At 42.4% G+C, this 72,089-nt stretch overlaps 2 protein-coding genes across 4 annotated transcripts; one reads left to right on the top strand and one right to left on the bottom strand.

The window, feature by feature from the left end:
- Window positions 1–21,108: 21,108 nt before the first annotated feature.
- On the bottom strand, window positions 21,109–67,280 carry gtf2e1 (general transcription factor IIE, polypeptide 1, alpha). Its single transcript, XM_084161659.1, has 5 exons — window positions 67,203–67,280; window positions 66,087–66,730; window positions 29,649–29,850; window positions 28,916–29,160; window positions 21,109–22,965 (listed from the first exon to the last, which is right to left on the bottom strand). The coding sequence occupies exons 2-5, from the start codon at window positions 66,532–66,534 to the stop codon at window positions 22,496–22,498; spliced, it is 1,365 nt and encodes a 454-aa protein (XP_084017785.1). The 5' UTR covers window positions 66,535–66,730; window positions 67,203–67,280; the 3' UTR covers window positions 21,109–22,495.
- Window positions 67,281–67,468: 188 nt separating this feature from the next.
- Window positions 67,469–70,716, top strand: rabl3 (RAB, member of RAS oncogene family-like 3). Of its 3 annotated transcripts, none has more exons than XR_014613321.1 (9): window positions 67,469–67,551; window positions 67,800–67,891; window positions 68,132–68,261; window positions 68,357–68,471; window positions 68,629–68,779; window positions 69,048–69,119; window positions 69,241–69,279; window positions 69,403–69,699; window positions 70,096–70,716. XR_014613321.1 is itself a non-coding variant. In XM_084162474.1 (8 exons), exons 1-8 carry the CDS (start codon window positions 67,506–67,508, stop codon window positions 69,457–69,459), a joined length of 702 nt encoding a protein of 233 aa, XP_084018600.1. In that variant the 5' UTR covers window positions 67,469–67,505; the 3' UTR covers window positions 69,460–70,716. The 3 variants fall into 3 exon arrangements, 1 of the variants encoding a protein (XP_084018600.1); XR_014613322.1 differs by having other exon boundaries at window positions 69,403–69,926; window positions 70,031–70,716; XM_084162474.1 differs by having other exon boundaries at window positions 69,403–70,716.
- Window positions 70,717–72,089: the final 1,373 nt, after the last annotated feature.

Here is a 72,089-nt window from a genome sequence, read left to right as displayed (position 1 = left end):
TTGGGATTCTTTTCTCAGCAGTTTCTTCTTCTGTATCGTCAGCTTCTTGAGTTGTTCCTCCAGTTATTTTACTTCTCCTAAACTATTCGCTTTATCCAGGCATGATACGCATCGGTCTATATCTCTTTCTATTTCTTCTGTGCTAGTCATTGCTGGATAAAATCCTCTTGAATATGAAGCACCTTTACTCTCCCACTCTTTATCGCTGTCTTCATCTTTACTTTTATCAGAACTCGAATCTCCTGTATTCTTCTTCTTCAAACATCCATCACCCCTTTTTTCCGCTCTGGCCAACCTCCGTCTGATCACAGGGTCATATCCACCCATGATCTCTTCTGGATCCCTCTGATCATCATCATCATCATCATCTTCATCAGGTTCCATTCTCCTGAACCTCATTCTACCCTTAGTTTCCAGACATCTCGGTTTTTTCTTACTTCTGGAGTTTGGATTCATTTTTATGGTCGTTTCTGCTTGTCCTCTCTCTATTATTCGTTCATCTTCATCTCTGATGCAATAATCACCCTCATGAACGATCACTGGAAGCTGAGGATAGACGTCCTTAAGCTCTACTTCTTTCTCATAAGGTGGGGGTCTTTTTTCTGAATCAGTATGTGAGAAAGGTGTACTGACTTCTGCCATTAGTTTTTCTGTCGCCTTTCCTTGTTTTACCATTTTCTCTATACCTTTGTTTATTTTATCGTTGGCATCTTTTATCAGTTTTTGTCCTTCATTCTCGAACAACTTAAGAACACCCAGCTCTCTTTGTGTCTTTTCTTTACGTTGTTCCCTTTTTTCCCTTTCTTTTGATCTGCTTTATGAATTGACAGAAGCACTTTCATTATCTTGATTACGTCAAGGTTAAGAGTCCCTTCCACTGGCCATGGTTGTTCAATGTCAGGCCAACGTTTGTTCCATTTTCCAGATAACTTTGCAATACCATTAACTAGAGGATTACTATTTTGTACTATATCAACAGGTGTAATTACCTTCATAGTCCTGATATCCTTTTTCCCCATTGTAACAACTGTATTATATTCCTTTAATGTGAATTATTTTATTATTTTAGAATATATAGCTTATAGTGTCTCGCCTGGTTCACCAACTACTTCTCAGATAGAGTTCAATGTGTCAAATCGGAGGGCCTGTTGTCTGGACCTATGGCAGTCTCTATGGGGGTGCCACAGGGTTCAATTCTTGGGCCGACACTTTTCTCCGTGTATATCAATGATGTCGCTCTTGCTGCTGGTGACTCTCAGATCCACCTCTACGCAGATGACACCATTTTGTATACATCTGGCCCTTCATTGGACACTGTGTTAACAAACCTCCAAACGAGCTTCAATGCCATACAACACTCCTTCAGTAGCCTCCAACTGCTCTTAAACACTAGTAAAACTAAATGCATGCTTTTCAATCGAACGCTGCTGGCACCCGCCCACCCGACTAGAATCACCACTCTTGACGGGTCTGACCTAGAGTATGTGGACAACTACAAATACCTAGGTGTCTGGTTAGACTGTAAACTCTCCTTCCAGACTCACATAAAGAATCTCCAATCCAAAGTTAAATCTAGAATCGGCTTCCTATTTCGCAACAAAGCCTCCTTCACTCATGCTGCCAAACATGCCCTCGTAAAACTGACTATCCTACCGATCCTTGACTTCGGCGATGTCATTTACAAAATAGCCTCCAACACTCTACTCAGCAAATTGGATGTAGTCTATCACAGTGCCATCCGTTTTGTCTCCAAAGCCCCATACGCTACCCACCACTGTGACCTGTACGCTCTTGTTGGCTGGTCCTCACTACATGTTCGTCGTCAAACCCACTGGCCATCTATAAATCACTGCTAGGCAAATCCCCGCCTTATCTTAGCTCATTGGTCACCATAGCAGCACCCACCCGTAGTCTGCGCTCCAGCAGGTATATCTCACTGGTCATTCCCAAAGCCAACACCTCCTTTGGCCGCCATTCCTTCCAGTTCTCTGCTGCCAATGACTGGAACGAATTGCAAAAATCTCTGAAGCTGGAGACTCTTATCTCCCTCACTAACTTTAAGCATCAGTTGTCAGAGCACCTTACCGATTACTGCACCTGTACACAGCCCATCTGAAATTAGCCCACCCAACTACCTCATCCCTATATTGTTATTTATTTTGCTCTTTTGCACCCCAGTATCTCTATTTGCACATAATCTCTTGCACATCTAGCATTCCAGTGTTAATACTAATTGTAATTATTTTGCACTATAGCCTATTTATTGCCTTACCTCCATAACTTGCTACATTTGCACACACTGTATATATATTTTCTGTTGTATTTTTGACTTTATGTTTTTTACCCCATATGTAACTCTGTGTTGTTTTTATCGCACTGCTTTGCTTTATCTTGGCCAGGTCGCAGTTGTAAATGAGAACTTGTTCTCAACTGGCTTACCTGGTTAAATAAAGGTGAAATAAAAAATAAATTAATAAATTAATATAAACTAAACTTAGTTTAAAAAAAATCTAAATCATAAAAAGTAATCAATAAAAAATATGAATATTCAAAAATAACTAACTAATTTTTTTTTATTTTTTTTTTTATTAAACAATTAATCAATACATTTATGAATAATAAAAAAAAAAAATATTTTTTATTTCTTATTTTACTAATTTATCAATTAGTGGCTATCTTACCACCTTCAATCAGGAAAAGTACAGGAAAGTAGACAACTTCAGAGCAATCCAAAAAGAAAACACCTATAATCCAGCAACACTACAGTACTCATAAACCAATTATTTAATAAGCACCAAATGACCTCAATCTTACAGAATAATGTCAGTACTCGATTCCCAACACAACTGTAATCAAACCCACTCATGCACAAAAACTCCAATACGCAATTGCTTCAATTGATCAGTCTGTTGCCAAGTCCCTTCCAAATTGTCATAACATCAAATATCCTGTAGGGGAAGGCTTTTGTAAACATGACAGTACTAGCCTGATATTTGACGAGATCCGGTGCAGCAGACTCTGTCGCGTCACACCCTGTCACGTGATGTATACGTCAGCACTTCCGCTCTCTTCCTCTTACCGTCTCTCATATGACAGAATAACAAAGGACAAACAAGAATTTAGTATTTTATGCACACACTGAGTTTATGTCAAACATTCAATACTCCTCCGTTCACATTTGCGCTAAGAAATAAGCAAAAACTTACCTCAGGAATATTATAAGTAACTCAATAACATTTTATTTTATTTATTTTAATCCGTCATTTTATTTTATTTATTTTAACCCGTCAACATATATCTAATTTATCAATTCAATAGGTCTCAAGAAAACAGTTTCATCTTCAAACAACAGCCGATGTAACAACCAGAATACACCATTAGACTCGAAATCTCTATGTCTTTTGTTCCTTCGTTCGTCTGAGCCTCCCCACAGCACAGTGTAGCAGAGGAGTGACCTATTTACCCCTACGTCACTCTAGTGTCGTAAAATCACACGCATGCGCAGTACATTCATCACTACGATTTCACAGTGGAAGTAGCTCTCTCTCAGCTCTCTTCACTCCAGACAACAGAATGTTAGCAGTCCCGCTATAGCTCCTCTCTTTTACCCCTTATAGACAAACAATAACACTTAACAGAGCTCACAAAACATCAGGCACCAAACCCAAACTATCTAAACACAATATTGGTGGCTCGACCCATTCCAATGGACCACCAAGGAAAAAATATCGAACGTAACCCGCATCAAATTTTGGCATGCAGCATGAAAAATTAGCATTTAGCATTTAGCATTAGCATTAGCATGAAGCATCATTAGCAGGCCACGTTTAGCATTTCTCCCTCCGCCGTGCCGTAAAATGTCTTTGTTTGCTAAATTTGTGCTACCACGAGGTCCCTGTGGAATTGTAATAAGTGGTCACATCAAACAAATGATTCGTCAATCACCAGCTGAGCAGTAACATGCAATCACAATATACCACGGCCTCCAGTCCCCAGGACTCACCTAATTAGACCTAATGCGTTATTAGGATTTTTGGCCCACCTTAGAGGTCGCCTTTATAAAAGGGCTTACCGTTGATTCACAGCGGTTCTAAGTTACATACATATGCCTAGGCCTTATTCCTCTCAATCGATTGTTCTTGAACTCTTATTCAAGCAAAATATCTCTATAGACACTCCCCCCTATTTGCGCTGTTTACCAGTGCAAACAAATTTAGAATAGTTAAGACAGAGGCCTAGTTCACAGCAAAACAGCCACAACAGCACACACAAGTCCTGTACGGTACATCTCCTCAGCGCAAATACCCATAACCAGACGAACGAAACGCACACAAGACCGGGAGAAATCTCACCTTATGAGGGGGCGCCTTGAGCGGGAGTCAATTCGCTGCTCATGAATATAACACTGAAGAGACGCAGATCGCCCCAATCTCTCGTCGCCAAATTTGTAGTGTCGAGTTAGTGTGGCTAATTATGCTGTAACAAAGGAGTCCGCTTATACTGAGCTTTGATCATAAGTTTTATTCATTTCACAAGATTTCAGCATAAGTTTACAGATGTCTATAGCATCCGGAGAACAGAGTCCCAAAAGAATAAGTCTGTTCTAATGTTCTTTGTTCAAACCCAGTACTTATAATATTCCCCAAAATATGGGGGGTTCCCCATACTGTCCAATCCCCTGTCTACAACACACAGACTCTGTCTGTTCTATGGGGTGTCACCCTAAAACGGCTCCCTCTGAAACTGAATAAACATCCTCTCAGGTTCCACTTGAAAACATTAGCAAAGTCATAATTCTTAATACACTACAAGCTCTAATTGGTTGGAGGACGTCCACCGGAAGTTGTCATAATTACTGTGTAAGTCTATGGAAGCCTCCTAGGTTTTGTATTGAAGTCAATGTACCCAGAGGAGGACAGAAGCTAGCTGTCCTCCTGCTTCACCATGGTGCTACCCTACAGAGTGCTGCTGAGGCTACTGTAGACCTTCATTGCAAAAAAGTGTGTTTTAATCAATTATTTGGTGACGTGAATATATTTAGTATAGGTTTCTCTAAAAAGGATAACTTTTTAAATGTTTCACTATTTTTATGAAATTCACAGAGGAGGATGGTCCTCCCCTTCCTCCTCTGAGGAGCCTCCATAGGCCTCATCATTACCTATCTATCTATCCATCATCTTCCTCTTATCCTGGAATGCATGGCTCTCTTTTCTCTCCTATACTTTTGTTCTTTTTCATCTGAGAGTTGAAATCGCCCTGCCCTGTAACATATCAACACAGGTTGTCAAAGAAGAACTCGACTGTGAGCTAAATATAGCGTCTCTCTCTGTCAAGGTTCAAGGCAGGCAGAGGGCCTGAGACAAGTTCAGACAGACAGACACGGGGAGGGTTAGAGATCGTAGCTTCAGTTTCATTAGTCTGTCTGGTGATTCATGATCCCTGGACATAGACAGTCTAGATGTATTTCAGTCTTTCATTAGTATAGGCTTTTTATTGATGGAATTTGACATTGTTTCATGATGAAATGAGAAAAGGCTTGACCTGATCTGAACACTTTGTTGCATGGCTTATTGTGACATGGAGAGTTCATTAACAAAGCATTTATTTCCTTGCTTTCTGATCCAACGGGGTCACGTTTAGGATGGCGTGACATTCTGAACGTTGCAGAAAAAAATGTATTGTATAGAGCTGACCATAGAGTTGACCTGATTGTATCCCACCGGTTGAACGTGACCTGGAATTCCGATGCATGGAAGAATATCACTTGGCAGCTCATCTGTCATGTAGGAAATCTACAGACACCCCAATTCCTAGCAGGATAGGATGGATACAGGAATCATCAAAGGTCAAACCTCTACTAGGGCAGCAAGTAACCTAGCGCTTAAGAGTGTTGGACCAGTAACCGGAAGGTCGCTGGTTCAAATCCCCAATCCGACTAGGTGAAAAATCTGTCGATGTACCCTCGAGCAAAGCACTTAACCCTAGTTGCTCTGGATAAGAGTGTCTGCTAAATGACTAAAATGTAAAACCGTAGGTCACCTCTAGTCTACAGCCTTCATGTCAATACCTCTCTCCCTTGTGCTTCACTTTAGAGGCAGCAGCTATGAGTGACTCCAAGTCAAATAACATGTGAAGGACTGGTGGAAAAAAACAAATGAGACATTCTGAAGGAATGGCAGCCAAAATACTACTCTTTGCTCAACTTTTTCTGAACGTTTTGAAAATTTCTGCAAATACTTCCCTAGTAGGAGAATACTAACATAACCTTGGTTAGCTGATGAAAAATAAAAGAGAAAGGAAAGCCAGAACATGAATGCAATAACACATTTTGTATTTGTATTTGTATTCATTATGGACCCCATTAGCTGCTGCCAAGGCAGCAGCTACTCTTCCTGGGGTCCAGCAAAATGAAGGCAGTTATACAATTGTAAAAACATTACAATACATTCACAGATTTCACAACACACTGCGTGCCCTCAGGCCCCTACTCCACCACTACCACATATCTACAATACAAAATTAATGTGTACGTGTGTGTATAGTGTGTATGTTATCGTGTGTTTGTATGCATGTGTCTGTGCCTATGTTTGTGTTGCTTCACAGTCCCCGGTGTATTTGTATCTGTTTTTTAAATCTAATTTTACTGCTTGCATCGGTTACTTGATGTGGAATAGAGTTTCATGTAGTCATGGCTCTATGTAGTACTGTGCGCCTCCCATATTCTGTTCTGGACTTGGGGACTGTGAAGAGACCTCTTGTGGCACGTCTTGTGGGGTATGCATGGGTGTCCTAGCTGTGCGCCAGTAGTTCAAACAGACAGCTCGGTGCATTCAACATGTCAATACCTCTCATAAATACAAGTAGTGATAAAGTCAATCTCTCCTCCACTTTGAGCCAGGAGAGATTGACATGCATATTATTGATGTTAGCTCTCTGTGTACATCCAAGGGCCAGCCGTGCTTCCCTGTTCTGAGCCAATTGCAATTTTCCTAAGTCCATTTTTGTGGCACCTGACCACAAGACTGAACAGTAGTCCAGGTGCGACAAAACTAGGGCCTGTACGACCTGCCTTGTTGATAGTGCTGTTAAGAAGGTAGAGCAGCGCTTTATTATGGACAGACTTCTCTCCAGCTACTGTTGTATCAATATGTTTTGACCATGCCAGTTAACAATCCAGGGTTACTCCAAACAGTTTAGTCACCTCAACTTGCTCAATTTCCCCATTATTTATTACAACATGTAGTTGAGGTTTAGGGTTTAGTGAATGATTTGTCCCAAATACAATGCTTTTAGTTTTATAAATGTGTAGGACTAACATATTCCTTGCCACCCATTCTGAAACTAACTGCAGCTCTTTGTTAAGTGTTGCAGTCATTTCAGTCGCTGTAGTAGCTGATGTGTATAGTGTTGAGTCATACGCATGTCATTAGTAAAGATTGAAAAAAAGTAGGAAGCCTTAGACAGCTGCCCTGGGGAATTCCTGATTCTACCTAGATTATGTTGGAGAGGCTTCCATTAAAGAACACCCTCTGTCTTCTGTTAGACAGGTAACTCTTTATCCACAATATAGCAGGGGGTATAAAGCCATAACACATACGTTTTTCTAGCAGCAGACTATGATCAATAATGTCAAAAGCCACACTGAAGTCTAACAAAAAAGCCCCCACAATATTTTTATAATCAATTTATCTCAGCCAATCATCAGTCATTTGTGTAAGTGCTTGTTACATGTCCTTATAAGCATGCTGAAAGTCTGTTGTCAATTTGTTTACTGTAAAATAGCATTGTATCTGGTCAAATACAGTTTTTTCTAAAAGTTTACTAAGAGTTGGTAACAGGCTGATTGGTTGGTTATTTGAGCCATTAAAGAGGTCTTTACTATTCTTATGTAGCGGAATGACTTTTGCTTCCCTCCAGGCTTGAGGGCACACACTTTCTAGTAGGCTTAAATTGAAAATATGGCAAATGGGAGTGGCAATATCGTCCGCTATTATTTTCAGTAAGTTGTCAGACCCCGGTGGCTTGTCATTGTTGATAGACAACAAGCATTTTTTCACGTGTTCCACACTCACTTTACACATTTCAAAATTACAATGCTTTTCTTTCATAATTTGGTCAGATATACTTGGATGTGTAGTGTCAGTGTTTGTTGCTGGCATGTCATGCCTAAATTTGCTAATCTTGCCAATGAAAAAATAATTAAAGTAGTTGGCAATATCAGTCGGTTTTGTGATGAATGAGCCATCTGTTTCAATGAATGATGGAGCTGAGTTTGCTTTTTCCCCCAAAGAATGTAATAATATAATATGCCATTTAGCAGACGCTTTTATCCAAAGCGACTTACAGTCATGCGTGCATACATTATTTTATTTTTTTGTGTATGGGTGGTCCCGGGGATCGAACCCACTACCTTGGCGTTACAAGCGCCGTGCTCTACCAGCTGAGCTACAGAGGACCACAAAGATAAATGTCATTTAAGGTGCTCCAAATCTTTTTACTATAATTTTTTATGTCATTTATCTTTGTTTCATAGTGTAGTTTCTTCTTCTTTTTATTCAGTTTAGTTACCTGATTTCTCAATTTGCAATACGTTTGCCAATCGGTTGTGCTGCCAGACGTATTTTCCATGCCTTTTGCCTCATCCCTCTCAACCATACAATTTTTCAATTCCTCATCAATTTACGGGGATTTAACTGTTTTTACAGTCATTTTCTTAATGGGTGCATGCTTATAAGTAACTGGAATAAGCAATTTCACAAATGTGTCAAGTGCAGCGTCTGTTTGCTCCTCATTACACACCACGGACCAACAAATATTCTTTATATCAACAACATAGGAATCACTACAAAACTTATTGTATGACCTCTTATACACTATATTAGGCCCAGGCTTTGGAACTTTGGTTTTCCTAGATATGGCTACTATGTTGTGATCACTACATCCGATGGATTTGGATATTGCTTTAAAGAAAATTTCTGCAGCATTAGTAAAGATGTGATCAACACATGTTGATGATTTCATTCCTGTGCTGTTTGTAACTACCCTGGTAGGTTGACTGATAACCTGAACCAGGTTGCAGGCACTGGTTACAGTTTGAAGCTTTTTCTTGAGTGGGCAGCTTGATGAAAGCCAGTCAATATTTAAATCACCCAGAAAATATACCTCTCTGTTGATATCACATACATTTCACATGTTATCCAGATACTGACTGTTAGCACTTGGTGGTCTATAGCAGCTTCCCACAAGAATGGGCTTTAGTTGAGGCAGATGAACCTGTAGCCATATTACTTCAACAGTATTTAACATGAGATCCTCTCTAAGCTTTACAGGAATGTGGTTCTGAATACCTGTAGATGCCAGGTTTCTCCCTAGGTTCCTGCATTATAAGGAGTTTTGCCTAACCAATGTGCTTCTGCCTCTGCATTGCTTCCTCTTTGGGGTTTTAGGATGGGTATCTTGTAAAGCACTTTGTGACAGCTGCTGGTGTAAAAAGGACTTCATAAAATACATTTTATTGATTGATTGAATGCTTTAGCCATTCACTTCTGTACAGCAATTATCTGTCAACACATCTGTCTTGTATCAGTTAAAGACTGGATCTTACTGTAAAGACCATAAGCATTCCCCCTGGTGTCCATCCCAGTGACAGACTCACCTGCTGGGGGTGTGGGAACTTCTGGATTCATCATGCATCCTAATCCTTCTCCCACAGGACATGAGGGTATGGTAGGGAGAGCAGACGGGTATAGGCTGGGGGTCGGGCAGCCCTAAGATCCAGGTACCCTGCTAGAGGTGAAATGAGGTAGTAGAGTGGTTCTTCAAAACCACTAACCTCCACTGGCATACATATAGAAGAGAAATGACATTTTTATGAACCTGTGGCTTATATCACACATCTGCAGAGTGGGTCTACTAGACTTTGTATCCTTAGGTTAAGGCTGATGTAACTTGCTCCCTGGACTAAAGGATCACCAGTCAATCATATAAGGATGTCTGTTGCGTTGTGACACACGCTAAGCAGACAACCTCCTCGCCATGTGAGTTAGTCCGCCCGTCAGTCCGCTGCCGTAACAGGCAGAGAGACCATGATTCACCAGCACAACTGCAGCGTACATCAGACAGCCAGGCAGTAACATGGGCCTGCAGGGAAAGGAAAAGGAAAGGAGGGGGAGAGGAGAGGGGGGGACAAGACATGTCACTATGACCGCCACAGGAGATCCAGGCTAGACATGTAATGGTGTAACATAACATACACACAGTTTACACCCTCGAATGTACACATGCACACTGATACATACACTCTCACAATCTATCAACTTATACTATACACTATAAGAGGTGTGTAACCATGCTTCTGTGGTTACACAGAGATAAACAACACACACACACAAACTGGGAGAACACACGTAAGCACACACCCACATACACAAACACACACTTGTACATCAAACCCTTGAGAGTGAGCTCCCACTCATTAGAGCAGTTACGCAAGGCGGGGGAATCAATGGTATCAATCTGAATAGTAATTAGGAGCTATCAATACCAGTGGAAGAGTGAAGGAAGGCAGCAGTGTCATTTCCACTGGAGCTGCTGCATCCAGACCATCTCTCCTTCAAAACAAAATGAGGCAGGAGATACCACAGAGATTATGTGTGAGTGTGTGTGTTCAAGTACGCTGAAAAAATATATAAACGCAACATGTAAAGTGTAGGTCCCATGTTTCATGAGCTGAAATAAAAGATCCCAGAAAGTTTCCATACGCACCAAAAGCTTATTTCTCTCTTCGTTCTTTTGTGCACAAATATGTTTACATCCCTGTTAGTGAGCATTTCTCATTTGCCAAGAATATCCATCCACCTGACAGGTGTGGCATATTAAGAAGCTGATTAAACAGCATGATCATTACACAGGTGCACCTTGTACTGGGGACATAAAAAATGTTTTGTCACACGACACAATGCCACAGATGCGTGCAATTGGCATGCTGACTGCAGGAATGTCCACCAGAGCTGTTGCCAGAGAATTTAATGTTAATGTCTCTACCATAAGCCGCCTCCAATGTCATTTTAGAGAATTTGGCAGTACGTCCAACCGGCCTCACAACCGCAGACCACATGTAACCATTCCAGCCCAGGACCTCCACATCCAGCTTCTTCAACTGAGGGATCGCCTGAGAACAGCCACCCGGACAGCTGATGAAACTGTGGGTTTGCACAACCGAAGAATTTCTGCACAGACTGTAAGAAACCGTCTCAGGGAAGCTCATCTGTGTGCTCGTCGTCCACACCAGGGCCTCACTGCAGTTCGGCGTCATAACCGACTTCAGTGGGCAAATGTTCACCTCGATGGCCACTGGCACGCTGGAGAAGTGTGATCTTCACGGACGAATCCCGGTTTCAACTGTACCGGGCAGATGGCAGACAGTGTGTTTGGCGTGATGTGGGTGAGCGGTTTGCTGATGTCAACGCTGTGAACAGAGTGCCCCATGGTGGCAGTGGGGTTAAAGTATGGGCATCCAACGAACACAATTGCATTTTACCGATGGCAATTTGAATTCACAGAGATACCCTGACGAGATCCTGAGGCCCATTGCCGTGCCATTCATCCACCGCCATCACCTCATGTTTCATTATGATAATGCATGGTCCCATGTCGCATGGATCTGTACACAATTCCTGTAAGCTTAAAATGGCACAGTTCTTCCATGGCCTGCATACTCACCAGGCATGTCCCACATTGAGGATCGACTTGTACAACAGCGTGTTCCAGTTCCCGCCAATATCCAGCAACTTTGCACAGCCATTGAAGAGGAGTTGGACAGCATACCACAGGCCACAATCAACAGCCTGATCAATTCTATGCAAAGGAGATGTGTCGCGCTGCATGAGGCAAATGGTGGTCACACCAGCAGGGACGGCTTGTTCAATAGGGCGATATGGGCGACGCACTGCCAAACGGGAAAAGGAAGGGATTTTTTTTCTAATCAATTATATCACGGCAACAGCAGTTATCAGTGTTCACGTCTGATCTGCCAGCCACTAAATGTCAAATCAGGCTAAAGTCGTGCTTCAAATGGCCCCGCCCGTTTTTGGGGCGATTTCAGTCAAGTTGAAAATCGCCCAGAAGTCTCTCATAGCCTGTCATGTAAAATCTATTTTTTTCACATTTCAAAGCTTTCAATACATTCTCTATGGGTGTCTGTGGGCTTGCACTTACGCGCTTTCGTCATACGTGACGTAACGTTGAACGTAACTAAGACAATGGCGGCTAGAAGCGTCTCTGTTGCGACCTGCAGTGCGGCGTTATTTTATGTTTTTAATTTGTAGACTTAGTTTACAAACATTCTGCCAACCATGGATTTCCAGTGGTTGGTTTTGGACTGATCTTGTTGATCGTGTACATACCCGCTACGAACGGACTAAATAATGAAAACGCTGCTGGCAGCTGAATCCCAATACAGCTGGGAGACTTGGCTGGATGAGTCCCGGACAGAGAAGTGGAGCCGGCCACCTTCACCCTGGTCAGAGCGGACCGCGATCCTGGTAAGAGAGCGACTCTGTACCCCGACATTGAACTGCTTTCTGTGTCATTGCGACCTTACTATCAATTCAATTCAATTTAAGGGCTTTATTGGCATGGGAAACGTGTGTTAACATTGCCAAAGCAAGGGAAGTAGATAGTAAACAAAAGTGAAATAAACAATAAATATTAACAGTAAACATTACACTCAGAAGTTTCAAAAGAATAAAGACATTTCAAATGTCATATTATGTATATATACAGTGTTGTTACAATGTGCAAATAGTTAAAGTACAAATGGGAAAATAAATAAACATAAATATGGGTTGTATTTACAATGGTGTTTGTTCTTCACTGGTTGCCCTTTTCTTGTGGCAACAGGTCACAAATCTTGCAGCTGTGATGGCACACTGTGGTTTTTCACCCAGTAGATAAGGGAGTTTATCAAAATTGGGTTTGTTTTCGAATTCTTTGTGGATCGCTGTAATCTGAGGGAAATATGTGTCTCTAATATGGTCATACATTTGGCAGGAGGTTAGGAAGTGCAGCTCAGTTTCCACCTCATTTTGTGGGCAGTGTGCACATAGCCTGTCTTCTCTTGAGAGCCAGGTCTGCCTACGGCGGCCTTTCTCAATAGCAAGGCTATGGTCACTGAGTCTGTACATAGTCAAAGCTTTCATTAAGTTTGGGTCAGTCACAGTGGTCAGGTATTCTGCCACTGTGTACTCTCTGTTTAGGGCCAAATAGCATTCTAGTTTGCTCTGTTTTTTTGTTTGTTCTTTCCAATGTGTCAAGTAATTCTCTTTTTGTTTTCTCATGATTTGGTTGGGTCTAATTGTGTTGTTGTTGTTGTTGTTGTTGTTGTCCTGGGGCTGTGTGGGGTCTGTTTGTGTTTGTGAACAGAGGCCCAGGACAAGCTTACTTAGGGGACTCTTCTCCAAGTTCATCTCTCTGTAGGTGATGGCTTTGTTATGGAAGGTTTGGGAATCGCTTCCTTTTAAGTGGTTACTATCTGCCCCGTGAGTTCCCCCAATTGTTTGTTACCGTTGTGTACTGTTGATAATCACAAGTTTACTGGAGAACTGAGACCAAGTAGAGACTTTGGACAGGGTGGATATGGTATAATAAAGGCAGTTTATTCAGAGGTAAAGATATCTGGAATCGCGTGCACGGACTCGTGCACGTGTGTAGGTCACCTAAATCATCAGAAAAATTGCCCCTCCTGAGAATTTTTTCAGGAGCCGCCACTGCACACCAGATACTGTTCCTGACTGGTTTTCTGATCCACGCCCCTACCTTTTTTAAAAAGGAAACTGTGACCAACAGTCATGTGAAATCCATAGATTAGGGCCTAATTTATTTATTTCAGTTGACTGATTTCCTTATATGAACTGTACCTCAGTAAAATCTTTGACATTTTTGCGATTATGTTTTTGTTCAGTATAGTTCATTTGCAGGTATTAAAAGTAATACATACATTGGACTTCTTTGTTAGAGCTCTCTCACATACAGTGGGGAGAACAAGTATTTGATACACTGCCGATTTTTCAGGTTTTCCTACTTACAAAGCATGTAGAGGTCTGTAATTTTTATCATAGGTACACTTCAACTGTGAGAGATGGAATCTAAAACAAAAATCCAGAAAATCACGTTGTATGATTTTTAAGTAATTAATTTGCATTTTATTGCATGACATAAGTATTTGATACATCAGAAAAGCAGAACTTAATATTTGGTACAGAAACCTTTGTTTGCAATTACAGAGATCATACGTTTCCTGTAGGTCTTGACCAGGTTTGCACACACTGCAGCAGGGATTTTGGCCCACTCCTCCATACAGACCTTCTCCAGATCCTTCAGGTTTCGGGACTATTGCTGGGCAATACGGACTTTCAGCTCCCTCCAAAGATTTTCTATTGGGTTCAGGTCTGGAGACTGGCTAGGCCACTCCAGGACCTTGAGATGCTTCTTACGGAGCCACTCCTTAGTTGCCCTGGCTGTGTGTTTCGGGTCGTTGTCATGCTGGAAGACCCAGCCACGACCCATCTTCAATGCTCTTACTGAGGGAAGGAGGTTGTTGGGCAAGATCTCGCGATACATGGCCCCATCCATCCTCCCCTCAATACGGTGCAGTCATCCTGTCCTCTTTGCAGAAAAGCATCCCCAAAGAATGATGTTTCCACCTCCATGCTTCACGGTTGGGATGGTGTTCTTGGGGTTGTACTCATCCTTCTTCTTCCTCCAAACACGGCGAGTGGAGTTTAGACCAAAAAGCTCTATTTTTGTCTCATCAGACCACATGACCTTCTCCCATTCCTCCTCTGGAACATCCAGATGGTCATTGGCAAACTTCAGACGGGCCTGGACATGCGCTGGCATGAGCAGGGGGACCTTGCGTGCACTGCAGGATTTTAATCCATGACGGCGTAGTGTGTTACTAACGGTTTTCTTTGAGACTGTGGTCCCAGCTCTCTTCAGGTCATTGACCAGGTCCTGCCGTGTAGTTCTGGGCTGATCCCTCACCTTCCTCATGATCATTGATGCCCCACGAGGTGAGATCTTTCATGGAGCCCCAGACCGAGTGTGATTGACGGTCATCTTGAACTTCTTCCATTTTCTAATAATTGCGCCAACAGTTGTTGCCTTCTCACCAAGCTGCTTGCCTATTGTCCTGTAGCCCATCCCAGCCTTGTGCAGGTCTACAATTTTAACCCTGATGTCCTTACACAGCTCTCTGGTCTTGGCCATTGTGGAGAGGTTGGAGTCTGTTTGATTGAGTGTGTGGACAGGTGTCTTTTATACAGGTAACGAGTTCAAACAGGTGCAGTTAATACAGGTAATGAGTGGAGAACAGGAGGGCTTCTTAAAGAAAAACTAACAGGTCTGTGAGAGCCGGAATTCTTACTGGTTGGTAGGTGATCAAATACTTATGTCATGCAATAAAATGCAAATTAATGCGACACAATGCCACAGATGCGACAAAATGCCACAAATGAATGTGATTTTCTGGATTTTTGTTTTAGATTCCGTCTCTCACAGTTGAAGTTTACCTATGATAAAAATTACAGACCTCTACATGCTTTGTAAGTAGGAAAACCTGCAAAATCGGCAGTGTATCAAATACTTGTTCTCCCCACTGTATAGGAAAGTACACACAGAAAACAGTAAAAGATCATCAAAATAACATCAATTAAAAGTGCTAAGTGGTAAGATCATAAAAACAGTTCAGTCATGTGCTAAAATATGATGAAAACAGCCCAGGTTGCTTGGTTTAAAAGGCGGATTGCACTGGAATAGAAGCGAGTGCGTCCGTTTGAATCTGAGGCAGAGGCTTTACTGTGTAAACATATGTAGACAGGGGTGACCTTTGTTGTTGTCTCACCAATGAGCAGCAGCCCTCCTTACAATTGCCTTTTGCAGAAAATGATCCCTGGGAGGGACAAAGTGCCTTTGTTACACCTGGGTTAAGGAGATCCATCTCTAACCTTTGTCCACATCAACCAAAATAGAGGTAAATCTCCCCAGCACAGTGTGTGTGTGTGTGTGTGCTTGTCCAGTGTGCGCAACCGGAGCATGACTACATCCTGAGAAGGTTAATAGTTTTGAAATGCGGACAGATGTTATGTGTGGAACGTCTTGATTGGAGATCGCTAGTGTGTGTTTGTGCGGACAGGTATAGACCACATCATTGCTTCTGGTACAAAAACAAATATGTGAGGGTCACAATTGGTATCGACCGCCCCCGTCGTAGCAGGTTCTCCTTCTCTCTCTCTGTACTTGTTTTCCCCAACAGTTTCTCTCACTACCGAGATGTCTTGAGGAATCAATGGGCACAATGGCATGCTGGGGGAGGGATGGGGCTCTGAAGGTCAAACTTTGAAATCTGACATTTGATTGGCAGTCAGGGATCGTACCCTGTGGGAAAGTTGAGTTCTGCTGTGAAAGAGAGGAGAGGAGAAAAGAGAGAGAAGCTGGGACTAATAGAAGAGAGAACGATGCGCACTGACACTGTTGATAGAGGGATGTAGAAAAGGTGAAGGTATATGAAAGAGAGGAAAGGAGAGCATGAAGACAGGATAATGGGAGGCAATGATGAAGGGACAAACAAGCAAACAGTATTATTTATAAAAGGGAAATGAATGAGGGATCAGGGGGAAAAGGAAATAGGTGGTCCACATCTGTGTTGCTCTCTTCTCTCATTACCTGTGCCTAAGTGAGAAGCCCGCTGCATCTGCTAGTTTAGATGGAGATCTGAGAGGAGAAAACAATCTCATTCACACAGCCTCGTTCTCATTATGACCAACATCTGCCATGAGATAGATGAGCTCTCAGAGAAGGAGAGAAGGAGATGAGACATTAGTGGGGAGAGAGTGGAGAGAGGAGTGCAGCTGCTCTCGCTCCAACCTCCATCTGCTTTCTCTCACCGCAAACCCTCTGTCAATCAGAGAAAACTAAGAGAGAGGGGAGGGAGTGAGGGGAGGGAGGGAGGGAGGAAGAGGGAAGGGGACGATAGAATGAGAGAGATGCAGAAGGCAACAAATGAGTGAGTGGAAAGGTAACAGGAGATTGAAATACAAATTATGCAAAGAAGTCAATTTAAGGTTAAAACGCAGTGATCTGATTTGAGAAATTGAATTGTTACAGCCTCTGCTCATTTCAAATGTCAGTGCTTTGTATTTCAACTACTCTGAACGTATTTAGTCACTGTCGAATGAGCCAGCATCTGACTGAATGTCAGACCAGATTCAGTACAGAACTGCTACGGTTCATTCACTTGCCTCAATAAATGCGGTACGCTACCTGCTATGCTTCCCTGCATTCAGTCACACAATGCATCAAAGCCAACACTAAACTTCCTCAGGACATTCAGAGAACTTCATCATTGACTATTTCAATATGTATGCTTGTCTTCTGTTGCCATATAGCCTAATGACATGTCATAAAGTATGAACGTTTTGTGACAGTGCAAAGCACATAAACAAACCACTATTGCATCTTGGCTCAGTACTTGAGAATTGACTAATTCAATCTCCACTAACTGACTGACAAGCCGATCTGCAGTGCAACCAATCTTCAGCGTCCCATGGGGTTGAGACACTGTTAGATCTTACCAGTCCACAGTACTTACCAGGCTGACGAGCTATAAGGAGAAGATGGAGGGCAAGGAGGCAGACAGTTAGGCATGCACAGACAGACAGACAGACAGGCACAGACAGGGTAGGTCATTAATCTTCTTCCAGACCCGTTTATCAGATAAATGACAACAGTGGGGGAAAAAAGTATTTAGTCAGCCACCAATTGTGCAAGTTCTCCCACTTAAAAAGATGAGAGAGGTCTGTAATTTTCATCATAGGTACACGTCAACTTTGACAGACAAAATGAGAAGAAAAAAATCCAGAAAATCACATTGTAGGATTTTTAATGAATTTATTTGAAAATTATGGTGGAAAATAAGTATTTGGTCAATAACAAAAGTTTCTCAATACTTTGTTATATACCCTTTGTTGGCAATGACACAGGTCAAACGTTTTCTGTAAGTCTTCACAAGGTTTTCACACACTGTTGCTGGTATTTTGGCCCATTCCTCCATGCAGATCTCCTCTAGAGCAGTGATGTTTTGGGGCTGTCGCTGGGCAACACAGACTTTCAACTCCCTCCAAAGATTTTCTATGGGGTTGAGATCTGGAGACTGGCTAGGCCACTCCAGGACCTTGAAATGCTTCTTACGAAGCCACTCCTTCGTTGCCCGGGCGGTGTGTTTGGGATCATTGTCATGCTGAAAGACCCAGCCACGTTTCATCTTCAATGCCCTTGCTGATGGAAGGAGGTTTTCACTCAAAATCTCACGATACATGGCCCCATTCATTCTTCCCTTTACACGGATCAGTCGTCCTGTTCCCTTTGCAGAAAAACAGCCCCAAAGCATGATGTTTCCACCCCCATGCTTCACAGTAGGTATGGTGTTCTTTGGATGCAACTCAGCATTCTTTGTCCTCCAAACACGACGAGTTGAGTTTTTTTTTTTTTTGGTTTCATCTGACCATATGACCATATGGTTCTGGGATTTTTGCTCACCGTTCTTGTGATCATTTTGACCCCACGGGGTGAGATCTTGCGTGGAGCCCCAGATCGAGGGAGATTATCAGTGGTCTTGTATGTCTTCCATTTCCTAATAATTGCTCCCACAGTTGATTTCTTCAAACTAAGCTGCTTACCTATTGCAGATTCAGTCTTCCCAGCCTGGTGCAGGTCTACAATTTTGTTTCTGGTGTCCTTTGACAGCTCTTTGGTCTTGGCCATAGTGGAGTTTGGAGTGTGACTGTTTGAGGTTGTGGACAGGTGTCTTTTATACTGATAACAAGTTCAAACAGGTGCCATTAATACAGGTAACAAGTGGAGGACAGAGGAGCCTCTTAAAGAAGAAGTTACAGGTCTGTGAGAGCCAGAAATCTTGCTTGTTTGTAGGTGACCAAATACTTATTTTCCACCATAATTTGCAAATAAATTCATAAAAAATCCTACAATGTGATTTTCTGGATTATTTTTTCTCAATTTGTCTGTCATAGTTGACGTGTACCTATGATGAAAATTACAGACCTCTCTCATCTTTTTAAGTGGGAGAACTTGCACAATTGGTGGCTGACTAAATAATTTTTTTCTCCCACTGTATCTATGTAATCTGCAGGTTAGCGTTATTCGTCATTAATCTTGTTCTGGAGTGGTCACTAGCTGGCACAGCCACAGAGTCATAAAATCTGATTTTAAACCTAACCACACTGCTAACCCTAATGCCTAACCCTAACCTTAAATTAAGGCCAAAAAGCTATTTATTATTTAACAATATAGCCCTAACGGGAAATCACTCAGTTCTGCCTCCAGGACAAGACTCATGACTATAAACGTCAACCTGCATGTAATCTCCCCTGGCATCCATCCTGAGCATCAATCATTACGAACCACACCAGAGACACTCTAACCCCCCCCCCCCCCCCCCCCACAACCCCATGAGCTTCCTCCCCAGTCAGCCAGGGGTGCCAACCTTAATCCCTTACCTGTTCAATAATTCCCTCTCTACTGCACCAACAGGGACCCCCAGCTCCAGTCCCCACAATACACTGGGATGTGGCAGATCTGAGAAGAGACCCTGTAAGGGGCTGGTTTGCCCCTCAACCCACCTGCCTCCACGGCAGCCACCCTCCCCACCCCACCCCCCTCCATGACAGATCAATGGTCTGTGTATGGCTATGCCGTTGGTTTTAATTGAGACTTCCAAAGGGCTGCATGGAGGCCAGGTGAGTTTAATGAGCTAGGGGTCGTGTTTCATCCTGACCTTTGAGGCGGTGCACTGCAGGTGGCCATCCTCTCATCTCCCTCTTTACCCAGAGGCCTCTCTACTGTAGGTTTATGTAAAAAGTCAACAGTATGGTATGGCACTGTTGCGTTAAAATACATTCATCCCTAGACCTACACACTCTGCACTTCTGAAGATCTGAGAAGATTAGATACATACATTCCTGTAGGTAAGGTTGATCTTAACAGTTCAAAGGACAAACAGGTGAACAGGTTGTTGTTTCTAGTTGTCACTAGTTTGCGTTGCCTTATGTAAGGAAGCATGTTGTTTTCCTTCACACACGTTGTTTGTTTGCTGTTGTATTTGTGCTGTTACCAGTGTCTTCTGTCTGTGTTGTCTGTTTTGTCTTACATTGGTTGGTTTGTTTGTTTTTATCCCTGCCCCTGTCCCTACAGGCCTTTTGCCAGGCCGGCATTGTAAATAAGAATTAGTTCTTAATTGAGTAGCCTGGTTAAATAAAGGTTAAATAAATAAATAAATATATTGTGGCTGAGTGGAACATCTTGTTTGTGGAGACAGTGTTGCTTAGACTTGCTGGAGATTGTGAATAATGCTCAGGGCCCGTATTCACAAACCGTCTCAGAGTAGGAATATTGATCTAGGATTAGGTTCCCCCTCTTCGTCAACTGATCCTAGATCAGCACTCCTACTCTTTATGAATACAGGCCTAGAGCTAGTGGGTACAGTATATCTAGATGAGACATATTTCACCAAAGCATTTCAGGAGTTAGCATGAGCAATTAGCAGCATGACTAAGAGAATGTGTCTTTAAATAGCTTCCTCTCCTGGCCTGCTTCAGGACCACAGATCTGACAGGATAGGACAGGTTAAAGCTACACTGCTATATGATGGAAGCCCCACATAGACAGCCCCTGAGAAGCTAAGCTTGTTTTTCTACTCATTTTAATTGGCCTGAAGATGCAAGGGAAGCGTAGTGTGTGTGTGTGTGTGTGTGTGTGTGTCTCTTCGCTAGTCCTCTGGGGTAGCACTTCACCTTGTCCAAACTCCACTGTCGACATCTGAACTGGCAGCTTCTCCCTAAGCCATTTGGCCAGGTTCTCGACAGCCCCATAAGCAAGCTCACTTTTTTTTTTTAAACTGAAGAGAAACTACTCTTGGTTGATGAGGTAGCAGCAATGTCTCTATGAGGATAAATAAGAAGACAACCAAACCTGTAAAGTAGTGGAATGTATCCAAGCAAGATCAATGGACCAATATTGACAAATAAATACTTAACTGAAATCATCAAAAGTATCATCTGCTTTAATGCTGTACCTTTACAAATCAATTAACTCAAAACGTTAGGCAAATGGCTCTTCATTGACAGGCTCAACTAAAGATGTGGTGGAGCCTAGTGGTGGGGAGGTGGTACAACTCAAAAGGGCAAAGGCCAAAACCATAGTACAGAAGAGCAAAGAGAAATAAATGTATAACATAGTAAACATTCCATGTTCAGCCAAAAAATGAAAATTAGATACTCTTGGCCCCTTTGCCAGTATACAATTAAATACCCTCTCTTAAAAAACCCCATTAACTACCATTATTTTATTCTCAATCTCTTCACACAGTATATGGTAGTTCTTCCCTAACAGGTAAATACTGCACTGTAAAAAAAAAAGACAAGGTGAAAAATTCATCAGAAGCAGAGAGTTGAAGGTTGGAGTGGTACTGTGTCTCACACAGCGACAGAGACACCGTCATATACGGTCACATTGCGGAGGGAAAAAGCCACATGCTCTGCAAATGTCATCCCCACGCCACCGCTAAAGGCCTCACTTCGGGGGGTGCCTCCACGTTTGAGCAGGTCACACCACCCCGGGGGTTACCGCGGTAACATCAAAGCCGGTATTATTCGCTCCAGAGATGTCTCTTTCCCTGTGGAGGGAGACCCCCCCCCCCCCCCCCCCGTCAGATAAAAAAAAAAAAGAAGGAGCTTGTGTGTGTGGGTAAAGGGAAAAGAGAGCGGGATGAGGAGAGGAGAAATGAATAATGAACAGCTCGCCCTGCCCTGAGAACAGTGAAGAATTCACGGAGTGTGGAGATCGAGAGTGCCATAAGGCTGGAGCACAGGGAGAGAAAGGAGCGGTGTGGTCTACTCTGGTCTAATGAACTGGTTGGCAACTGTGTGTGTGTGTGTGTGTGTGTGTGTGTGTGTGTGTGTGTGTGTGTGTGTGTGTGTGTGTGTGTGCGCATGTGACTGCATGTGACTGTTTTCTGGACAGGTTCCCAGATCTTCAACTCTGTTCCTGTTTAGTAATGGGTACTGGAGGTACAGACAGGATGAGAGGGGAGGCAGTGTGTGCGTCTTCACTAGGTATCATGCTGTGGTTATAGAGCAACTCTAGAGTAGTGTGTTGTAACGTTCAGCTACTGTAATACTGAGAGGAAACACTGACTGGTTGAGCTGAGTCTGAGTGAGTGGCCAGACTAACACACCACTAATACAACTGTCATGGCAATAGGCAGTCTGGTCTCTAGAACAGAGAACGGAATAACTGATTGGAACTAGAGTGACATCTTCTATTCCTCTTGGAGGGAAGAAGAGAAGAGGGTGGAAGGAGACCAGAGAGAAAGAGAGATCCATGTAGAGCGAGGCCGTGTACGTGAGTGTCTGTGTGTTTTCAGTTAGAAGTACATTTCCTGGAAGATATTCTGTCCCATCTCGATGTAGGCCTCTTTCTCTTGAGAGCTCATCTTCTCCACTAGCTCTGGTCTCTGGCTCACCTCCCGATAGGAGAATGACCTACCCCCCACCATTACCATGGGCTCATCCTCCCCCACCTCCTCAAACTCTTCATCATCATCCTCCTCCTCCATCTCCATACCCGTCGGCCGCCGCTGGGCTGCAGCCACAGGGGGCGGAGCCATGGGAGAGTCCTCGTCTGATTCGCTGGTGTCGCTCTCCGAGTCGCTGCCCTTGGCTGCTGATGAGGAGATGAGCGCCCTGGCTGCCGCTACGGCTCCGCCTCCTGCCGGGCCGGCGCCGCTCCTCTTCTCGTGGATGAGCAGGGCGCGCATCACTTCTTCGTTCTCGTCTGATTGGCCGCCGCCGAGCCCGGCCACGCCCATCTGGGCTCCTGCCGCGTCGTCTCCGGCTGCAGAGAGAAGATCAAATGTCAATTAGAAACATCTTATAATAAAACATTATAATAACAACAACAACAACAATACATACGGCTATAGGAATAAAAGTGAAACTCTGCAAGTAAACTAAAAGACTAGATGTGCAAATTCATCACGGAGATTAAATCTCTTCTATTAAAGTGACTAGGTCCAATAGTCTCGGAGGTCATTCCAAAGACAAACATCTCCAATAAAGAACTGAAAGGTCATGAATCAGACAGGGTTTTATTAAAGGGATAGTGCAAGATTTTATCTATCTACTTCCCCAGAGTCAGATGAACTCATGAATACCATTTGTATGTATCTGCATCCAGTATGAAGGAAGTTACAGAGGTAGATTCGCGAGCCAATGAAAATGGTATCCATGAGATCTGACTCTGGGTAAGTAGATAAAGGGCTTCATTGCCAAAATCTCGCACTATCCCTTTAATGAGCAGTCTAACCTCAGCCACACACAAATCAGCCTACTGATTACTCCCATTCAGACATTAGGGCTTAGCTTTAGTGGGAGATGGTAAAAGATGTAGAACCTGACGTCTTAAGGCCTTAACTGAGGATATGGAGCGATTTTAGTGCCAACAGAAATTGTATTTGAATTCCATAATTTTGAATTTGTATTAGTATATTGAATTTGATTAAATATTTTTTTATTTGTAATGCACAAATTGTATCATTGAATTCATAAATCAAATTTGTATTTCATGATTTGAAACTGAATTGAATGAATTTTGCATTCAGTTTTAAAAATACATTACAAAGTTCAATATGTACACTACCAGTCAAAAGTTTGGACACGCCTACTCATTCAAGGGTTTTTCTTTATTTGTACTAGTTTTTACATTGTAGAATAATAGTGAAGACATCAAAACAATAAAATAACACATATGGAATCATGTAGTAACCAAAAACCAAAAAAGTGTTAAACAAATCAAAACATTTTATATTGGAGATTCTTCAAATAGCTACCCTTTGCCTTGATGACAGCTTTGCACACTCTTGGCATTCTCTCAACTAGCTTCATGAGGTAGTCACCTGGAATGCATTTCAATTAACAGGTGTGCCTTCTTAAAAGTTAATTTGTAGAATTTCTTTCCTTCTTAATGCGTTTCAGCCAATCAGTTGTGTTGTGACAAGGTAGGGGGGTATACAGAAGATGGCCCTATTTGGTAAAAGACCAAGTCCATATTATGGCATGAACAGCTCAAATAAGCAAAGAGAAACAGTCCATCATTACTTTGAAAGTTTCTTCAAGTGCAGTCGCAAAAACCATCAAGCGCTATGATGAAACTGGCTCTTATGAGGACCGCCACAAGAATGGAAGACGCAGAGTTACCGCTGCTGCAAAGGATAAGTTCATTAGAGTTACCAGCCTCAGAAATTTCAGCCCAAATAAATGCTTCACAGAGATCAAGTAACAGACATCTCAACATCAACTGTACCGAGGAGACTGTGTTAATCAGGCCTTCATGGTCGAATTGCTGCAAAGAAACCACTACTAAAGGACACCAATGATAAGAACAACTTGCTTGGGCCAAGAAACATGAGCAATGGACTTTAGACTGGTGGAAATGTGTCCTTTGGTCTGGAGTCCAAATTGGAGATCTTTGAGACGCGGTGTGGGAGAACGGATGATCTCCACATGTGTATTTCCCACGTAAAGCATGGAGGAGGAGGTGTTATGGTGTGGGGGTGCTTTGCTGGTGACACTGTCTGTGATTTATTTAGAATTCAAGGCACAATTAACATGGCTACCACAGTATTCTGCAGCGATACGCCATCCCATCTGTTTTGGGCTTAGTGGGACTATCATTTGTTTTTCAACAGGACAATGACCCAACACACCTCCAGGCTGTGTAAGGGCTATTTTACCAAGAAGGACAGTGATGGAGTGCTACATCAGATGACCTGGCCTCCACAATCACAAGACCTCAACCTAATTGAGATGGTTTGGGATGAGTCGGACCGCAGAGTGAAGGAAAAGCAGCCAACAAGTGCTCAGCATATCTGGGAACTCCTTCCACCTGGAAAAGCATTCCAGGTGAAGCTGGTTGAGAGAATGCCAAGAGTGTGCAAAGCTGTCATCAAGGCAAAGGGTGGCTATTTGAAGAATATCAAATATAGGTTACTACATGATTCCATATGTTTTATTTCATAGTTTTGATGTCTTCACTATTATTCTACAATGTAGAAAATAGCAAACATAAAGAAAAACCCTTGAATGAGTTGGTGTGTCCAAACTTCTGACTCGTACTGTATATACAGTGGGGAAAAAAGTATTTAGTCAGCCACCAATTGTGCAAGTTCTCCCACTTAAAAAGATGAGAGGCCTGTAATTTTCATCATAGGTACACGTCAACTATGACAGACAAATTGAGAAAAAATAATCCAGAAAATCACATTGTATGATGATCACAAATGATCACAAGAACGGTGAGCAAAAATCCCATAACCACACGGGGGGACCTAGTGAATGACCTGCAGAGAGCTGGGACCAAAGTAACAAAGCCTACCATCAGTAACACACTACGCCGCCAGGGACTCAAATCCTGCAGTGCCAGACGTGTCCCCCTGCTTAAGCCAGTACATGTCCAGGCCCGTCTGAAGTTTGCTAGAGTGCATTTGGATGATCCAGAAGAGGATTGGGAGAATGTCATATGGTCAGATGAAACAAAAATATAACTTTGGTAAAAACTCAACTCGTCGTGTTTGGAGGACAAAGAATGCTGAGTTGCATCCAAAGAACACCATACCTACTGTGAAGCATGGGGGTGGAAACATCATGCTTTGGGGCTGTTTTTCTGCAAAGGGACCAGGACGACTGATCCGTGTAAAGGAAAGAATGAATGGGGCCATGTATCGTGAGATTTTGAGTGAAAACCTCCTTCCATCAGCAAGGGCATTGAAGATGAAACATGGCTGGGTCTTTCAGCATGACAATGATCCCAAACACACCGCCCGGGCAACGAAGGAGTGGCTTCGTAAGAAGCATTTCAAGGTCCTGGAGTGGCCTAGCCAGTCTCCAGATCTCAACCCCATAGAAAATCTTTGGAGGGAGTTGAAAGTCCGTGTTGCCCAGCGACAGCCCCAAAACATCACTGCTCTAGAGGAGATCTGCATGGAGGAATGGGCCAAAATACCAGCAACAGTGTGTGAAAACCTTGTGAAGACTTACAGAAAACGTTTGACCTGTGTCATTGCCAACAAAGGGTATATAACAAAGTATTGAGTAACTTTTGTTATTGACCAAATACTTGTTTTCCACCATAATTTGCAAATAAATTCATTAAAAATCCTACAATGTGATTTTCTGAAAAAAAAAATCTCATTTTGTCTGTCAGAGTTGACGTGTACCTATGATGGAAATTACAGATCTCTCTCATCTTTTTAAGTGGGAGAACTTGCACAATTGGTGGCTGACTAAATACTTTTTTCCCCCACTGTATTCAGTTTCAATATGGTAGATATTGCATTCATTGTCTGTGTATCATGTTACCAAACCATAATTTCAAGTTTATTAAAGTTTAATATATTCAGCTTCTCAGATGTATTCAGATTCAGTTCTCAAACTCAGTTCTCTAAATTCACATTCAAAACCAGAGACAACATCCTGGTACTTTGCCAGCCAGGAAAGGTAGAGGAGAACAGATAGAACAGCTCTAGCATTTGAACCGTTTTGGCTATAAGCCATTCTTGAAAGCTAAGACTCTCTGGAGCATGGATGTGCCTTCTGTTCCCCTCTTTGATGATCACAAGCTGTGTTAGAAGGGAGTGGCACAAATACCAAAATTAGTTGAATAGCCATGTCATAGCCCTTCTAAGGATAGCCTTTCCACTCCCTATTTATTCTTGCTCTTGTGACTGACTGGGTTCAAACCAGGTCTCCTGCATGTCACAAGACTGTGTTAGCCCACTTAGATAATGCCTATAGGGATACGCTTTCCCCGATTCAGCTCATATTGAGACTCGAACTCAGGACTTCTGCCTCGAAAACACACGTGACCGCCCTCCTGAAGCATTCCAACCCATCGTGCTATAAAAAAAAAAACCTTCTTCAATTGCGCAAGGGGCCACACTTCAGGCTGAGGAGTGAGTTTTACATTTCCCCATCTGCTACAATAATACAAGTCTTCAAGATCCAGCAGTTACTCGCATGGTTTGGTGATCCATGCTTATGTGATGAGAACCTTGCTTGAGACCTGTGATGTGTTAGTTTGACATGTGTTCGTCTTTTTGAGACATAGTCTAGTTTTAAGCAGGGGCGGACTGGTTATCTGGGCAAATGCCCATCCATTATTTGTAACTTAGGTTTCTTGCGCAAAATTATCATTCTCTGGCTAATACTGGGGGCCTCAAGGAAAATAATGGGCCAGTGTGGGGGCCTGGAGGAAAAGAAGGGGCCAGTGTGGGGGGCCTGGAGGAAAAGAAGGGGCCAGTGTGGGGGGCCTGGAGGAAAAGAAGGGGCCAGTGTGGGGGCCTCAGGGAAAAGAATGGCCCGGTGTGTTAGAAATGCCAGGGCCGATTTTCGGTCGCAGTCCACCCCTGGTTTCAAGTCTCCGGCAAGGGTAGTCATTATAAGGTTAATGTGACTGACTGGGTTAAGACTGTGTTAGCATGTTGAGCTAAAGCCTAGGCATTGGTCCTGTGTCTTGGATGGGTCTCTTCAAGGATGAGGTCAAAGGGGAGTAAAGTGTAACACAGGTGGTTCGGTGACCACGCTCGTTTGAGAGTAACTTGTCTGAGACCTGAAAAGTTGCATTGTCTGGTGCACAAGAAACCAGGGTTAGAACACCATCAGTTAAACTAACACGTCTTCAGCCAAGGTTGCGCGTCACATAACCTCGCTACCGGCCTGATCCCGCGAGCTTACATGAATGGTTCGCTACAAGCGGTAATCAGTCATGTAATTACGAGGCTACTCATCACATGGATGGATCACCAAACCACCTCAGTTGCACTCTAACGTTTTTTTGTGACACTCCCTTCTAACGCGGCCTGTGATCATCATAGAGGGGAATAGAAGGCACATCCATGCTCCAGAGAGTCTTAGCTTTCATACTAGCTCATAGCCAAATTGGTTCAAACGCAAGAGCCAAATTAATTGGAAGAAAATAAATTCAACATGCCACATTGGCTTCAGAAACCGTTCTCCTCTATCTTTCCTGGCTGGCAAAGTACCAGGATGTTGTCTCTGGTTTTTAATGTACATTTAATGCATCGGAGAAGTTGAATATATGAAACTTTGATAAACTTGGCAATGAATGAAATATCTACCATATTGTAACTGTATATATAAATATTGAATTTGAATTTAAAACTGAATGCAATATTCATTCGATTCATTTTCAAATCATGAAATACAAGTTTGATTTATGAATTCAATGATTTACATTTGTGCATTACAAATTCAAAAATATTAAATTCAATATCCTAATACAAATTCAAAATTATGGAATTAAAATAGTGTTGGCACTGAAATCGCTGAGGAAAGCCTACTCCAGCACTGGCTATGTAGTAGCTAGCTATGCTGAGTGGACAGTATGAGAGAGAGAGAGACAGTGAGAGAGAGAGACAGTGAGAGAGACAGAGAGAGAGAGAGAGAGAGACAGTGAGAGTGTGAGAGAGACAGAGAGAGTGTGAGAGAGAGAGTGAGAGAGAGAGTGAGAGAGTGAGAGAGAGTGAGAGAGAGAGTGAGAGAGAGAGAGAGAGAGAGAGAGAGAGAGAGAGAGAGAGAGAGAGTGAGAGAGAGAGTGAGAGAGAGAGTGAGAGAGAGAGAGAGACAGAGAGAGTGAGTGTGAGAGAGAGACAGAGAGAGAGAGAGAGAGTGTGAGAGAGAGACAGAGAGAGAGAGAGAGTGTGAGAGAGAGACAGTGAGAGTGAGAGAGAGAGAGCGAGAGAGAAAAACAGCAGTACTTAGTAACTCACAGTTCTTGAGTGGGTCTGGCTCGCTGTATGTTCCTCCATGCACAGTGCTCTCTGTCAGCCACACGGGTCTCTCCCTAGGTGCCTTGCCCTCGCTGGCCTGCCTGCGCTGCTGCTCCCCCTGCTCCCCCATGCTGATCTCCACGTTCTGGGTGTACAGGTCGGCGTACGACGAGCTCTTGGTGGACCAGGCCTCCCGGTGGGGACCGCCAGCTGCTGCACCCGCCGCCGCTGCTGCACGGTCCCGACTACAGGGCGGGACGGAGAGGAGAGAGAGATAAGTTAGCAATGTAGCTTACAGTGTGATATGTGAACGTGAAGACAGAGCAGTAAACTATATTACATTCCACTAATGACAACAGACACAAGGGCTCAATCTGTGAATATGTCACTGTTTACAGGTTAAGCAGAGCTGTTACAGCACAGTTTACAGGAGAGCCATATATTTAGAAAGTTAGGCCAACTTTTTGAATTTTAAATATCGTGCTAATTCTAGACATTCAGTTACATAGCATTGTTTAAATATTCCCCATGTAATGTTAATGGGGCGGTAACATGGCTGCTATAGAATTTTGTGGTGTCATGTAAATGCATGATGATGCAGAAACCTCAATGTCCTAACTCTCTAAATATAATGCTCTGGTGTACAGGACTAGCTGAGCGGTGACAGGAACAATTTACAGTGGGACTCATAAACGTGAACACTGATTGGAAGTGAAGGGGGGGTGGGGCCGACCTCTGTTTGAGGGCGGGGATCTCGGCGGGCTCTGGTTCCAGCAGGTCGTTTGATAGGTGGACGTCCTCTGTCTCGCGCAGTAGCACATATATGGGCTCGATCTGTTCGTTGAAACGGGCCACCAGGGTCCTGGCGTCCTTCTTGGGCACCGCAGACTCATCCTCCTCTACCTCCGTCTGACAGAACGTACAACGAAATGTCCCTGAGAGGGGGAGGGAGGAGGGTGGACAGAGAGAGCGAGAGATAGGGAGGAGAGGGGGTGGGGGGTGGAGAGAGGGAGAGAGAGCGCAGCGTGAGTTTTAGGTCTCCAGGGCAGGTGCTGGCGCAGTTTAAGGCTTGCATTAACATGGTAGATGAATAATGCATGGCGGCGGTGGTGGTGTAGCTCCAGAGGACAGATAAAACCTGGAATGTGCATTTCTCTCGCTCTCTCCCTCCCTCTTTCTGACTTCACATCCCCCACGCCCCCACCATGGAAAAACAATCTACACACAACTACCCAGGCTCCATCCTCCAGGCAAGGCAGCCTAGGGTAGGTAAGTAGGTATCGAACGCCGTTATGGTCAGTACTCGTCTTGTTATCTGACGCGTCAAATAAGACTAATTGACCAATCTGGACTTGAATAGGACTTAATAATTGAACACATACATTATTTTTTAACGTAGTGATTACACTACCACTCGTAATTCATATGTCACAGAGATTTCACTGGTATGTATGCTAGTATGATGCTGGTAAAGTTGGAGGGGTTACACCAGGGGTGTCAAACTCATTTTAGCTCAGGGGCCACATGGAGGAAAATCTATTCCCAAGTGGGCCGGACCGGAAAAATCATGGTATATATAACTTAAAAACAACAACTTCAGATTGTTTTCTTTGTTTTAATATGATCAACATACAACATAAAGCTGGAGCCTGAGGACAGTGTGTCCAAAATAGTACAAGCACAACATCACTATTAATCATAAAACACGTCAAGTTTATTTGAAAATTCTAAAGAAAAAGAACACACAAACACACAATGCCTCAGTGATTAACAGAACTGTTTCACAGATCACAGAACTATATCAGGGTGTCATTTCTCAGGCAGAAATGTAGATAAAAATAATGAAATCCTGTTCCCCAAACAAGTGCAAGAACCACAGAGTCAAGAATAGGTTAAATATACAAATAAAATAAAATCGATTAAAAACAATAGCACATCAACATAAAAACATATAAACATAAATCTGAAAGCGTTGCTCAAACTCCCGTAACAGTCCAGTTATTTTATCTTTGAACCGCTTCATGTCTGCCACATGTTGGGTCACGCACACATTTTTCAGACAGGGGAAGTGAGCTGCATCACCACCGGCAAGTTGCGTCTCCCACAATGACAGCTTCAACTTGAAAGAACGTATGCTGTCATAATACTGCGTGACAACTTTGTTGCGCCCTTGCAGCTGTTTGTTCAAGTTAATCAGGTGCTCTGTAACATCCACCATAAATGCAAGGTCCGGCATCCATTCTGCGGAATGAAATTCTAACACTGGTTTGCCCTTTTCTTCCATGAACTGTTCAATTTCTTCTCGTAAATCAAAGAAACGCCTCAGCACAGCACCTCGGCTTAACCATCTTACCTCAGTGTGGTATGGCAGGCCATAGATGTGGTCTTTCTCTCTGAGAAGGCTGTCAAACTGACGGTGATTCAGGCTTCTGGATCGGATGAAATTAACAGTTTGGATCCATCCAGTGGGACGCAATTGGAACAGCAGTTTATTTTATTGAAAAATTGCAGCGCATTTTTATAAAAAAAAAAATATATAACTTTTTTTTTTTTTGGAATCATCTCGCGGGCCGGATTAAACCCGTTTGCGGGCCTGATCCGGCCCGCGGGCCGTATGTTTGACACCCCTGGGTTAGACGGTTCAGACCACAGGCAGGAGGAATGCAGTAGCATAGCAGATAGACCAGATAAAATAACACAGATGTGGAGGTGTCTGTCTGTCTGTCTGTGAAGTTACTCTATAGATAGTTACTCAATCCCCTTGGAGAAGACCTCCGGCTGTGTTGACAGAAACCCACCCCTGCATGTGTGTGGTGTGGTGTGTGTCACCATACACAGACTTCTCCCCTCTGGTCTCCTGTGGGGGACAGATACAGTATCTCATCCCACACACCATGGGAGACCCAGTAAGGCCCATGGAACGCACAGAGAAACACACACAAGGACATTTACACCATCACACAAACACGGTGGCCCCTGCTAAGAGATCCTGATTAGAGCACTGGAGCATGATGGACAAACACACACGCGTGTTAATTTTGGCAGCTATATCACATTTTTTGTCTTATTCAGTTTTGCCATCTCATCCTTCGTTAGTTTTAGTTATCAGTCGACTAAAACTTTTAGTCAGTCATTTTAGTCAGTTAATTTTTTCTCATTAAATATACTAAACAAAAACGCAACATGTTGGTCCCATGTTTCATGAGCTGAAATAAAATATCCAAGAGATTTTCCATATGCACAAAAAGCTTATTTCTCTCCAATTTTGTGCACAAATTTGTTTACATCCCTGTTAGTGAGCATTTCTCGTTTGCCAAGATAATCGATCCACCTGACATAAGCTACATAAAACAAACACGATTGCATTTTTTCTATGGCTATTTGAATGCACAGAGACACCGTGATGAGATCCTGAGGCCCATTGTCATGCCATTTATCCGCCGCCATCACCTCATGTTTCAGCATGATAATGCACAGCCGGCCCCATGTCGCAAAGATCTGTACACAATTCCTGGAAGCTGAGAATGTCCCAGTTCTTCCATGGCCTGCATACTGACCAGACATGTCACCCATTGAACATGTTTGGGATGCTCTGGATCGACATGTACGACAGCGTGTTTCAGTTCCCACCAATATAAAGCAACTTCGCACAGCCATTGAAGAGGAGTGGGACAATATTCCACAGGCCACAATCAACAGCCTGATCAACTCTGTGCGAAGGAGATGTGTCGTGCTGCATGAGGCAAATGGTGGTCACACCAGATACTGACTGGTTTTCTGATCCATGCCCCTACCTTTTTCTTTAAAGGTATCTATAGATTAGGGCCTAATTAATTTATTTCAATTGACTGATTTCCTTACATGAACTGTAACTCAGTAAAATCTTTGAAATTGTTGCATGTTGTGTTTATATTTTTGTTCAGTATAATTCATATTTACCTAACTTCCATCATGTGCACATTCAGATAGCCTTGTCCAACTAGACCTACTATCCCCTCATATAGCTGGCACATTACTATTGTGGCAGATTGTAACCGATGCCAGCCGTGATTTACCATATAGGCTTCAAAGCCTTGGCTACAGGTTAAACAATTTAGGCATACAGCTCTTTTCTCCCAATCACAACCTTGGGATGGGGTAGATAACAGTTATTCCTTTAAAAGGGGGAGAATCTGAGCTTTACAACAATGCCAGAATTATTACTGTACTCTTAATATTAAGCAATTGCAAATAGCTTTAATATTTCCAATCGGAAAAAAATAAAATAATGTACTCGCATTTGCCGACTGCGAGAGTGGCATCACAGATGAATAACAGCTCACAAAAAAATCTGATGTGATCAAAGCAAAAATAGCCTAGCTACATGAAAGTACAAGAGAGATTATACATAATTTTTTCTAGTTGAGGTTAGTTACAATTGAAGTGTCCTGGCTCGTTGGCTGTGTATCAGTTCAAAACTGAACCATCTGCTCCATAGGCTATTTTCAGTCCCTTAGATGGGAGCGGCCCCAGCATGACTACAGACCCTCAACCACCCGCCCTGTGTGTGTGTGTAGGTCTCACAAATGAACGCCTGTCAACAGTTTGAAAGCTCCACTGGCTCATCACCAACAACTTTTAAAATAACAAGAAACAAATCACACAGTCCGTTTCTGGCTGCTTTTCCTGTTTCCAATGTGACAGACAAAAAAAACAAAGATGAGAAAAATAGCTACGGGTGGAAACGTATCGACAAGCTAGAAGAGTGTGATCTCTCTCTAAGTGTGTGTGTCTGTGCATGCGGGCGCCTGGCCACCACAATGCAAAGGGGCTAGTACTGCCTGTGAACCGGGCTGTACCGGGTGGATAGAGAGGACCAACAGCCGGTACGTACTGTGTGTGTGACAGAAAATGGCCTCCGGCTTTCTGATTGGTGACAAGGTGTAAAGTAAGGGCACGTTTGTCGAGAGTGACACCGCTCCACAGAGGAATAGCGACTGACATGGACTGAGGTGTCATTACTGCCGCAGGAGGGAAGGAGGGAGGGAGGTGGTGACATGACTCAACTCTGGCTGACGAAGTGAAGAAGAAAAAAACTCCCTGCAACAAGAAAATCAAATTGAAAAGCTTAAAATAACTCCTTAGCACCAACTGCCAAACTGCAATGAGGAAAAGTCAGATACCACAGATGAGCCTTCACAAGCCAGCCAGCCAGACAGTTATAGAAAATAGAGTGGTACAACACTGCCCAGTTGTAGCCCTGAACTAACTGATTGACCTAATTGAGGGCTTGATAATTAGTTGAAAAGTTTAAACAGGTGTACTAGTTCAAATACATGGAACCTCCCCATTAATGCCAAGGACAATGGGAGGAGGGGGGGGGGGGGGGGGGGGGGGGTGAGCTCAGACACAGACAGAGAGAACAAGCCTCAGAGGGAGTCCATGCTAGTCTGTAACAGAAGGGAGACAAGAGAGAGAGACCAGAGAAAGAGGGAGAGAGAGATCAGCGAGAGAGAGGGAGAGAGAAACCAGAGAGAGACCATAGAGAGAGACCATAGAGACCAGAGAGAGAGATACCAGAGCGAGAGAGAGCAGAGAGAGACCAGAGCGAGAGAGAGCAGAGACCACAGAGACAGAAAACATAGAGACCATAGAGAGAGACCATAGAGAGAGAGACCGACCATAGAGAGAGAGCGAGAGACCATAGAGACAAGAGAGAGACCATTGAGAGAGAGAGACCAAAGAGCAGAGAGAGACCATAGAGAGAGACAATAGAGACAGAAAACATAGAGAGAGACCATAGAGAGAGAGAGAGCAGACCAGAGAGACCATAGAGAGAGAGAGAGACTATAGAGAGAGAGAGAGACCATAGAGAGAGAGAGACCATAGAGAGAGAGAGAGAGACGGACCAGAGAGAGAGAGAGACCAGATACCATAGAGAAAGACCAGAGGGAGAGAGACCATAGAGAGAGAGACCGACCATAGTGAGAGAGACCAACCATAGAAAGAGAGAGAGACCATAGAGAAAGACCATAGAGAGAGAAAGACCATAGACAGAGATAACAAGCCTCAGAGTCCATGCTAGTCTGTAACAGAAGGGAGACAAGAGAGAGAGAGACCAGAGAAAGAGGGAGAGAAAGATCAGCGAGAGAGGGAGAGAGAAACCAGAGAGAGACCGTAGAGAGACCAGAGAGAGAGAGACCAGAGCGAGAGAGACCAGAGAGCAGAGAGAGACCACAGAGACAGAAAACATAGAGAAAACATAGAGAGAGAGAGCAGAGAGAGACCAGAGAGAGAGAGAGAGAGAGACCAGAGACCATAGAGAAAGACCAGAGAGACCATAGAGAGAGAGAGACCGACCATAGAGAGCGAGACCAACCATAGAGAGAGAGAGAGAGACCATAGAGAGACAATTGAGAGAGAGAGAGACCAGAGAGAGAGAGACCAAAGAGCAGAGAGAGAACAGAGAGAGAAACCATAGAGACAGAAAACATAGAGAGAGACCATAGAGAGAGAGAGAGCAGAGAGAGAGAGCGAGACGGACCAGAGAGAGAGAGAGAGAGAGAGACCAGATACCATAGAGAAAGACCAGAGAGACCATAGAGAGAGAGCGAGAGACCATAGGGGCTGTTTTTCATAGTTCGGGCTAGGCCCCTTAGCTCCAGTGGAGGGAATTCTTAACGCTACAGCATACAATGACATTCTAGACGATTCTGTGCTTCCAACTTTGTGGCAACAGTTTGGGGAAGGCCCTTTCCTGTTTCAGCATGACATTGCCCCCATGCACAAAGCGAGGTCCATGCAGAAATGGTTTGTCGAGACCAGTGTGGAAGAACTTGAATGGCATGCACAGAGCCCTGACCTCAACCCAATCGAACACCTTTGGGATGAATTGGAACGGCGACTGCGAGCCTGGCCTAATCGGCCAAACATCAGTGCCCGACCTCAATAATGCTTGTGGATGAATTGAAGCAAGTCTCCGCAGCAATGTTCCAACATCTAGTGGAAAGCTTTCCCAGAAGAGTGGAAGCTGTTATAGCAGCAAAGGGGGCACCAACTTCATATTAATGCCCATGATTTTGGAATGAGATGTTCGACGAGCAGGTGTCCACAAACCTCTGGTCATGTAGTGTATGTACTATTATTATTACTACTGAAATTAACTTTATTTCATTATCCTCATTGCATTGTACTGTATTTACTGAAATGCTGTACCACTATGCTGCTTTGGCAATATCTACAAAGGGTATTTCATGCCAATAAAGAAATCTGAATTTGAATTATTTGAGAGGGACCATAATAATAATAAATAATATGCCATTTAGCAGACGCTTTTATCCAAAGCGACTTACAGTCATGTGTGCATACATTTTTACGTATGGGTGGTCCCGGGGATCGAACCCACTACCCTTGCGTTACAAGCGCCATGCTCTACCAATTGAGCTACAGAGAGAGAGAGAGCAGAGAGAGAGACCAGAGAGAGAGAGAGCGTAAGACCACAGAGAGAGAGAGAGAGCGAGAGAGAGATAGAGAGAGAGACTTAATGGTAATCCCATTTCCACCACTATTATTATTGCTGTTGGTCCCACCATTTTTTGGTTATATGTACACTTTGACAATGTAATGTCAATAAAGTCTACTGAATTGAATTAAGAGACCAGGGAGTGAGAGCAGAGATTAAGTGTATGTTGCAATGTGAGTATGCCTGTGTCTAAATCTCCCTCCAGATTACACTGCTGTGTTTCTAACAGGCCGACTCGCCAGAAAATAATAACCACCACTCTCCAACACCACCACTCCATCCTCTCTCAGAAAGAAAATAGAAGAAAAGGAAATCACTTTGTCTTTGATTTTTCTAAAGACAGGCCGTTGCAATTTATACATAATCACAGGCTAAAAGCAGAGTGCTGGCTGGCGAGACTAGAGAACGTTAGCGGGCCTTTTTTTATCTCATCAAAGCCCATGACAATTAGCCGGGTGACAGAGACAATGAGGCTTGGGGAGGCTTTTGTCTCAAACTGAGAACAGAACATATCTGGAACTGGGATCCTAATTACAGCTCTGCTCACAGTTTATTTGGGTGTGAAAAAAATTGGCATGCGGATTCCCCTTAACGCTTATCAAATATTAATACGTTGGGCCAAAATTATAAGTACTCCACCGTAGAGAGTTGTGTGGTGACATGTCTTTTGTGAGGCTTTTGTAGAGAGAGCCAGACTAGAGGTCTGTAGTGGAGCAGGTGGGTTAAATTGGGAGGCTGGTGACTAATTGTGTTAAAGGCACAGACAGGGAGCTGGAGTTGTTTTTAAAGTTTAGCCAATTTATGGAATTTTTTGTGCTGGTGGCCACAAATTTTTAACCCATGGGTTGAGTTCAAAGTTAAATCATAAGACTTGAAGGAAGTGAATTCAGTCTTACCAGGAAAAAGGAAAGTCTACAATAATACCATTTGATTACCTGGTTGCTAGTACTGTACAGTCTGCAGTGGCTTGTTATTTCGCATCTCATTTATGGAACAATATTCAGAATACCCTACAGTTGGATGCATTGGTGCCATTCGGGGAATTCAGAGTGTTGGTTGAGGACCTCTTTACTGAGGAATGTGGTTGTTTTTTATGATAGTTCCCCCCCTATTTATTGATTGCATTTCGTATTTAATGTGTGCATTTCTGTATTCTGCAGGTCTCATTTGTAAAAGAGAACTGGGTCGCAATGTGACTCCGTTAAAATATAGATTAAATAAAATAACCCGCAAATATAGAAAATGCACTGTAGCCTACAGTCAGAGATGCCAGAACGATTTTTTGACAGGGGGTGCAGGAATATTTTTTTGTTGTTGCCCAATTTAGATAGGCCTATGTTTCTGCTTATAATTAACAACATTTTGGTGGGCTATTTGTTGGTCAACTTGTCTATAATTAGATACAAACAGCTTCTCTTCTGTCATCACTTGTTGCCCTGGAAGACTAAATAAACCCTTTCGTACCAGAAAATGTCATAAATCGATAGAATGAATGCTGAACAGAAATATTATACGTAACATGTAAAGTGTTGGTCCCATGTTTCATGAGCTGAAATAAAAGATCCCAGAAATGTTCCATACGCACAAAAAGCGTATTTCTCTCAAATGTTGTGCACAAATTTCTTTAAATCCCTGTTAGTGAGCATTTCTCCTTTGCCAACCAAGATAATCCATCCACCTGACAGGTGTGGCATATCAAGAAGCTGATTAAACAGCATGATCATTACACATGTGCACCTTGTGCTGGGGACAATAAAAGGCCGCTAAAATGTGCAGTTGTGTCACACAACACAGACACAACACAGACACAACACAGATGTCTCCAGTTTTGAGGGCGCGTGCAATTGGCATGCTGACTGCAGGAATGTCCACCAGAGCTGTTGCAGAGAAATTATTGTTCATTTCTCTACCATTAGCCGCCTCCAACGTCATTTTACAGAATTTGGCAGTACGTCCAACCGGCCTCACAACAGCAGACCACATGTAACCACGCCAGCCCAGGACCTCCACATACGGCTTCTTCACCTTCGGGATCGTCTGAGACCAGCCACCCGGACAGCTGATGAAACTGAGTTTCCACAACTGAAGAATCTCTGCACAAACTCAGGGAAGCTCATCTGTGTGCTCGTCGTCCTCACCAGGGTCTTAACCTGACTGCAGTAAGGCGTCGTAACCGACTTCAGTGGGCAAATGCTCACCTTTGATCGCCACTGGCACACTGGAGAAGTGTGCTATTCATGGATGAATCCCAGTTTCCACTGTATCAGGTAGATGGCAGACAATGTGTATGGCGTCGTGTGGGCGAGCGGTTTGCTGATTTCAACATTGTGAACAAAGTGCCCCCTGGTGGCGGTGGGGTTATGGTATGGGCAGGCATAACCTACCGACGATGGCAATTTGAATGCACAAGAAATATAGTGATGAGATCCTGAGGCCGATTGTCGTGCCATTTACACGCTGCCATCACCTCATGTTTCAGCATGCTAATGCAAGGTCCATGTCACAAGGATCTGTACACAATTCCTGGAAGCTGAAAATGTCCCAGTTCTTCAATGGCCTGCATATTCACCTGACCTGTCACCCATTGAGCATGTTTGGGATGTTCTGGATCGATAGTTTCCACCAATATCCAGCAACTACGCACAGCCATTGAAGGGGAGTGGGACAACATTCCACAGGCAACAATCAACAGCCTGATCAACTCTATGTGAACGAGATGTGTCGCGCTGCATGATGCAAATGGTGGTCACACCATATACGGACTGGTTTTCTGATCCACGCCCCTAAATTTTTTTTAAAGGTATTTTTGACCAACAGATGCATATCTGTAGTCCCAGTCATGTGAAATCCATAGATTAGGGCCTAATTTATTTATTTCAATTGACTGATTTCCTTATATAAACTGTAACAGTAAAGTCTTTGAAATTGTTGCATGTTGCGTTTATATTTTTGTTTAGTGTAGTTGACATCGGTAAAGTTCTCTTTTATCTCTGCTTCTCTCACACAGCAAATACATTTAAGGACTGGGGAGATAATGTATTACAAAACAAAAAAAGGAAAGATTTTCTGTGCAAAATTTCCAAATGACATCACTTTGAGGAAATTAAAAGATATGAAATCAACCCAACATGTTTCTGATAAGATTTCAGTTCGGCTTGGTTGCATATTTTATGTGGTTGAAATACTATCAGCTTTTATGATGCTGATAAAGATATAGCACCTTTATAGAAGGTCCCTAACCGCACATTCATTCTCTCAAGATGCTGAAAGAAAGAAATCATATTTCTCCACTCCTGTTCCAGAGTGAAAATTTAAATTAGGTGTATAATTTTACTGTAAAAGCTGCTTAATTCTGCAGGAGATAATATTATATTATGTGAGAGGTTATAGACCTACAGTAAGTGTCCAGATTTCAGTTACTATTTCATTTAACCCATCTGAACAGTATGATATATTCTAACATGCCATATTTGAAGTCCCCGTCGAATTTGTATAGTGCCTTACAATCATCACACATAACATCTTTCCCAAACATTAGGCAACTGTTCTGGCCCTTCCTTCTATTTATTTTTCAACTTCATTTCACAGCTTTTCTCTTAGTGAATTAAACTTCCACCTTGCCCTTTTTGCCTCAGTGGATCGATGTTAACTTTTTCTGCACAAGTTCCCAAAAGCATTTGGCAATTGGCATGTATTTAGCGCAACTCCATGCACAGGGACTACTTAAAGTAAAAGTGTTTTTGTAAAATGTTCAGTGGAAATTGTTAAACGTAGTCCTTGTGCATAGAGTTGTATGGTTTGTTTAACTTTGTTAACATTGTTTTCTTTTGTTCAACATACATTTTAAAGTTAAACATCTGGGTCTCAGTGTCACTCTGCTACTGTGGAATTAGGCTTTCTTCTCTTTGACTCACTGCAAGTGAGAATACCTCCTAAAAAGACTAAAAGAAGATAGGACTCCGATCTATTCTGATGGTAAATAAGTAGCCTTCCACGAGCATTGCCTTATGCGAGCCGAAACGGCTCATAGAAGCAGATCTCCTGTTTCTGTAGCAAAAGGCAGCTTGCTGTACAAAGTACAACCCCTCTATCACATTCCGATGGTAGCTGTGAAAATCCAGAGCTGTGCTTTAGGGAGGGTGGAAACAATTGCATTGTCATCGGTTATTCCCTGTGATGTGGTGTTGAGTGTTGCTGGGCCAGCAGAAACAGCTAACAGATTGGTAACAGTGAACCCTGTGCTCTCTCCCTGTCAATCTCTGCAGGCAGGCCTGGCTGTCTCCATGGTAGTGGGGTACTGTTACTGCCACAGCAGCACCATTCGATATGGACAGGATAACAGGTGCTCAGTGCTCTGGAGAGATGGACGGTGATGTAGCCCTTTACACTCGTACCTGGGTTGAAAATGGCAGATTTGGCCACTAAATTGGAACATAGGGATACAGTAACATGCTATACATGACATTAGAGCTCTGGCTCTGCGCTCACAGTGCTGTGTGGGTTTTGACTGACAGCCGTTCTGAACTTGGGCACAGCACGCGACAAGAAGTTGCCCCCATCCCTCCCGGTAATTGGGCAACTCTTGCACATTTTCTGTTGTCTGAGTGAGGGAAACGCTGTAAATTAAGAGGACTCAATGTATTTTGAAAGATGAGATGTTGAGGATTATAATAAATACTGTTTGATGTCATACAAGCAAGCCAAACACCTGTGAGTCCAAATGTGCTCTTCATATTTCCATATCATAAAACTCATGTCATATACAGTGTCAACATTTATGACCACTATGTTTGATGAACAGTTAAAAGATGGCATGGCATCATACTCTGGGTCGTTCTGAACAGAATGAGCTTGTTTTTGTTTTGTGAAGAAAATTTGCCGTGGAACACGCACCTGAATGCACTCACAATTTAACCCTCCTGTTATGCTAAAAAAAAATTACATCCACTATGTTACGGGTCAAATTGACCCGCACAGTTTAAACACACTCAAGACAGTCAAAGAATTAAGTAAAAACAGAAACAACTTTATTTTGTCTTATCAGACATTTCAGAAAGAAGAAATACAATACTTTTTATTTTTTTTAAACAATATTTAAGAACTATTTGTTAAACATATTTCCTTTCTCACAAACAAGATTTTTCAGTTCCCCAAGTAGGTTTTTTCCCCCCCCTATTGGTCCATATTATCCCTTCAGTCTTTCTCTCTACATGTTGAACACAATGTGTGTGTGTGCTTTCTGCAGATGTATTTATTGCATTCTACACAAGTGGTGCTTGTTTTACTGTCTTGTCGAGGGGGGCAGAGCTGGCATCTTTTCCGTTTCTTGCCACTGCCTGTATCCACTGGATCCATTTCTGGTTGATTGGAGGCATGTGTTGATGGTCCAGCTTGAATTTTCTGGACGGCAGATGCAGCTGCTGTCGACCGAGGAGGCCGGACTCTCCTCTGGATCTTGGGAGTGATGAGAGCTTTGCCGAGCTCCTCTAGGAAAAGCCGGCGTCGGTACAATTTGCCACCATTCCATTGCTGGTTGATTTCAGTCCACAGGACATAGGCATTGTAAGCAGACACATCCACAATGTTGTAGAAAATCACCAAAGGCCAGCGGGCAGTCATGCGCTGACAACTATATGTTGCTGTGACTTTATCCAAATTGTCAACTCCTCCTTTGGTGGAATTGTAGTCCAGTATTATTTGTGGCTTGATGTCCTCTCTTGCACTCAGCGATGCATCTTTGTGCATTGTGCTCATTACAAGAACATTCTTGTTCTTCTTTGGGCAGTATGAAACAACAGTTGCATTTTCAGAGAAAGCAAATTTAGAGGAATGCACAGTTCTGCCCTGCATTTTCAGAAGCTCACTGGGAAGTTCAGGTTTGTTTTTTCTGATTGTTCCAACCATGGTCAGCTTTCTCTTCTGTAGTTCAACACCAAGGCGGTAGGATGTGAAGAAGTTGTCACACGTGATGTTATGACCTTGCAGCCCTTCACTCATGTCCAGCACCACCCGCATCCCCTGGTTTTTCTCAGGCACTCCGCCGGGTGGCTTCCCAGTGTAAACTTGCATATTCCATGCATAGCTTGATGTGGCATCACATGCTGCCCATATTTTGATGCCATATTTTGCAGGCTTGTTTGGCATATACTGTCTGAAGGGACAACGTCCTCTGAATGGAACAAGGCGTTCATCAACTGTAACATGAGGACTGGGATTGTACAGTAACGGTAGAATTTCCACCCATTTATCCCATACATCTCTGATTGCAGCTAGTTTGTCTCTTTCACGTCGACCCGGTCTGGTATCACGGTTATCAAAGCGAATCACCCGAGAAATTATGTGGAATTCTTGTAGAGACATTGTTGCCCGAAATATTGGCCTTCCATTCTCTTCATTCCACAGGCTGGCCGTTGCTTCTCCGTTTGACCGGTAGACTCCAGCTAATATGAGCAATCCAATGTATGCATGCAAGTCAATCCGATCCAGTGGCTTCCAGTTCTCTTGAAACACACGGCTCCCCTCCAAGTTGGTCATGTCCAGAACAATCTTCTCTATTGCTTGGGGTAAAAAGAGTTCAAAAGCTGATTGTATGTCATGGACTCGAGTGACAGCAAATCGTGTAGGTCCTGGAACCATTTTTATTACATTGGAAGCTGAGAGTCTACCTTGACCTCGTTGTGGTGACGGTGACCATTCAATATGACCATCTTTAGACTTCCATGTCTTCTCTTCTCTTGATGATGCTTGTTGCATGCTCTGTCTCTCATCTGATGTAGGGGATGGTACGGCAGACTCCTCCTCTGAATCCTCTTCAATGAAGACAAAATCTGGATCATCAACAGCATTGTCCTCTATCTCTGAAATATCCTCTGTCTCTGAAACCTCTTCTTCTTTTTCACTGTCACAGTCCAGAATTTATGATAAGACTTCATTGATTGAAAATCTTTTGGAGCTCATTTTTGAGTGTCTGTGTCAGGGACCTGCTGCTCTCACACTGAGGAGAAGCTTGGGAAAGCCCTTTTTAACCCAAACACAATTCTAAAAGTGCAACCAGGACCAGTCAAAACAAAATAAATCAAAGACACTTTTTTGTTTTGCACCTGTGCAAATATATATACACATGAAAGCCTCCGGGTCAAAATGACCCACAACATCATGTTTGTATACAAAATGTACACAGACATTCCACAACACATCAGTGTGTCCACATTTTGCAGTTAGGTTCATGACCCTAAATGAGGAAAAGTCATGTAATTTCATGGCGAAAAAGAGTGGTTAACTAGTATTTTAGACAACGCAAAAGTGGAAACGGGTCAAATTGACCCACAACATAACAGGAGGGTTAAAATGACGATCAGTTTCTCTGAATTGGGTTGTGTTACAAGCAAAGCAATTACAAGTGCGCTTGCTCTAGTTCCTCAACGGCACAGCTAGTAGAGCTAAAGAAAAAGCACCTTATAGTTGAAGACTCTTCTTTGAGTCATAAAAGTGCATTGAAATTACTTAGGATCTGTGCACTTTGGAGGTGTGTGGCAACTTGGAGACCCCAGTTAGTCCTCTCACTCAAATCGTTGTCATTTTTGTGTCTTATGTGGCACATACAGTGGGGAAAAAAAGTATTTAGTCAGCCACCAATTGTGCAAGTTCTCCCACTTAAAAAGATAAGAGAGGCCTGTAATTTTCATCATAGGTACACGTCAACTATGACAGACAAAATGAGAAAAAAAATCCAGAAAATCACATTGTAGGATTTTTTATGAATTTATTTGCAAATTATGGTGGAAAATAAGTATTTGGTCAATAACAAAAGTTTCTCAATACTTTGTTATATACCCTTTGTTGGCAATGACACAGGTCAAACGTTTTCTGTAAGTCTTCACAAGGTTTTCACACACTGTTGCTGGTATTTTGGCCCATTCCTTCATGCAGATCTCCTCTAGAGCAGTGATGTTTTGGGGCTGTCGCTGGGCAACACGGACTTTCAACTCCCTCCAAAGATTTTCTATGGGGTTGAGATCTGGAGACTGGCTAGGCCACTCCAGGACCTTGAAATGCTTCTTACGAAGCCACTCCTTCGTTGCCCGGGCGGTGTGTTTGGGATCATTGTCATGCTGAAAGACCCAGCCACGTTTCATCTTCAATGCCCTTGCTGATGGAAGGAGGTTTTCACTCAAAATCTCACGATACATGGCCCCATTCATTCTTTCCTTTACACGGATCAGTCGTCCTGGTCCCTTTGCAGAAAAACAGCCCCAAAGCATGATGTTTCCACCCCCATGCTTCACAGTAGGTATGGTGTTCTTTGGATGCAACTCAGCATTCTTTGTCCTCCAAACACGACGAGTTGAGTTTTTACCAAAAAGTTCTATTTTGGTTTCATCTGACCATATGACATTCTCCCAATCCTCTTCTGGATCATCCAAATGCACTCTAGCAAACTTCAGACGGGCCTGGACATGTACTGGCTTAAGCAGGGGGACACGTCTTGCACTGCAGGATTTGAGTCCCTGGTGGCGTAGTGTGTTACTGATGGTAGGCTTTGTTACTTTGGTCCCATCTCTCTGCAGGTCATTCACTAGGTCCCCCTGTGTGGTTCTGGGATTTTTGCTCACCGTTCTTGTGATCATTTTGACCCCACGGGGTGAGATCTTGCGTGGAGCCCCAGATCGAGGGAGATTATCAGTGGTCTTGTATGTCTTCCATTTCCTAATAATTGCTCCCGCAGTTGATTTCTTCAAACCAAGCTGCTTACCTATTGCGGATTCAGTCTTCCCAGCCTGGTGCAGGTCTACAATTGTGTTTCTGGTGTCCTTTGACAGCTCTTTGGTCTTGGCCATAGTGGAGTTTGGAGTGTGACTGTTTGAGGTTGTGGACAGGTGTCTTTTATACTGATAACAAGTTCAAACAGGTCCCATTAATACAGGTAACGAGTGGAGGACAGAGGAGCCTCTTAAAGAAGAAGTTACAGGTCTGTGAGAGCCAGAAATCTTGCTTGTTTGTAGGTGACCAAATACTTATTTTCCACCATAATTTGCAAATAAATTCATAAAAAATCCTACAATGTGATTTTCTGGAGAAAAAAAATCTCAATTTGTCTGTCATAGTTGACGTGTACCTATGATGAAAATTACAGGCCTCTCTCATCTTTTTAAGTGGGAGAACTTGCACAATTGGTGGCTGACTAAATACTTTTTTCCCCCACTGTAAGCCAAATTTTCCAGGAATATTCGTATCATGCTACTGAATTTATCCAGAGTATTTTCAGATTTCGTTATCAACAAATGCAGCGAAAAGCACAGTACATTCAAAATGCACATAAAATCAACAGTGTCTAATCATTTTCCCATCATCTCCAAACTGTTCCCTTTCAATTACGGGGCGGCAGGTAGTTTAGTGGTTAAGAGCGTTGTGCCAGTAACCGAAAGGTCGCTGGTTCTAATCCCCGAGCCGACTAGGTGAAAAACCTGTCGATGTGCCCTTGAGCAAGGCACTTAACCCTAATTGCTCCTGTAAGTCGCTCTGGATAAGAGCGTCTGCTAAATGACCAATTTATTTATTATTTATTTACTACCATGCTTATGCATTTCTTTGGAAATAAATATTAAAAATTTAGCCCTATCCATACAGGCCAATTTCCACAAGTGTAAAGGGTTAATGGAGAGGGTAACAATTGAGAGACGTAAGCAAAATGCTTCCAAAAATTGTTCAGTAGGGCAAGATTTGGCAACAGCAGTAGTGACCCGTCATTCAGGGCAGGTGGGGCAGAGCATTAATAAGCATCACATATCAGTTTACAAACAATGTAAAAAACAACAACATTGAGTTAATAAAGCCGCATACAAACATGGTCTCCTTTTTAAATTCTTGAGTAAGGCAGCTCCAAACTGCAGGTGTTGCAGCCTAGCTCAGTGCTTTCTGTGGTGGTGGGGCAGCCAACGGAAAATACGGCGTGTAGGTGTTGGTAATGTTCTCTAGTTGCGCTGTGACTGGCTCAGTGTTCTGTCACTCATAGGGACACTACGTCACCACAAAATCTACGGGTAGAGCTCGAAAATTCAAGCCCCTTGGGTGCTGCCATAGTTACATTAGAAATGCCCATCCAAGAAGGCTCAAGGTCATTGGCCACAGATAAAATGATATCAAATCACATTATATCTACCGTAGTTTGATTGGACTGATCATGTCAACATTATACATTCAAAATCTTAGCTAGCAAGCTAGCAGTCATCATCATGAAGCAAGCCGACAATCTACTTGCAAATCCTTTTCAATCCTTGTCATATTAAGAGAAATTATGAAGATAAATTATAGATAAAACATATCTGTGCTCATCGGCCATTGGACATAAACATTACACAACAAGTTGGAAATGCCAAATTCAACATTGAGTGGATTGGAAGGAATCAGTGGCTAACTGCAAGCACTGAAAATAAATCCCTAGCTTGCTATTCAGTGGAGTGGGTGTGTGGTCCAAGTCTGGGTTTAAGGGTCTCTTTTCCAAGCTTAAAAGGATAAACATTCAACACCATGGGCATTGGCCATGCTGTCAATCCAGCATGACTTCTGCCGCGTTCAAAACAACTGGAAACTCTGAAATCTCAGCCTTCAGTGAGTTGTATGCACGCATGACTGTAAGTCGCTTTGGATAAAAGCGTCTGCTAAATGGCATATTATTTTTATTATTATTTCAAGACAACTGGGAACTCTGAAAAAAACGAGCTCCGACTGGGAAAATACGTTTTGAACGGTCATCCAACTCGTAATTCCAAGTCAGGAACTCGGGCCTCTTTCTAGAGCTCCGACCTGAAGATCACTGACGTCATGATTCAACCTTGGTTTTTTCCATGTTCCCAGTTGTCTTGAAAGGACCATAAATCCAGAGAATGCCAGACTTTGATGACAAAGTTAGATGACAAAATGTGTCCACAAGGACCGCCGCGCCACCTTCCTGTTCAAGTGAGCACAGCACATCAAGGTGAGTCCAAAAATGTATTGTATGCTGCTGGATAAATTATGTAATATGCCAGGGAGATATGTATACTGTAGCTAAGAAAGTAATACTAAGTGTATGTTGTGTGTTAAGCTGTTAGTAGCCCATGGGCCTCACCCTAATAATTTGGTCCCTTTCCCCCTCATAATTTAGCCTACTGTTCTGACTTGGTGGAGCACATGTAGCCTATAGCCTGTTTTAGAGAAATGTAATCATCTAATATTGTAAGAGCTTTCAGTGTCTGCTTATATGCCCCCTTTATTTATCCTACGGTTCTGACTTGTGTACAGGGAGAATACTGTAAGAACGGCCCATGTTCTGAATTCTGTCGTTGTACATTTCAAAAGTGCTGAACAAATAGTTATATTGACTACGTCTGTCCTAGCTCACTCATTGTCTTAATCGAAATTACGGATTGCCTCTTATCCACTTGTCGTCCTCTTAAGCCATAGTTTGTACATCTCAATTGTCAGTAGAAACCACATTTGTTTACGCAAGTCAGCCATATTAGCTATGTTTTTTTTAAAGAAAGTCAATGAGGCTGAATGAACTGTTTCGCTGCCAGACAAGTCTCCACTGATATCCAGGTGTAGCAGTGGTAAGGATTCACTCCATGGTGCTGAAAATAAATCTCTGCTGTTGGGACAGCTTTATGTAGGCCCTAACAGTTTGTGGGCACCGTTTGTCCCCATTATAGTGCAATTAATATATTGTTTAGTCTTGTGTTGTGTAGTGGCTTTGCTGGCATGCATCATAAAAATAAAAATAAAGAGTTTGCCCCACTAAGATTTACATACTAAAATCACCACTATTGCCATTTTGGATGATGTTTCCCAGACATTTATTCAGAAATTTTCAATTTGAATACCATTTTTTTTATTTGATAAATTGTCACTTTTAAGGGCCCAAAACAGTGTGGATTGTAAGGACAATGAAATGTTATGTTAGGAGCCTTGGCTAAATGTAGTGTTTGAATGTGACTTTGACAGCCAAAGCAGATCTTATCTGCCAAAGACACATGGCCAATCAATCCAAAGATGAACTTATCTACCCGGGACACACAGCCAATCATGATATAGATCTTTCTCTTCATGATAAACACGTAGAGTAGAACTAATAACTGGAGAGTATCTTTTATCTACACAGGTTTGGGTATTCCCTTTTCCAATCATAGTTTGGGCGACTCAGTGTAAGAAAAGAGTGGTTCACGCTGTCCTTCTAGCTGTCTGTCCGTCTCCGGCTCCTCTCCTTAATCAATGGAGATGATGACACTACTAACCTGCTGAGAGCAACTTCATAGTTTTAATCAATGCTGGTCGAGCAACATTGTCCCTGTCTGCACTTTCTTCAGTGAGACTGACAGGATTATCATTGGAGCTAATCACTAGGCCTGGATGGTTTGGCAACACAAGAGTAGGTTAGAAGGCTCAAATGTATTTTATTGAACCTTTATTTTGACAGGGAGTCATGCTGAGACCAAGGTCTCGTTTACAGATGAGGCAGTGGGCTGAATGGGTCGTCACTGTCAACAATCAATGGCTTTATGGTTACACAGGTTTGGATATTACCTTTTCCTGCATGACTCATGACCAATGGTGTTTCATCTACAAACAGCTCTGCTTTTAACTGGATTTGTACACAGGCTGACTTGTGTACTACCCCTTCACTGACTGTCTTGCGTATCCTAGCAACAGCTCCGGTTCGCTGACGTCTGTGTTTGAGGCAGAGTGATATCATGGAGCCTCACCTTGACGAAGAAACAATCAAGACCGCTAAAGGAATGATGAATACATGTATTCAGCTATTATCCGGCAGTAGAACAGAACTTCGACATAGTTCCAGACAAAGTTGTATGTAGACTATGCTGTCTGGATTCACAATAAGACATTTCCTGAATAGCAATGTACCAGTCATACCACACATCCACATGTACACACACACACACACAGCAGGGAGTGAGTGTGTAATGTATAGCTCCCGCTGCAGCAGCGGAAGTACGTGATGTCATCCATTTTGCAACAGTGCACCCTGGACAGGTGCCAGTCCTCCAGGATAGTGTAGGAAAGAGAGCAGAAATGAATAAACATGGGACAGATAAATTAGCTTCTCCCTCTCGCTGTCACTGAACCTCAGTAAATCTGTCAGCACTGAGGACGACCTCGGGCCATATGGACAGCACAGCACTTGTGTTGTGTACGATTTTGCAGCATTAGGCAAAACTTTGGAGGCCACGTTTCTCAATTAGGTTGTTAGCATGTTATCGTTACACAAATGGACTCCTGCTTAATATTTTTCTTGCCAGCTGTGATTCGCAATGCGGTGAAATTGAGAAAATATGTACCCTCTTGTTGTTGACAAATCTGTGCCATACTTTCGAAGCCACATTTCTCCGTTTTTCTATCACTAACTAACGGAGCCCTGCCTTGTTAATGCTTTGCTTGGCAACTGTGTTGTATAAAGTCGTGCTGGGGCCCTGGCACATGTTAGCTACTGTATGTTCTGAACCAACTTTGTTATTCAGTGAACATAGATTTCGGAGGAATTAGCCTAGTTCCTGCTTCACCTGGGAGGCAATTGTCATCAGCTAGGCTTAAGTGGCAACGAGGCCTTTGTGCACTTTACCAACCAACTCATGTTCATTCAAATCGCCTAAAAGCTTACAAAAGGCAGTCAATTTCCCCAAATTAGCTCCCAATTTTCTATCCAGTGAGCGGAAAATTACAAAAACGAGAGAGCGGAGAGATTACAGGAAATGTTCCGAGCTTTAGGGCGTGTGTTTGCACGAGTGCACACGTGTGTGTCCAGTGCCTTCAGAAACTATTCATACCCCTTGACTTATTCCACATTTTGTTGTGTTACACCCTGAATTTTTCACCCATCTACACACAATACCCCATAATGACAAAGTGAAAACATGTTTTGGGAAATTTTAGAAAATGTATTGAAAATGAAATACATTCATCTCATTCACATAAGTATTCACACCCCTGAGTCAATATTTGTGGAAGCACCTTTGGCAGCTATTACAGCTGTGAGTCTTTCTGGGTAAGCAGTGGCGGCTCCTGAAAAAATTCTCAGGGGGGGCAATTTTTCTGATGATTTAGGTGACCTACACACATTTTAAAAAAGATATGTCCAGCAACAACATGAAGACAGGGGCAGCATATAAGTCAATACCAGAAGCATTTATTGACTGATCTCAAAAGTGTTGGCTTACCAGGGTTGGTGGAGCCCTCAGTTTCATCTTTGCCTCGCAAAGCTAACTCAAACACTCCGCAAAACTTCACACACTGGATTAGCCGGCTGAGGATGTGGCGGTTCTTGCTAATGTCGTAGTAAATATATTTGTTATAGTGAATATGGAATATGATATGTTGAGTAAAATGTTGTGCTAAGATCTATTTAGGTCAGGAGCTGGTTATAAGTTCTGTTCCTATCCAATAACAATGGACAAAAGGGTCCTATCTTGTCAGCCTTGTCAGTTTCAGTTCTCCAGTAAACTTGTGATTATCAACACTAACCTCATCGTTGTGGCGGCGGACAGCTAGCCTGTATCCCTCATCCAGTTGAGTGGGAATGTTCACTCTCCCCAAAGCAGACAATCTCAAACAGCTATCCATGTGGGTCTTTGACAGCTCATGTTTCTTAATCTTTCCTGAAAGATGGTGCATGTCCGTTACACACCAGTCGCTGTCCAAGCGGTGCTGTCTGCCGTGCCGCCTTCAGGGTGAAAGAGTAAGCAGGGGGTAGCAGAAGACTGCATTAGCTACATCGCAGCCTGCTAGCCAGGTTTTTCGTTCGTACCAATTTTTGGAAAATCCTCGGGTGTAGGACTTCCCCCCTTTAGTAGAAACCTGTTGAATTATTAAATTTGGTCTGGGAGGTCCTAATTGTTTCGTTGCCAATTTATCTTGATTTGTTCGCCGACAAAAAGTAACTTATTTCAAAGAGACAATCGAGTTGCACTGAACGCTATAGCCATCTTGATAGTAGTACGTGAATTGATTGATGAGGCTACCCGCTCTTTTCTTAGTTACGTTCATGGTTATGTTACGTATGACGAAAGCGCGTAAGTGCAAGCCCTCAGAAACCCATAGAGATTGTATTGAAAGCTCTGATATTTGAAAAAAATAGATTTTACATGGGAGTCTATGACAGACTTCTGGGCGATTTTCAACCTGACTGAAATCGCCCCAAAAGGGGGGGGGGGGGGCCATTTGAAGCACGACTTTAGCCTGATTGGACATTTAGTGGCACTGTGGCAGATCAGACGTCTAGATTACAACACTGATAACTACTGTTGCCGTGATATAATTGATTAGAAAAAAAATCCCTTCCTTTTCCCGTTTGGCAGTGCGTCGCCCATATCGCCCTATTGAACACACCGCCCCTGTGGGTAAGTCTCTAAGAGCTTTTTTGCAACATTTTGCAACATTTGCCAATTATTATTTTCAAAACTCTTTAAGCTCTGTCAAATTGGTTGTTGATCATTGCTAGACAACCATTTTCAGGTCTTGACATAGATCTTCAAGTAGATTTAAGTCAAAACTGAAACTCGGCCACTCCGTTACATTTATGGTCTTCTTGGTAAGCAACAGTGTAGATTTGGCCTTGTGTTTTATGTTATTGTCCTGCTGAAAGGTGAATTCATCTCCCAGTGTCTGGTGGAAAGCAGACTGAACCAGGTTTTCCTCTGCTTAGCTCCATTCAGTTTTTTTATCCTGAAAAACTACCCAGTCCTTAACTATTACAAGAATACTCATAACGTGATGCAGCCACCACTATGCTTGAAATTATGGAGAGTGGTACTCAGTAATGTGTTTTATTGGATTTTCCCCAAACATAACACTTTGTATTCAGGTCAAAAAGTTAATTGCTTTGCCACATTTTTTGCAGTATTACTTTAGTGCCCTGATGCAAACAGGATTCATGTTTTGGAATATTTGTATACATTTTGTTAACTAGATCTTTATTACTCCGATCATCGTGCTTTTCAACTAAATCAGTGAACTAGGCCTTTATTATTCCTGGCGACAGCACACCCAACCCAAAACATCTTCCCGCGGCCATGCCCATCTACCAATAGGTGCCATTGGAAAACCTCCCTGGTCTTCGTGGTTCAATCTGTCTTCGAAATTCCTGCTCGACTGAGGGACCTTCCAGATAAATGTATGTGTGGGGTACAGAGATGAGGTAGTCATTCAAAAACCATGTTAAACACTATTATTGCACACAGAGTTTAGTCCATGCAACTTATGTGACTTGTTAAGCAGATTTTTACTCCTGAACTTTTTCCAGACTTGCCATAACGAATGGGTTGAATACTTATTGACTCAAGAAATTTTAGTTTTTCATTTTTTAAGAATTTGTAAACATTTCAAAAAACATAATTCCACTGACATTTTGGGGTATTGTGTGTAGGCAAGTGACAAACAAATTCAGGCTGTAACAACAAAATTTGGAAAAAGTCAAGGGGTGTGAATAGTTTTTGAATGCACTGTATGTGCATGTGTGCGTGCGCATTTTGGGGGGGAGGGTTTGAAAATCTTACTGTCTGTATTTTAAAATACCCCAGCATACGGTATACGCTATATGGTATACTGCCCAAGCCTACAAACCATGTCATGATGACTCATACACTATACAAGTGCACAAAATGTAAGTGTAAATGCTTGTTGAATTATTCATCTTCTACTGACAATAGATATTACGGTTTGAAAATGAAGGGTTGCCAACATCAGCAATCAAGATTTTCAATATATGAAAATGTTCTTACCCTGTGATTTCTGTGACTGAAAAGTTGACTTCAAGTGGTTTTGGCTGAATTGTTATGGGAAAGAATAGACCTAATATGGAAAGAAGTGGAGGGCACTACCAGCATTTTAACTTTGCTTAAATAAAACGAGTTTTTAGAGCGAGCTTTGCGCCTTCCCCCCCCCCCCCAAGAAACTCCTTATGGGGAATAGTAGAAAAGGAATAGGATTGCCTGACTGAGTGTATAGTGTTCCACTCCCAGGCGTGTGCACTGTGCGGTCAGCAGGATCTGTGCCTGCCTCGGGGCAGGCCTCCCTGACTGTGCTGCTAGTCCTGGGCCCTGCTACAGCTATAGCTCCAGCCCATTCTCCAGCTGTCCTGTTGGAAAATGGATGCCCTGGAGAGAGCTAGGAGCTAGCAGCAGGCAAGCAGGCAGACTTCATAGCTGATTTGTGTGCGTTTGGGTTAGTGTGAAATACCCCGGCATATTTATACAGCCTTCAAATCTACGACAACGTCCCCCGCTACCAACCAGTCAGGCAGGCTGAGTTATAACTCACACTAAGGAGCTGTAGTTGTACTATCACGCGTGTGGATTCTCCTTCAGCCCCTCCCTCTCTCTCTCACTCCTTTACTCCCCCCTCCTTCCACTCTTAGTAAATAATTCTGGGGGAAATGCGGGGAGAGACGCTGTCCTAAACTGCAGGTCGGATGAATTATACATGGCAGAGAGCGCTGAAAGGCAAACTGGAGCCTCACTGCACACAGTCAGGGTACCCATATGAAAACGTTTGAGCACATGTGAAATATAATATGGGGATGCAAGATTTCAACATGTGATACCACTAAACTACATGCGACAACATTTGAATGTTTTTCACATGTAAACCTGTTAATTTCATTTTCACACGTGAAAAACTTTCACATGTGAAACTGCAAATTTCACATATGAATCTGCTATTCACATGAGGTGAAAACATGTTATTCTCCTCACATGTGAAAAGGTGGTGTTAAGATGTGAACTGTAATACATGTGAACAACTGACCTCACGTCTCTTTTTTTTACGTGACAATTTCTGCTCATTGTTCAAATGGGAAAACAGACATTTCACATGTGAAAATGGGATTTCACATGTGTTTTTTTGTAAGGGAAATAATTAAATGGTATGGGGGTTTTAAGGTAAGTGGTAGGCTGTTCAGCTAAAATAGTGTAAACATCTTAATCAATATGATTACATTTGACATTACCACTTAGTGCTGACTTTCAATATCACTCCACCTGGGATTTGAACTCACAACCTCTGGATTTGGGTTGCTCTGATCTTTCTACTGTGCCACAATGTCTGTAGCATTCTCAGAAGTCCCCTATAGATGTATTACCTATAATACATCTTTGCACTGCTAATTTAGTTATCAGTTAATCTGACTATTCTCATCATTGATTACGTTTACTTATTTGAGGGTTTTCTGTATAGTTTTCTAACGTTGGTGGGGCATAATATTCCATTTTAATGTTACTAGGGCTGTTGCGGTGACCATATTACCGCCACACCGGCAGTCATGAGTCATGACCGCAGTAAAAGTCATGGTAATCTCCTCTTATTCACTCTGGACATTCGTTGGTTCAACAACAGGTTGAAAGGAAGTAGAAAACATGGCCATTGTGGATGTTGTTTCAAAGCCTAACACAACGAAATGGACAGCGTTTTCTAAGGTGATGATTAATTAAATGTGGCAATTAACATTTTGTCCTGAATACAAAGTGTTATGTTTGGGGCAAATCCAACACAACACATTACTGAGTACCACTCTTCATATTTTCAAGAATAGTGGTGGCTTCATCATGTTATGGGTATGCTTGTAATCATTAAGGACTGGGGAGTTTTTCAGGATAAAAAAGAAACTGAAAGGAACCAACCGGTCGATAGCGATCGTAGTCGATCACCAAACAATTCTTTAAAAAACAACAACAATAAAGCCTTGCGTTCCTATTTTTTTGTTTAGCGCGGTAGAACTCTGCATACCCGGCAGAACCAAAGAGCAAATCAAGTGCACATATAGGCCTACCGCTGACCAATCAGATAGCTCAGATTACCGTGTCTGAACAGTTTCCTTCGAGCCATAGAATGTAAAAATAAGCCTAGAGCACACAGCAAAGTTGATACTGTCACATTTCAAAACTTTTCAAAACATGACTACAGAGAGACTCAATGAATACAGCAAAGAGCTGCTGTTTTTATAAGTAAGTTCCTGTTTAAGTTGTTATTCAGCACTGTCAACACTTTGTTCAACAGTTTTATTAGCCATAAAATGAATGTTCTCCATATTTCCACTCACGCTAGTAAAGTGTTTTGATAAGCTTGCGTTGTTATTATCAGCGGCTTTTGTCTTTTTTAATAACAAGGAATATTTCACTTTCTCTGGTCATAGGAGTAACAACATGAATTGGTGCCTGAGGCAGAAATAATGCAGTGCAACTTGAGTTTCGCCATCAGCTGGAAGTCACCTTTTCTAAGCGGAGGGAGGGAAAGACCAGGGATGGTGAGTCGGTTGAGAGGCAGCCTCACCACTGCTCTCTCCCTCCCCTCAGACTGACCAGATGCAGGTCATCAGTTCAGTAAAATAAAATAAAAGCAATTTATTATGCTCACTCAGCTGTGCCTCACAAGTAACACAACAAATGATATATTACCAGTGTGATCATATACCTAAGGTTTTGAAATATAATTTTAAAATGGTCTGAGAAGAACAACATTGACAGGGCAATTCCAGCATAGCCAATATGCAGTGATAATGTATTGGGCATATAGCCTACTGCACAAACCTCATAGCTACTGAACTGTTTTTAATAGGTTAATAGGCTTATGTTTTTTAAGTCATGTTTTAAAAAAATCTGAGCGGTAGATCTTGACTTGCTTTTGGACTCAAAGTGATCTTGACTCAGAAAAGGTTGGTGACCACTGATCTAGCATATATGTGGCCCTGTGTAGCTCAGTTGGTAGAGCATGGCGCTTGCAACGCCAAGGTTGTGGGTTCGTTTCCCACGGGGGCCCAGTATGAAAAAATGTATGTACTCACTAACTGTTAATCGCTCTGGATAAGAGCGTCTGCTAAATGACTAAAATGTAAAAAAATGTACTCCAAAATTAAACAAATTGTAGTAATCGCCTTTTAGATTGGACTGTATTATTATGCATACTGGATAGACTGGTTACCTTATGCTACTGCTCCAAGCTTTGTATCCATTAGTCTGGGAGAAAATGTATAGGCCTAGGCGATGCTGTTGGTTCATTGATTGTGCAGGGCAGCTTACAGAGTTCCCTACAATTATAGTGAATTTTTATTTGATTTTGAATAGCCTTTTATATTTTCATAACTAATAGGCTGACAAATTACCTTTAGCTACAGAATATCTCACCACTGTGCGTTCCCATCTCCTCCCCTCTCTCCTTCATTCCTTTCTCGAGCGCGCAGAGAGAGGAGCTGTCAACAATTTAATGAAATATGTTTCGTTATGAAAATATGTTACTATCGATGTTCCGAACAGATTTCACTTGGTTTCCCAAATTAAGCACTGGGTAGCTGCAGAAACAGGGTTGGAGAGCCCATGGCATACAGAGTTTGAGCGGAATATCACCTGTCGAGCAGCGAGAGACTACATGCTCCTCAAACAGTGGTTGATGTGTGGAGTGAAATAATCAGAGTACCCTACCTGGCATGAGTGAAAAACGAACTGGAACGAAAGAGGCCTCCATTCGCTATTTGATTGCATACGGATGACATGTTGTTTTCCCGCTGCCCCTGTTCCTGCCCAAATCTGAGGAGTATTTCTGTCTATAATAAAGCCCTTTTATGCGGAACATCTCATTCTGATTGGCTGGACCTGACTCCCCAGTGGGTGGGCCTATGCCCTCCCAGGCCCACCCATGGCTGCACCCCTGCCCAGTCATGTGAAATCCATAGATCAGGACCTAATTTATTTATTTAAAATTCCTTATTTTCTAATATGAACTGTAACTCAGTAAAATCTGAAATTGTTGCATGTTGCGTTTATATTTTTGTTAAGGATAATTGACATATTAGTAAAGACAAGATTAAATTGAGAATAGTCTGATGGGTGAAAATATAATCACTTAATGAGAACAGCGTATGCAGCCTGAGGCAAGGAACAGAGTGCAAGCTTAGTTTGCGACTTTCTCAAATCATCAATAGCCTATAGTCGCATCATGCAGCTTATGATGCCCATGCATCATGTTTTGATTTCTAAGACATTAGGTTTGTATCATTCACAACTAAAGTTGACAAATAACTCTAAATCTAGCTTATAGGACCTGTTTCAAATGGTCACTTTTACGCTCAACATAGCCACTTCATATGCGCACTCGCTGCGGAATGGGAAAAATGTCATTTTTATTATATTCAGCTAAATTCAATTATATTCTTCTTCTTATAAAATCATATAACATAAAATAATGGTACGGGACTTATAAGCATTTCTTGTCTGTTAAATGAACAAGCCTACAGCCTATAGCATGGCACATAGCCAGATAACATACAGTAGGCTAACTCATATGGTGTTCTTCTGAAATACATTTTTTTTATATGATAATGTTTCTTTAAACCTGCCTAAAATAAATAATGGATTTATTGTGTATATTAAATTGATTTATTAGACTTTTTTAAATGTAGATGTTCCAAAGGTGTGCATCAGAGGCTTCTATGCGGCTTGTATGCGAAAAAGCCAGGAGATGCTAAACGTGTTTGTTAATCAACGGTCAATTACTGTAAGACCGGCAGTCATTTGTATGACAATAACTGTCTGACAATGTGTCATGACCGCCACAGTCCTAAATGTTACTCATGAATCACTATGATAAATATAATCCATTTTCTTGAGTGTGTTTTTTAACAAAGCTGAGATTTACTTTGAAGTCCAAAGTGTAGGAATACAGGTGAAATCAGTTATTGACACAGACGTGATGGCGTAGCAGGATGATCGGAATGCCGTGAACCAAGAGGTTGTGAGTTCAAATCCCAGGTGAGGACATGTTGAATAATAATTACTGTATAAATAAACATACACAATGTAATCATGTATGTCAAAGTGTTTCAAATATGTACGTTGAAAACACTGTGACTGTGTGACGTTCCAGGGACATCCTTACGACTCATTTGTTTGCAGTGTTCCAAAACCACATGGTTTTCCATGATTTCACATGTGAAAAGTTGTGAGATCACGTGAAAATCCACGTGATACTTCATGTGAAGTGTTCCAAACCACATCAAATTGTATTTGACATGTAAAGTTTCACATGTGAAATCATGGAAAACCATGTGGTTTTGGAACACTTCACGTGATGATATTCTACATGAAGTTTCACATTTGGAAAATGTTTAGGCCTCAAAAGTAGTCTCCTGATGTGATTTAAGCATTGTTGTGTACTTACATCCAATTTTATATATATTTTTCTATTAGAAAAGTGTGATTTTGAGAGCGTGACAACCTGAAAGAACTAGATAAAACTTGGAAACCTGGAAAAACAAAACCGGGAAAACTGATTTTACCAAAAGATCAAACTGATTTTATAGGGCTTTACAACTGTAGAAAATCGCTAACAATAACTCCCCCCTTTCCATTTCCTTTGAGATTGCGCAAACGTTTTATTTATTCCATCCAAACAATCCATGTAAATAATATTATCAAGTTAAAATGTAATTATTTGTGTATGGAGGGTAGGTCATTATAGACTATAGGATATTTGCTCAGTCATCAAATTAAAAGGTAACATTTAAATGATGGCTAGTCATTATTAGCCTGGTTCTGTATGGAATGCAAGTACATTATGGAACACAGGTCAGGTCAACAAAGATTTGTGCGACCAAATCATGTGCTGGTGTCATCAACTGAAAAAGGGTTAGGGTTCGAAGTTAGTCTAGAACACTGAGAAGAACATATTGGCTCACATGCCATGTACAGGTCCAATTCTAGAGAAGGCCCAGACAGACAGTTGTGCATGGAATGCAAAGTGAGTGTGTAGCCGGAATACCTACATTGTATTGGCATTTACTGCCATCTAGTGTAAGAAGCCATGAATGACCACATGTACCTAAAATGAATATTGGGGACAATGGAATACATGGATCAGCAGAAGAAAAGCCTGAAAGGTTGGTGCACTATGCAAAAATCACGCCGCCATCTCCTGGTTGCTAAAATTCTAATAGTTCGCCTAATTTCAGTTTATGTGACAAAACAAGCAAGTATAGTGTAGAGATTCATTGTACCATCTAAACCACAGTGAAATATATTTTTCATAACCAAAAATATTGTATTTTCAGCTGTTTGACGCAGGTGTACAAAACCGAAAGTAAAAGATGGAAAAACGAAACTTAAGAACGGGAAGCATAGAAATAGCGCACAGAGAACAGATCTACCGCTTCTTAGACTTGCTTTCAATGAGAATGACATATCTTTAACTCAGATTTCTATGTGCATTTGGTCGGGTCGCCTAAAAAGTTACATATTGCAGCTTTAACTGCCAAAATTAATCCCCGTCTCCCCACTTAGTGATTTGGAGACCCCAAATCATAACACTGCTGAACAATTAATCAAATGGCCACCCGGACTATTTACATTGACACCCCCACCCATTTGTTTTTACACTGCTGCTACTCGCTGTTTATTATCTATGCATAGTCACTTTACACCTACCTACATGTACAAATTACCTCATCTAACCTGTACCCCTGCACATTGACTCGGTACCGGATGCAGCTGAGAAGAAACAAAACACTACGTTTGTGAATTTAGTCGAAACCTGCCGATTTGTAACAATAATTAATTGTTACACCTTTGTAATTACAGACCGCAATTACAACTAGTTAAATGTTATTACAGTGTAACTATTGGTTGTTAAGGTCAACTACAATACTTGTTACAGTGTAATTACACACATAATTACGCTGTAATAAAGGACCCCTTAAAATTAAGTTTTGCCAGTTTTTCCTCCAGGCTTTCTTCCTTTTTCAGCAAACTAGGATACGGAACAACTCCGCAAAATGTGTCCTTGTGTGATCAGGGGTACATTCATTCCGCCGATTCTGTTTTAAAACATTTCCTTAACAGAAGCAAACAAAATGGGGATTAAAATAGCTGAATTTGTCCAATAGAAACTCTCGTTTGCAACTGTTGGACTAATGATTACACCCTAGATAAGCTAAATGCAGGCAAGAGTGTGCAAGGCGGTATTGAATGTGTCACTGTCTGTCCATGTGTCACTGTCCCAGTTAAACTATTTAAAGGCAATGCTACTAAATACTAATTGAGTGTATGTAAACTTCTGACCCACTGGGAATCTGATCAAAGAAATAAAAGCTGAAATAAATAATTATCCACTATTATTCTGACATTTCACATTTTTTAAATAAAGTGGTGATCCTAACGGACCTAAAACAGGGAATTTTTACTAGGATTAAATGTTAGGAATTGTGAAAAACTGAGTTTAGATGTATTTGGCTAAGGTGTATGTAAACCTCCGACTTCAACTATAGTAGCCTAAACCTATCGATGTGACATTGAACTGGGTGAATGGAATATGAATGACAGTCATCCAACATGCTGTAATAGAAATAAGGCCATGACTCATGGAAAAATAAATTGTCCTCACTCATCATAAACGGCACTGACCGCCAATGCTGTATTCCTTTGATGTGGAAACACTTCCATTAATATTTCAGCCTGGTACTGGGTTATCTTCAGACGAGTGACACTATGTTGGGTCGTGGAGCAAAACGGAGAACACATCGTGTTCATGAGTCTCATCTTTCCATAGAGGGGTCATATTAATTTGCAGGCCAAACCATTCCGACGCTACATTTACGTGAGAACACCGATTGAGACGCAGCCCATGCAAAAACAACATCTATAGCCTAAACAGACAGATTTTGATGATTTTTTTTATGCCACGGGTAGAGTATGGGGGACCTCAAGCAGACTTAAAAAAATATATATATATACAGTGAGGGAAAAAAGTATTTGATCCCTGCTGATTTATACGTTTGCCCACTGACAAAGACATGATCAGTCTATAATTTTAATGGTAGGTTTATTTGAACAGTGAGAGACAGAATAACAACAACAAAATCCAGAAAAACGCATGTCAAAAATGTTATCAATTGATTTGCATTTTAATGAGGGAAATAAGTATTTGACCCCTCTGCAAAACCTGACTTAGTACTTGGTGGCAAAACCCTTGTTGGCAATCACAGAGGTCAGACCTTTCTTGTAGTTGGCCACCAGGTTTGCACACATCTCAGGAGGGATTTTGTCCCACTCCTCTTTGCAGATCTTCTCCAAGTCATTAAGGTTTCGAGGCTGACGTTTGGCAACTCGAACCTTCAGCTCCCTCCACAGATTTTCTATGAGATTAAGGTATGGAGACTGGCTAGGCCACTCCAGGACCTTAATGTGCTTCTTCTTGAGCCACTCCTTTGTTGCCTTGGCCGTGTGTTTTGGGTCATTGTCATGCTGGAATACCCATCCATGACCCATTTTCAATGCCCTGGCTGAGGGAAGGAGGTTCTCACCCAAGATTTGACGGTACATGGCGCCGTCCATTGTCCCTTTGATGCGGTGAAGTTGTCCTGTCACCTTGGCAGAAAAACACCCCCAAAGCATAATGTTTCCACCTCCATGTTTGACGGTGGGGATGGTGTTCTTGGGGTCATAGGCAGCATTCCTCCTCCTCCAAACACGGCGAGTTGAGTTGATGCCAAAGAGCTTTCACCCAGTTCTCCTCTGAATCATTCAGATGTTCATTGGCAAACTTCAGACGGCCCTGTATATGTGCTTTCTTGAGCAGGGGGACCTTGCGGGCGCTGCAGGATTTCAGTCCTTCACGGCGTATTGTGTTACCAATTGTTTTCTTGGTGACTATGGTCCCAGCTGCCTTGAGATCATTGACAAGATCCTCCCGTGTAGTTCTGGGCTGATTCCTCACCGTCCTCATGAGCATTCCAACTCCACAAGGTGAGATCTTGCATGGAGCCCCAGGCCGAGGGAGATTGACAGTCTTTTGTTTCTCTTCCATTTGCGAATAATCGCACCAACTGTTGTCACCTTCTCACCAAGCTGCTTGGCGATGGTCTTGTTGCCCATTCCAGCCTTGTGTAGGTCTACAATCTTGTCCCTGACATCCTTGGTGAGCTCTTTGGTCTTGGCCATGGTGGAGAGTTTGGAATCTGATTGATTGCTTCTGTGGACAGGTGTCTTTTATACAGGTAACACGCTGAGATTAGGAGCACTCCCTTTAAGAGTGTGCGCCTAATCTCAGCTCGTTACCTGTATAAAAGACACCTGGGAGCCAGAAATCTTTCTGATTGAGAGGGGGTCAAATACTTATTTCCCTCATTAAAATGCAAATCAATTTATAACATTTTTGACATGTATTTCTGGATTTTTTTGTTGTTATTCTGTCTCTCACTTCAAATAAACCTACCATTAAAATTATAGACTGATCATTTCTTTGTCAGTAGGCAAACGTACAAAATCAGCAGGGGATCAAATACTTTTTTCCCCTCACTGTATGTATGTATGTATGTATGTATGTATGTATGTATGTATGTATGTATGTATGTATGTATGTATGTATGTATGTATATATATATATATATATATATATACACACACACACACACAGTACCAGTCAAAGGTTTGGACACACCTACTCATTCCAAAAAAGTGTTAAACAAATCAAAATATATTTTATATTTGAGATTCTTCAAAGTAGCCACCCTTTGCCTTGATGACAGCTTTGCACACTCTTGGCATTCTCTCAACCAGCTTCATGAGGTAGTCACCTGGAATGCATTTCAATTAACAGGTGTGCCTTAAAAGTTAATTTGTGGAAATTATTTCCTTCTTAATGTGTTTGAGCCAATCAGTTGTGTTGTGACAAGGTAGGAGTGGTATACAGAAAATAGCCCTATTTTGTAAAAGACCAAGACCAAATTATGGCAAGAACAGCTCAAATAAGCAAAGAGAAATGACAGTCCATCATTACTTTAAGACATGAAGGTCAGTCAATCCGGACATTTTTTCAAGTAGTCGCAAAGACCATCAAGCGCTATGATAAAACTGGCTCTCATGAGGACCGGCACAGGAGAGGAAGACCCAGAGTTACCTCTGCTGCCGAGGATATGTTCATTAGAGTTACCAGCCTCAGAAATTGCAGCCCAAATAAATGCTTCACAGAGTTCAAGTAACAGACACATCTCAACATCAACTATTCAGAGGGAACTGTGTGAATCAGGCCTTCATGTTTGAATTGCTGCAAAGAAACCACTACTAAAGGGCACCAATAAGAAGAGACTTGCTTGGGCCAAGAAACACGAGCAATGGACATTAGACCAGTGGAAATCTGTCCTTTGGTCTGTAGTCCAAATTTGAGATTTTTGGTTCCAACCGCAGTGTCTTTGTGAGACGCAGGTAGGTGAACGGATGATCTCCGCATGTGTAGTTCCCACCATGAAGCATGGAGGAGGTGGTGCGATGGTGCTTGCTGGTGACACTGTCTGTGATTTATTTAGAATTCAAGGCACATTTAACCAGCATGGCTACCACAGCATTCTGAAGCGATATGCCATCCCATCTGGTTTGGGCTTAGTGGGACTATCATTTGTTTATCAACAGGACAATGACCCAACACACCTCCAGGCTGTGTAAGGGCTATTTTACCAAAAAGGAGCGTGATGGAGTGCTGCATCAGATGACCTGGCCTCCACAATCACCCGACCTCTACCCAATTGAGATGGTTTGGGATGAGTTGGACCTCAGAGTGAAGGAAAAGAAGCCAACAAGTGCTCAGCAAGACTGTTGGAAAAGCATTCCAGGTGAAGCTGGTTGAGAGAATGCCAAGAGTGTGCAAAGCGGTCATCAAGGCAAAGGGTGGCTACTTTGAAGAATCTAAAATATATTTTGATTTTTGTTACATTTTGTTGGTTATTACATGATTCCATGTGTTATTTCATAGTTTTGATGTCTTCACTATTATTCTACAAGGTAGAAAATTGTAAAAATAAAGGAAAACCCTTGATTGAATAGGTGTGTCCAAACTTATATATATATATATATATATATACAGTGGGGAGAACAAGTATTTGATACACTGCCGATATTGCAGGTTTTCCTACTTACAAAGCATGTAGAGGTCTGTAATTTTTATCATAGGTACACTTCAACTGTGAGAGACGGAATCTAAAACAAAAATCAAGAAAATCATATTGTATGATTTTTAAGTAATTAATTTGCGTTTTATTGCATGACATAAGTATTTGATCACCTACCAACTAGTAAGAATTCCAGCTCTCACAGACCTGTTAGTTTTTCTTTAAGAAGCCCTCCTGTTCTCCACTCATTACCTGCACCTGTTTGAACTCGTTACCTGTATAAAAGACACCTGTCCACACACTCAATCAAACAGACTCCAAACTCTCCACAATGGCCAAGACCAGAGAGCTGTGTAAGGACATCAGGGATAAAATTGTAGATCTGCACAAGGCTGGGATGGGCTACAGGACAATAGGCAAGCAGCTTGGTGAGAAGGCAACAACTGTTGGCGCAATTATTAGAAAATGGAAGAAGTTCAAGATGACCGTCAATCACACTCGGTCTGGGGCTCCATGAAAGATCTCACCTCGTGGGGCATCAATGATCATGAGGAAGGTGAGGGATCAGCCCAGAACTACACGGCAGGACCTGGTCAATGACCTGAAGAGAGCTGGGACCACAGTCTCAAAGAAAACCGTTAGTAACACACTACGCCGTCATGGATTAAAAATCCTGCAGCGCACGCAAGGTCCCCCTGCTCAAGCCAGCGCATGTCCAGGCCCGTCTGAAGTTTGCCAATGACCATCTGGATGATCCAGAGGAGGAATGGGAGAAGGTCATGTGGTCTGATGAGACAAAATTTGAGCTTTTTCGTCTAAACTCCGCTCGCCATGTTTGGAGGAAGAAGAAGGATGAGTACAACCCCAAGAACACCATCCCAACCGTGAAGCATGGAGGTGGAAACATCATTCTTTGGGGATGCTTTTCTGCAAAGGGGACAGGACAACTGCACCGTATTGAGGGGAGGATGGATGGGGCCATGTATCGCGAGATCTTGGCCAACAACCTCCTTCCCTCAGTAAGAGCATTGAAGATGGGTCGTGGCTGGGTCTTGCAGCATGACAATGACCCAAAACACACAGCCAGGGCAACTAAGGAGTGGCTCCGTAAGAAGCATCTCAAGGTCCTGGAGTGGCCTAGCCAGTCTCCAGACCCGAACCCAATAGAACATCTTTGGAGGGAGCTGAAAGTCTGTATTGCCCAGCTACAGCCCTGAAACCTGAAGGATCTGGAGAAGGTCTGTATGGAGGAGTGGGCCAAAATCCCTGCTGCAGTGTGTGCAAACCTGGTCAAGACCTACAGGAAAATCTCTGTAATTGCAAACAAAGGTTTCTGTACCAAATATTAAGTTCTGCTTGTCTGATGTATCAAATACTTATGTCATGCAATAAAATGCAAATTAATTACTTAAAAATCATACAATGTGATTTTCTGGATTTTTGTTTTAGATTCCATCTCTCACAGTTGAAGTGTACCTATGATAAAAATTACAGACCTCTACATGCTTTGTAAGTAGGAAAACCTGCAAAATCGGCAGTGTATCAAATACTTGTTCTCCCCACTGTATATATGCCCAGCTCATGAGGTGCCTTGTTGATGTGAGGCCTGAGGCAATTGCCTTTTCTGCCTAATTGTACGTCCGCCAGTGCCTCTCTGACCCTCTCATGCTGCTGCAAAACTCTCTCTCTTTCTCTCTCCTTTTCTCCTTCCCTCCCTCCTCCCTCAACCCTATTCTCCCACCCCTCCCTCTCTCTCTCCTCACCGGTCATGGGGTCAAACAGCTGATTGGCCTCCAGGTCAGTGAAGGTGCTGAAGCAGCAGGGGCAGCGGAACGACGCCCGGTTGGTTGAGTCCCTTTCGTCTGTCTCGATGCGCCGCCGCATGTGATCCAGCTTGTACTTGACCACGTTGACCAGCAGGCGGTAGTTGATGAAGTAGTAGTTGTGGCGCGTGGTCTTGCCATCGGGAGCCGTCTCCACCCGCATGCGGCACTTGACGAACTTATCGCCCTTGAGCGTGTTGAGCACCGAGCGCAGCTGCTTTCGGTCAAACTTGAGCAACTCCAGCATGTCCTCCTCACGGACGCAGGGGTTGCGGATGAGAACGTCCAGAGCCAGGGCATGCTCCACCCCGTAGAAGCCCCGCACAACCTGCTTGGCCAGGCGCTTCAGCGAAGCAGGGACCTCTGTTAATAATTCTGGCTCTGACATCTTCTATATGGCCTATTGGGTAGCAGACTGGTAGAGAGAGTGGCTTACGGAATAAGTAAAGGCTACAATAGGTAGCCTGAGAAGTGTCTGTGGGTGGTTGGACAGGAGGGTGGGTCAACTTCAGGCAGAAAGGAGAGGTTCTTGAGGGGGAGGAACCCCAGCAAGGGGTCAAGGGCGTCCTTCTCTGTGGTGGGATCTGCAACAAGGGAACACTGTTTATACAATCTGGTATAGAAACTTAGACATCACTATCCATCAGTAGGACTTCACAGAAACTGTATGTATATAAATAAGGAACTGTTGTTAAAAACATGAACATGTGTTCATCCAACGTGGCCGGGTTGGCAATGTGGATAGCTAGTTTGTAAGTCATAACAGTTACAGTCAAACATATCCGAATGAGAGATGAAACGACTGTAACGCAGAACCTATATGGTTAGCCAAAATATTATTTAGCAAACGATACTGTTAGTTGTTAGCTAATACTCGCGAATGGAAACGGAATGAATAGCAGTCAAACTGGCTCGCTAACAACTATGCTAACAGTAGCTAGCTTAGCTTACAGCTAGCTACCTCACAGGTTAGCGCAACAAAATGTATCACTGTGAGAATAAATGAGCTAGCTTTAACTACAACACATGCATGAAATACAGAGAATCCGCACTCACTCAATTGCATGTGTTCTCTTGTAACAACTTGAAAGCTTGTGGATGCTCTGCCTCGTACTTTTCTATATATTTTGCAATGGAATCCCGGAAAATAATGTTCTCTATTCCAATTGGCTGTACGTCATGCTGTCCTTCAACAGCCAATGATCGCCAAATTGTTTTGATTGACGTTCACAATTTCCAATGTTGTTCTTGTAAAAGTGGATCCGGTTTGAAACGGAAACCATTCTCTTAAACCAATTAGAGAACGAGTGGTATTCTTTGGGCTGGAACTTTACTGTTTACTTCCGTGACGAAAATTAAATGGCGTCTCTTGACAGAGTGAAAGTGCTAGTTTTGGGAGATTCAGGTTGGTGTCCTATTCGTTTATGTCTGACTAATCGTATTGTCTTTTGGAAATGTATAGGTTGTGTCTTTCGACTTGGTTTGGTCAAAAATAATGCTTATCTAAAACATGAATGCCCCCTTGTGTCTATCCGTGGTAGCTAGCTTCACTTGATGCACTTAAAATATACCTAGACATGAGAAGCAAACTTAGCTATGTGCTTGAAAAATACTGGATGTGTCTCACTAGCTATAATTATTTTGTCATGGCAGGTGTTGGGAAGTCCTCACTCGTTCATCTGCTGTGTCAGAACCAAGTGTTGGGAAATCCATCATGGACTGTAGGCTGTTCGGTGGATGTACGGGTAAGAAAGGACTGCTCTTGAAAATGTGGCTAAAACTGGCACTTTTACTGAAACGTTGATTAATGTGCACTGTCCCCTGTAAAAAAAATTAACTCAAACTAAACTCAATGGTTGATCTTTTTTTGTTATTTCTTGACTCATTGTTTTTCCCTGAAGAGATTTCTTTACTTGGAGGTTTACCAGTTAGGAACATTAAAGTTATTCTATATTCTAAGGTTATTCTAAGAGTCGCTTTTACAGGTCCACGACTACAAGGAGGGCACTCCAGAGGAGAAGACCTACTACATTGAATTATGGGATGTTGGAGGATCTGTGGGCTGCGCCAGCAGTCTGAAAAACACCAGAGCAGTTTTCTACAACTCTGTCAATGGTAAAGACACAGCACTGACTGGTCTGTCAGTCACCACATGAGGAAAACGATGACTTGTATAGATCAGTAATGACACATTATTTGTATCCTTACAGGTATTGTATTAGTTCACGACCTGACGAACAAGAAATCCTCCCAGAATCTGTATCGCTGGTCACTAGAAGCCTTGAACAAAGACTCCTCCCCAACGGGGGTAATCGTCTCAAATGGGTAAGTATCTCCTACTGCTGGAATCAAATAGCCTACCTCAATTTATTACATATTATGCTTGTTAAATAGAAGTTGTTATCCTGTATAGGCACTTTGAGTAAGTTTACTTACTTGTCTTGAAAGTCTTGTCTTGAATGTCTTGCCTGAACACCTCCAGTGATTACGACAGAGAACAGTTTGCTGATAGCTCCGTGCCTTTGCTCCTGATCGGCACCAAGTTTGACCAGATCCCAGAGAACAAGAGGAATGATGTTCTCACCAGGACAGCTTTCCTGTCTGAAGACTTCAATGCAGAGGAGATCAATCTGGTAGGTGAAGCCTCACCTCAACTATCCTTCTAGGCCTCTATGGATTCTGAGGTACCCATCACTCGGTCAAAGAAAACCTTATTTGCTGCAGCATTGTGCATTTGCTAACAATGAAAGCCCAATGTATGGTCAATGTATGGGCAGTGGGCACACATCATTAGTATGGTAACAGCTATTGAATAGGCTACAGGTAGTGGAAGTCATTTTTAACCTTTTTGCATTGAGGCTTGTGGTTTAGGTCATGTTTTTTCCTTGACTCTCGTAACAGGATTGCACCAATCAAAGGTACTTTGCTGCAGGCACGTCGAACGCTGTGAAGTTGAGCAGATTCTTTGACAAGGTGAGACGTTCAGAAGCTGAAGCTTTTGCTTACATATTTTACCCCCCTTAATATACTGTTATTTTTATACATGAGTATCCACATTCCAAGAGAGTGCATGAATACTTGTCTTTTATTTTAGGTCGTAGAGAAGAGATATTTCACCAGAGACCCTAGTCAAGTAAGTGATTGTCTATGTGTCCATAATGAACATGAAACACTGCTCTGGTCTTTCCAATTTTGAAACCATTACTTTATCAGCTCTGGACTTGAAACATAAAACCATCTCTCCTCCTCTCTCCAGATGACAGGTTTCACAGAGAGGAAACGCTTCAACTTCAAAAGCCTTCACTACGACTGAGATAGAGGTGGACACTGCTGGTGCCTGTGGTTTCAACCTGCTTCAGTGCAGTCCCTCACTCAACAAGTGAACTTCCCTTTGTCTCTCTCTCTCTCTCCCCCTCTTAGTCTCTATCTTTTATCTCTGTTAAAGGCCCAGTGCAGTCAAAAACGTGGTTTTCCTGTGTTTTATATATATTTTCACACTGAGGTTGGAATAATTCAGTGACATTGTGATAAATGATGATACTTTCCTTTTAGTGTAAGAGCTGTTTGAAAATACTGACTGAAATCTCAGCTTGTTGTGGTGGGATGGAGTTTTGGCCTGCCTGGTGACATAAATTAGTTAATAGACCAATAAGAAAGTTCCAAACCTCTCTGCCAATAATAGCTAGTTTCCCCCTCCCCACTCAGACCACTCCCAGACAGTCCTAGCAAAATTCGTGCTTGAGAAATAGCTTCTTAACCTCTGGAACTGTACTTATTCTAGTAGGATAGAGCCATATCCATTAGGCTAAAGAACAGCGTTCCACACTTTGCCTTCTCCTGTCCTGTACTATACACACAAACACACAGGACAGGAGAAGGCAAAGTGTGGAACGCTGTTCTTTAGCCTAATGGATATGGCTCTATCCTACTAGAAAATGTACAGTTCCAGAGGTCTCCATTTCTTTTTGACAATTTTAAACAATCACATTTGTTACCCAGAAATTATTTGATATTGAGATAAAAAATGATACATTGGACCTTTAATGCTGTGGTCAAACCCACTTGGCACTTATCGCAAGACTAAGGGTGTTAACCCTGTTGTCCTGGCTAAATTCCCAACCTGGCCCCATTTCCATCATGGCCACCTAATCATCCCCGTCATTCCTCATTGGCATATACAGTGAGCTCCAAAAGTATTGAGACAGTGACACTTTTGTTGTTGTTTTGGCTCTGTACTCCAGCACTTTGGATTTGAAAATGATACAATGACTGAGGTTAAATTGTAGACTGTCAGCTTTAATTTGAGGGTATTTTCATCCATATTGGGTGAACCTTTAGATATTACAGCACTTTTTGTACATTGTCCCTCCATTTTAGGGAACCAAAAGTATTGGGACAAATTCATTTATGTGTATTCAAGTAGTAAAAAGTTTAGTATTTGGTCCCATATTCATAACATGAAATGACTACATCAAGCGTGTGACTCTACAAATTTGTTGGATGCATTTGCTGTTTGTTTTGGTTGTTTCAGATAATTTGTTTGCCCAATAGAAATGAATGGTAAATCATGTATTGTGTAATTTATTCTAAATAAGAATATAATGTTTCTAAACACTTCTACATTCATGTGGATGCTACCATGATTACCGGTAGTCCTGAATGAATCGTGAGTAAAGATGAGCAAGAAAGTTACAAATGCACAAATATCATACCCCCCCCCCCCCCCGCTTCCAAACCTCCCCTGTTATTGTAATAGTGAGAGGTTAGCATGTCTTGGGGGCATGATATTTGTGCATCTGTAACTTTCTCACTCATTATTCACGATTCATTCAGGATTATCTGTAATATGTCAAATGACACAGTAAAGATGTATAGTCAGTGTTTCAATTTATTTTCCAATACTAATTGTTATAAAAAGATAACATAGAAATCTGAACACAAATTTTAACATTTGTGTAAAATTTAGACAAAATTAATCCAGGACTCAAAAGTTATTTTATGGGTGTAAGCATGGGATGCTTCCTGTGGTATCTTGTATGGGTCATAATACTTAGTCTTACACCTTTTGGGCTAGTACAACGTCCTTAGTGCTTGCAGATATTCTGTCTAAGTGTTTGACCGCCATGCCAGGAAATCATAGCGACTATAAGAAAACAACTGAGAGTAAGAGGACAGGGTGTGTGTGCAGCCCTGCTGTAAACTATGGACTTGTGCTATGAATCACTGTTTCAAATGTACAGTGCAGGAACAGATTAGATAACACCACCTTTATTCATTTTGTTAAAGTCAGCACTCAGCACAAAAAAACGATTTACATAATTCAGTCAGATACAGTTAACCGAATCATATTCAGTCATGCAACAATGTACACAATCATAGGTGTCTGAGTAAAAGCCATGATTAAAGTGTAGAGAATGTGTCCTAGGCCCTAATAGTCAGCTAGTTAGTCCATTGATGTGCCTTCCAACATTTGATTGAGTTGTAAACTAACGTGAAATCAACAACAACTTGAACTATGTAATTGGATTTGGGTGAAAAAAAGAAACATTCCTGAAATTCATTGATGTTAATGACTTTTTGCAAATCCTATCAGTTTTCCACGTTGATTCAATGTCATCACATTGAATTTTTTTGTTGAAACAACGCGTAAACAACTGCCTGTACCTAAAGTCATTTGGGTACTTTGTATCTCTGGCCAGAGCAGGGTCTGAAAGCAGCTGGAATGTGTGCTGATCTCCTGCCATTTCAGATGCCATCCTTTTTGTTTGGGTGTCGTACAGCCTCAGGAGGATGTGGTGTAGGGTGAAGTGTCGTACAGCCTCAGGAGGATGTGGTGTAGGGTGAAGTGTCGTACAGCCTCAGGAGGATGTGGTGTAGGGTGAAGTGTCGTACAGCCTCAGGAGGATGTGGTGTAGGGTGAAGTGTCGTACAGCCTCAGGAGGA

The sequence above is a fragment of the Coregonus lavaretus genome (assembly GCF_964263955.1).
Source record: "Coregonus lavaretus genome assembly, chromosome: 5".
Taxonomy (NCBI): Eukaryota; Metazoa; Chordata; class Actinopteri; order Salmoniformes; family Salmonidae; genus Coregonus; species Coregonus lavaretus.
The sequence above is the reverse complement of the archived record's forward strand: the minus strand, read 5'-3'. Positions and strand labels throughout refer to the sequence as shown.

Coding starts and splice junctions, on each gene's coding strand:
- gtf2e1 (XM_084161659.1), bottom strand. CDS start 66,534: ATGTCAGAGCCAGAATTATTAACAGAGGTCCCTGCTTCGCTGAAGCGC. Junction 29,161..29,648: donor ATCCCCGCCCTCAAACAGAG/GTCGGCCCCACC, acceptor CCCGCCCTGTAG/TCGGGACCGTGCAGCAGCGG. Junction 22,966..28,915: donor GCCAGACCCACTCAAGAACT/GTGAGTTACTAA, acceptor TTCTCTCTGCAG/CCGGAGACGACGCGGCAGGA.
- rabl3 (XM_084162474.1), top strand. CDS start 67,506: ATGGCGTCTCTTGACAGAGTGAAAGTGCTAGTTTTGGGAGATTCAG. Junction 68,472..68,628: donor GGGGTAATCGTCTCAAATGG/GTAAGTATCTCC, acceptor GAACACCTCCAG/TGATTACGACAGAGAACAGT. Junction 68,780..69,047: donor ATGCAGAGGAGATCAATCTG/GTAGGTGAAGCC, acceptor CTCTCGTAACAG/GATTGCACCAATCAAAGGTA.